Below are 67,763 nucleotides of genomic sequence, written 5' to 3' on the forward strand. Positions count from 1 at the left end.
GGGATCATGACCCGAGCCTAAGGCAGACGCTTAACAACTGAGCGACCCAGGCATCCTGACTTTGGTGAATTCTGAACCTTCTAACCCTTCAGAAAAAGCAAGTGAGGAGCACCTGGGTAGTTCAGGTCATGACCCCAGAGTCCTCGGATCAAGTCCCACATCGGGCTCCCTGCTCGGTGTTGGGGGGGGGGGGGTCGTCGGCTTCTCCCTCTCCCTCTCCCTCTGTGCTCTCCCTCTCTCTCAAATGAATAAATAAAATTGGGGCACCTGGGTGGCTCAGTGGGTTAAGCCTGTGCCTTCAGCTCAGGTCATGATCTTAGGGTCCTGGGATCAAGCCCCACATGGGGCTCTCTGCTCGGCGGGTGCCTACTTGTGATCTCTGTCAAATAAATAAATAAAATCTTTAAAAAATTAAAATTAAAAAATGAATAAATAGAGGCGCCTGGGTGGCTCAGTGGGTTGGGCCTCTGCCTTCAGCTCAGGTCATGATCTCAGAATCCTGGGATCGAGCCCCGCATCGGGCTCTCTGCTCTGGCGGGGAGCCTGCTTCCCCCCACTCTCTGCCTGCCTCTCTGACTACTTGTGATTTCTGTCTGTCAAATAAATAAATAAAATGTTAAAAAAACAAAAACAAAACAAAACAAAACAAAAAAAATGAATAAAATCTAAAAGAAGAAAAAGCAAGTGAAAACTTAATTTGTCACTGGATCATTATGAAACCATTTATGAAGGTCCATTTTCAAAAAAAGAGGTTTCCCCCTTTTCACAAGGGCTTCAGAAATGCAGACGAGGGCACTGTCTCTTCATGAAATAAAGGAGAAACATCAGTCCGGCTTGCACCAGACATGCTGGGGAAGCTGCCTTGGCAGATGGCATCAGCTTCAGTTCTGGGAAATCTTTACTTACTCGTCACCACGTGGCAAACAGACCCAGCGAGGGTTTGGTGTTTTCTTTAGATCTGTCATGTGAATCCAAGAGTCTGTTCTCCGGACTTTGGTGGCATGAGGATGGTTAGCGGTGCCTGAGGAGGTCCTATCAAGCGAGGTTGAAGGGAGCCTTTCTGGAGGGTTCTTTTCCAATAGATGAGATCACCAGCATGCAAGGTATGATGCTTGAGGTCATCACACGCCCCCCCCAGGAAGTGTACTCTGAAAAGATTGTTCTGCTAAAGCATTTTTTAAAAAAATATTTTATTTATTTATTTATTTGACAGAGACAAGTGAGAGAGGGAGCACGAGCAGGGCGAGTGGGAGATGGAGAAGCAGGCTTCCCGATGAGCAGGGAGCCTGATGCAGGGCTCGATCCCAGGTCTTTGGGATCATGACCCGAGCCAAAGGCAGATGCCTAATGACTGAGCAACCCAGGCTCCCCTAAAGCATTTTTTTTTTTTTAAGAGAAAGAGAGACAGTGCAGGAGTGGAGGAGGACAGGCAAAGGGAGAAGGAGAGGGAGAAAATCTCAAGCAGGCTCCAAGCTCAGTGCAGAGCCCAACTCGGGGTGGTAATCCTGCAATCCTGAGATTGTGACCTGAGTTGAGAACGAGAGTCAGATGCTTAACCTACTGACCCACCCAGGCGGCCCTAGCATGGTTATTTTTTCATCCAAGCAATTAGGTCTTTACAATATTGAAGTCTATCTCCTTTATCAACTGTAGGGCAAAAGAGGCAGGAGTCAAAAGAGCATCCTATGACCATCTCAGGGGTGAGAGTCTAGGAGTTCCAATGGGAGCGCAACAGAGATTTCAAAAGACCGATGGGAATGCTTTCAGCCAAGGCATTTGGAGGGTCCCTACAAATTCTGTGGTCCTAAGCAGTCTTTCTCTTTTTCCTTTTTTTAAAAAAACTGAGCTCTACAGACAACATGAGGCTTGAACTCATGACCCTGAAATCCAGAGTCACATGGTCTACAGACTCAGCCAGCCGGGCACCCCTTAAGTTGAGCCTTAATGAGGCTGTCAGTGTGCTCTGACTGGCCCTGAGATTTGGGGACGGTATATGCCCCATGAACGTAAAGCCAGCCCCATGGCAGGCTTGTCCAAGCTTCTGCCTGGTTAAAATGGGTTCCCCGATTGCTAGGAAGTTCCAGAGGAGTTCCTGGGAGAGACAATCTTTTCTAAACCAATTTTTAGCCACAGAAGAGACAGTGGCCTGTCTACGAGGGAAAGCTTCAGTCCGGTGAGAAATATACAAACCATGACTAAAACGGATTTATACCCACGAGACAAGGAAGCTCTAGGAAATCCATTTGTGCAAACAGGTTTCCCAGGACTGTACTTTGGAGAGGTGAGATGAGCTAAGTAAGTACTTGTTGTGGCCTTATTACTATTTCCCCACCAACATGGGCTCAGCGACGCTCTCACTGTGTCGGCGGACCAATGGGTTAATACATATACAGCAGTAAGTACTGGGACTTTTACTAGGTAGGGCTGAACTGTTATTTGATCCAAACCAGAGTTCTCTCTTTTTATCAAACCAACAATTATTATTAGATTTCCGAATATTGTTTTTCCTTTTCTGGGGCCAGTTATTGGATGCCTCTGTTCAGTTTTGGGGTTTTTTTTTGGGGGGGCAGCATTTCTCTCTTTCTTTCTTTTTTTTTTTTTTTTTAAGATTTTATTTATTTATTTGACAGATGGAGATCACAAGTAGGCAGAGAGGTAGGCAGAGAAAGAGGAGGAAGCAGGCTCCCTGCCGAGCAGGGAGCCCGATGTGGGGCTTGATCGTTAACCCACTGAGCCACACAAGCGCCCAGGTTTTTTGTTTTTGTTTTGTTTTGTTTTCCAAATTATCATTTGGGAGAATGTCTCTCTGGACCATGACAGAGGTTTGGCAATTGGCTTCCCGGAGAGCAGCATTTGGGGCAGAAATATCAGTAAGATGGTGTATTTTGGCCTCCAGGGAGATGAATCTGGGATGCCCGGGAATCTTACTAATGGCCAGAGCAACCAGCAAAATATGGCGTCTAATACATTTTGGACGTAGGAGCCGTTTTGAATTGTACTCCTGTTGGAGGGAAGGGAACTTTGCTGGTTCTAGAACATCCCAAAGTTATGGGCTACCCCGAAGGCGTCCTGACATATGTATGGATGTAAATGTTTGCAGTTTTGCCCTTGGCCAAAAATAAAAGGAGGGACTCCGTGAGACAATTTCTTCAGTGGCCTTAGCTCAAAAGGCAGTGGCCGGAAATGGCTTTGTGGCCAACGGGATGTCCCCCAGGCTGCAGGTATGGCGTCGGCTCTAATACCCTCTGGGTGGATGACGGTCCCTGGGATGAGGGAAGAGAAGGCAAGCTGAGGGCAAAGTGTAAGGTGACACCCCTCGGATCCCCCCCCCCACAGGTGGGGGATGTGTGACATTCCTCAGGCACTCCAGGCTGCCCTAAAACTAAGGGAAGGGAAAACAAAGAGTTAACTAATATTTTCCTCCGGGAAGCCCCCAACTGTCTTAAGGTTCGTGCTTTACTAGAGGGAAAAAAGACTTGAACTTGACAATAGGCAGTCCCCCAGGATCCTGAGAGCCCTCTTTAGCATATAAAAAAATCCTCTTGAAAACCTCCCTTTTTCCTGACCTCCCACAGCTCCGAAGTACATAATCAGTCCCTCACAACCCAGGACAACATCTCTTTCTGTTCACAGATCCCAGATCCCATCCCCCTGCTTTAATAAAATCACCTCCTTACACAAAAGACGTCCCAAGGATTCTTTCTTGACCGTCGGACCTCACCAGCATCACCCGTATTGGTGGATGAGTAGACCAAGGGCACTCCCGTCCCCCTCGCAAATAAACATGCAAAAAATTAAGTAGATAATGAGGATGACCTAGGGCAAGGGGCTTTTTTTTTCTTTTAAGATTTTATTTATTTATTTGACAGAAAGAGAGATCACAAGCTGGCAGAGAGGCAGGCAGAGAGAGAGGGGGAAGCAGACTCACCGCAGAGCAGGGAGCCTGATGTGGGACTCGATCCCAGGACCCTGAGACCATAACCTGAGCAGAAGGCAGAGGCTTAACCCATTGAGCCACCCAGGGGCCCGGCAAGGGGCTTTAATAGGCTTTTCTTTAAAGCCTCAAAGTCTATGTCACCCCTGTCTTTCCAAACAATAGGGTTAGGGCTATCATATTTTATTTTATATTAAAGATTTTATTTATTTATTTGATGAGAGAGAGAGAGAGAGAGAGATAACGAGTGCACACAAGCAGGGGGAGCAGGAGAGGGAAAAGCAGGCTTCCCCATGGAGCAGGAAGTCCAATGCCCAACGTGCCCTGGGAGTTAGGCTGATTATCAGTTGGAGACTTTGTCCATAAAGACAATAGTAGGAAAAAAAAAAAAAAAAAAGACGATAGTAGGGATGCCTGGGTGGCTCGGTTGGTTAAGCAGCTGCCTTTGGCTCAGGTCATGATCCCAGCGTCCTGGAATCGAGTCCCACATTGGGCTCCTTGCTCGGCAGGGAACCTGCTTCTCTCTCTGCTTCTGCCTGCCTCTCGGCCTACTTGTGATCTCTCTCTTTCTCTGACAAATAAATAAATAAAATCTTTAAAAAAAAAAAAAAGAGGGGACGCCTGGGTGGCTCAGTTGGTTAAGCAGCTGCCTTCGGCTCGGGTCATGATCCCAGCGTCCTGGGATCGAGTCCCACATCGGGCTCCTTGCTCATCAGGGAGCCTGCTTCTCCCTCTGCCTCTGCCTGCCATTCTGTCTGCCTGTGCTTGCTCTCTCTCCTTCTCGCTCTCTGACAAATAAATAAATAAAATCTTTAAAAAAAAAAAAAAGAGGATAGTAGCTGATCCCATAGGGACAAACGATTAGGGTCCACAGACTCGGCTATCGTAAGGTCAGAGAGCAAATAAAAGATATCAAAGGTTTGGGGCCCCTGGGTGGCACAGACTGCTGAGTGTCTGACTTTTGAGTTCGGCTGAGGTCATGATCTCAGGATCTTGAGATCAAGACACAGAGAGATGCACTCCCAAACTGGAGAGGGGGTTCTCTGAGTCAATTAAGAGGGGAACAACCCTGCCGCTGGGAATTAGAAGGGCATCAGAAAGGCTTGATAGGAGGCAGAAGGCACCTGGGACACTTACATTAGTAACAATCTTTTTTCTAATATTCTAGCCCTCGGCAATAATAGAAAATAGGGGTGTTGGGGGAACCTTCATTTGCTGGAGTTGAAAATTGAGAATTGGGGTGCCTGGGTGGCTCAGTCGTTAAGTGTCTGCCTTGGGCTCAGGTCAGGATCCCAGGGTCTTAGGATGGAGCCCCGTGTGGGGTTCCCTGCCCAGCCAGGAGCCTGCTTCTCCCTCTGCCTGCAGCTCCCCCTGTCTGCACTCTCTCTCTGTCCAATAAAATAAATAAAATCTTTTAAAAAAATAAGAGAAAAAATTTAGAATTAATGGACTTCCCTCTAGGTGACTGATCTAAGATGCAAGTGAACTGGTTTGCCAAATTCACTAAATCTGGAGTGGAGATAGTTTCCCATTCCGTCGTGGTCCTTTTAACTAGAAGGAGAAAGATCCTGGTTCAGCCCATTAATTTAACAAAGAGTTAAAATGCTACCCAGGTGGATTCAACATCTAAAAGAGGACCAGGTTTGTCTTTATTTTTTAAAAGATTTTATTTATTTGAGAAAGTGAGAGAGAGCACAAGCATGAGCACGGTGGTGGGGAGTGTGGGGGTGGTGGCCAGAGTCGAGCTGGGAAGCCTGATGTGGGGCTCAATCCCAGGACCCCAAGGTCATGACCTGAGCCCAAGGCAGACACTTAATCCACTAAACCACCCAGGTGCCCCCAGAATTTTCTTTAAAGACAATTTGAAATTGACTCTAATGGTCATGAATTAGTTCACCAGGCTTTTGTGTGTGAGCCTGAACTTTGTTCCACAAGCTGCCAGAGTTGCTCAGTGGAGATTTCCAGCAAGTGCTTAGCATCTAGCCAAAAGAGAGGAGTCTGTTTCTCTAAATCCCTTTCAGGTTGTTCCATTCTGGCTAGTTTACCCAGTGTTTGGCTTGGCCCTCACCAACAAGCAGGTGTCCTAATTGGTTTAAATCCCAGAAGCCAGCTTGGTAAGTTTGAATAACTAGGTTAAATTCTTCAGCAGACCAATGGGGGTCCTCAGTCGCCTTAGGAAACTGACTAGCTCACCGTTCAGCCTTAGTCACGGGAACTGTAAGAAATTTGGGGTTTCTTTTGTTCCTCAGAATACTTACCTTAAAAAGGCAGGGGTGTGTGTGTGTGTGTTTTAAAGATTTTATTTATTTACTTTTGAGAGAGAGGTCATAAATAAGCAGAACAGCAGGCAGAGGGAGAGGGGGAAGCAAGCTTCCCAAAGCGGGATTTGATCCCAGGACCCTGTGATCATGACCCGAGCCGAAGGCAGACAGACGCTTAACCGACTGAGCCACCCAGTGCCCTGAGGTTTTCCTCTATTAATTTTTTTTAAATTTTATTTATTTATTTGACAGAGAGAGATCACAAGTAGGCAGAGAGGCAGGCAGAGAGAGAGGAAGGGAAGCAGGCTCCCCGCTGAGCAGAGAGCCCGATGCGGGACTCGACCCCAGGACCCTGAGATCATGACCAGAGCCGAAGGCAGCGGCTTAACCCACTGAGCCACCCAGGCGCCCTCCTCTATTAATTTTCATGGAGTACACGCCACACTTTGTCCATCCATTCATCTATTGATGGACACTTGGGTTGTTTCCACCTTTTGGCTTTGATGAACAGTGCTGCCATGAACGGCGTGTACAAGGATTTGTCCGAACCCCTGTTTTCAATTCTCTTGGGTAGATACCTGGGTCATAAGATATTTCTAACCCAAATTTGAACCCAGGCCCTCTAGCACCATAATCTGCCCTGGAAGATTTTGGAGCCCCTCCTGCTTCCGTGCTTTCACCTTCTGACCTGGCAGGCCTCAGTTTCCTCCATTGAGCAGGGCTGGGTGTGCCCCAACTCACTTCCTCCACCATCACTCTGAATGCATCATGAGAGTAGGGTAAGTTTCCAGGGCAAACAGTGGTAGGAAGTGCCTGTTGTGGAGAGGATTAGAGGGACACTCCCTCCAGATCAGACTGTTGGTTCCAGCTCCTTGTGGGGCCCATAAACTCAGGAGTGTGGCAGTGCCCACAAGGCAGGGAGGAACTTAAGCTGAAGCCTGGGCGGTGTCCCCCTTTGGGGGGGGTGGGGCGCAGAGAATTGACTTCAACAGGCTCCCAAGTTCAGCATTTTTCATGGCAAGAAATTGTGTGCACCTGCTGTCGCTTCCACCTGAAATGCCCATGTTGGGCGTAGTGACATTTGATGCAATCGCCCTTCACACCCACAGAGTATAGATCGTGCCCTTGCCCCGTGTTGACCCTGCTCTCCTAACCTCTCCATTGGGGAGAGATTAGGGCTTAGATCCTCCATTTTACACAGGAAGAAACTGAGGCACACCCAGGACCCGCCCCTTTTCCTAGGGGAAATGGGGGAGGAGGCAGGCGGTAACTAGAAACACCAGGAGGTTCAAGGTTCACATCTATGGATCTGGATCCCCCCCACCGCATCCCAGACCTCCTGACCCTAACACGTCTAGACTAGAAATTTCTAGAGACTCAGAAGCAACACGGGGCAGGATCCGAATCTTCAACAACCCCAACCCGCAAAAGCTTCATATCTGACTTCCAACTTCCAGAACCTTTCCCATCCGGAGGGCTGTGGGCTCAGGACAGGTTTTAGGGATTCATCCTGGATTCATCCTGCCTCCCTGTTCCCCCTCCAATCATTTCTTCAGCAAACACACTTTAGATCAACCCCGCAAAGGGCTCCGCGGGGAGGCGGGCTCGCACATCTCCAGCCGCGGGGAGCTCACGCCCCAGCCTCTGGGGTGGAGTGAGCCCCAAGAGGTGAAAAGGAAAGCTGCGGTGGGACCTTGGGCCGCAGAGGTGAGGGGGCGGGGTCGAGAAGGGAAGAAGGGAGCGGTGGGCGGGGTGAACTTCTACTGGGCCACTGAGAAGTTCAGCCGGTTTGGAGAAGGGGGCCTGGCGGGAGGTAAGGCCAGGAGGAGGAGGAGGCAGGAAGGAGCCAGACCTGGGTGGGGGCTCACGCTCAGATGAAACTTTCCACCTGCTCGCAGCCCAGAAGAGCTAAGAGGTCGGAGGCTGGGCCGTCGCTTGGGGTGAGTGTTGGGGGCCCCTGAGGCGGAGGGGAGGGGAGGACAGGATCGGGGTTCCAGGGAAACCCCGACAGGTCCCTGGGGTCGGGTCTCGGCCGCGTCTACCCCCAAGATGCCGGGAGATCCTGGAGCGGCGGGTCTCAGAAACCCCGTTGCCCTCGCCCATCGGCAATAGTAGTTGCCAGCATTTCCAAGGCGGGCTCGAGCCCGGCATAGAAGGAAGTCGCTCCCGGTACCGTCCGGTCGCTGCGACGGACGTCTCTGGACCCCTGCCTCTACGCCACTACGCCCGCCTCTTAGGCTAGGGCGGAATCAAGATGGAGAAGTGGAGGGTGCTGTCTGCTCTCCGGCCGTTACTGTTACTGCTGTTCGCGTGGAGTTGGTTAGCGCGCTGACTGGGAAGATCCGGCAGAAACAGCACCCTGGTCTCCTCAGGTTGGCTTCTGTATTGAATCCAGGGGACCACTACTGACCCCCAGTCTTGCCGGGTGCTGGGCCAACGTTCATACCTGGGGACCTCACAGCTCATGGCTTCCCCTGGGGTTCAGTTTCGCCCCCTGTTCAGCCGTGGTAGGGCTGTGTGGCTCCGTCAGCGTGCTCCTGGATTTTGAACATGCCTCAGTTTCCCTTCCCTGACTAGTACAGTGACCCAGCTTCCAGGAGGGTGCCTGAGATGTTCAGCCGGTGGAAGCTTTTATGGGGGGGGGGGACCTCAAGTAAGTGACTTTGGGTCTCTGAGCTCCTGTTTCCCTCTGGGTCAAGGGGGACTTGTACCCGACTGTCTGTGCCTCTTAGTGGGTGCACAGGGAAGGACAGCTGTCACCATAACTATATTAATAATCATCATTATTGTATCACCAGCCACCATTCCAGGTTCCTGACCAACTTTCCCTCTGGGTCAGAGTTTTTGTTTTTTTTCCCCATGGTCACTTTTCAGATGGGGAAACTGAGCTCCCCCACTGCCCCACCCCACCAGAGCCTCCCGTAGTCCAGATCTGGGCCCAGGGGGAGCTGCCCAGATTTGGGGCTAAATCTGGGACTACAACTTTCTTCCACAGCCCTGTTGGTTCCTAAGGCGGTCATCCTGCCAGGCAGGGCTGAGGAGTCTAGAGAAAGAGGGGTGGACCCTGGGACAGGCAGCTGGTTCCCCATTTGACCCAGGTGATCAGGTTATGTTTGTTCATCCCCACCCACCCCTACACCTAGGGTGTGGTGATTCCTGCCAGGTACTGGGTATGGGAGGACCAAGAAGGGGCCTTGGAGCATGAACTTCAAGGAGCTCGAGGATTTCAGACAGGTTTCTTTGACCCAGGAACCCAGGGGCAGGACTGGTCGGCCCTAAGGAAGGAGGAAAGATGTCAACTGGGCGGTTTCTCTTCTAGCCATTGCCTCTAAGGGCCCAGAGTGGGGCAGCAACTTGTCCCCACCCCCATGGTGAGAGGAGACCCATTGTGGTCCTTCCTCCTGCTGAAAGCCTGGCTCGGCTTGATTGCTTCCTCCCCATGATGAGGAGTTCACTACCAATATAGCAAACTGAAGGAAGCCCCCCCTTACCACCACCAGGTGGTGGTTAAAGGCAGAGATTGGGCTCCCATTTGACCTCCTTGAATAAGTTCCTTGGATGAGCTCTCTGTGCCTCAGTTTCCCTATCCATAAAAAAAAAAAAGAGGCTAACAAAGCTCAGGTGTGATGGGTAGAGGAGCAGCTGGCCGAAAGACCACACACAGGACTGCCGGGTTAACTTTAATCCTGATGAGTCAGCTCATTCGTGGTGTTTATCTTTACAAGAAAGAAATAATGTAAAGGGGCAGGGGCCCAGCACAAGGCCTGGAGGAGGGCTCCAAGCAGTGTGAAGGTGTGGGGGTCTTTCAGGCGTCCCCACAGACAGAGCCCAGGAGACATCAGTTTCTCCAGCTGGGAAATGAGTCCAGATATGCCCTTTGGAGGCTCAGCAAAGGCTGGGTCTGGTATTTAGTTAGGGGCTTCCGTCGGGCCCCAGATCCCCACCTGGACCCATCCCAGGTACCGTGAGCAGTTTCTGAGGAGGTGGGCTCCATGGGGTCAGTTCCTTCAAATGAGTTAAACTTGATGAGCCCTGGGAACTAGAAACAGAAGTCAAAGGTCTAAAGGCCATGTATCACCCCATTCTAACCCCACCCCACCTTCTTCCTCAACCCTGGAGGCCCCAGGGCCTAGCTTTGCATAAAATCAGCTTGTGCCTTCAGCTCAGGTCATGATCCCAGGGTTCTGGGATTGAGCCCCACATGGGGCTCTCTGCTCAGCGGGAAGCCTGCTTCACCCTCTCCCACTCCTCCTGCTTGTGTTCCCTCTCTCGCTGTCTCTCTCTCTCTGTCAAAAAATAAAATCTTAAAAAAAAAAAAAAAAAAAGAAACAGCTTGCTCACCCCAGGGTCTAGCCAGAAGGAATTATCTTGACTGGGCTTTTTCCGTTTCTCTCTCTCTCTTTTTTTTCCCTTCCGTTTATAAAAGAAGCTTATGATCCTTGCCAAAAGAGACCAGTCCAACATTACTGGCAGGCATAGCTGGTACGAACAGGTGAGGGATCACCCTTGGGTCCAGCAGGTTGGGGTTCAAATCCTAGCAAGCGCTCTCAGCCTCAGTCGGCTGTGGGACCCATGTTGTGGGGCAGGGGGGCTCTGCCTTTCTGCACCCAGCTCACCCACCTGGTAACTGAAGACCAGCCCTGTCCACCAAGGCTCACTGAATCACAGGGCTTGTCTACAGGCCAGGGGTTCACACCCTCTTCTGCAGCACACCTTCTCCCCAAAACTGTCTTATTCACTGTCTCTCTGTCCCACCCCTGTTAGTACATCAGCTCCGGGAGCACAGGCCTTTCTTGCAGACATTCTAGGCTGTGTACCCAGAACCTAGACCAGGGCATGGCCCCCAGTAGAGTCTAGGCGCTCAGTGCTGACTCAGAGCGGTCATGAACATGCATGTGACAATGGTCACTGACATTGATGTTATTGTCACCGTTGGCATATTGTCCGTGTGTGCTTTGGAGAAAAGGCCAGCGTTTGGTCCTATGGCCTTTCTCAGGACTCAGGTTGTCATGTGCGCAAATGGGCTTCTCCAGTCACCCCCATCCCTCCCCTTGCCTTTTGGAGGTTCTAGAATGTTCCATGCTTGCCCCGTTCGAAATCCCAGCTGCGGGCTCTCGGGAAGTACAGAGCCAGGAAGACCACAGCGATGCTGATATTCAGCACCTGCTGGAAGAATCGGAGCTGGCCACTGACCGGCTTTGCATGAGGATGCTGTGGCCCAGAGCGGGCCTGCCACTTGTCCCAGGCCCGCCGATGGTCAGTAGGCAGGTCGGGGTCCCTCCTGGGAGCTGCAGCAGCGACCTCAAGGGCATCAGCTCGCAGTCTTCCCCGCTGCTGGGTCAAGGGACATGAGCCCTCGTTTTCGTGATTTCAAAACCGAGACCCAGGGCCCGGGCCCACTGGGGTCCCTGGAGCTGGAAGTGGGGTCGGGAGGGGTACGCGGGTGGGTCTGTGTCTAAGGGGCCAGGAGAATGACTGGGGACTCACCCTTCCGAGTCTCACTTCCTCATCTGGAAAATACGAGTGTCCTGCGGGATATCGCCTTGACTTGATGGGAGCCTCCACGTCCCGCGGGCAGGCCTGCCGTGGTCTCGTGCTAGCGCAGAGTGGGCGGGGCACATCCGGGCTCTGAGGGGTGCGCAGGTCGGGGACGCGCCAGGCCTTCGTTGTCAATGCGGGATATAGGCGGAAGATGTAGGATCCGAATCCTGTCGCTAATGAATTCTGTTGCGTGCTTGGCTCCTCTGTACCTCTAGTACCTCATTAATATTCAGTGAATCTGGGGCCCCTGGGGGCTCAGTCGGTTCAGCATCTGCCTTCGGCTCAGATTATGGTCCCGGGGTTCTGGGATCGAGCCCTGCACCGGGCTCCCTACTTGGCGGGGTATCTGCTTCTCCCTCTGCCCCTTCCCCCGCCCTTGCGTGTTCTCTCTCAAATAAAATCTTAAAAAAAAAAAAAAAAAAAACACAAAAAAAAACCCAGTGAATCCTTAATATTCAGTGCTGTGTGTTTGCAGGGAAGATGGATAGTCAGTGACAGTACGTTGGTGTCTTGGGGTGGTTTGGTGGCCTGTTCACCTTCACCGTGATGATGTTCGTTCATGCATCACAAATGTGCCTTTCCACTCCTCCCTGTTGCTGATAAACTATTTCGTGTACGTGCTGGGTGCCTCCTGCATATTTAGCCGGCCATTAACAGTATTTGCTGACGTCGGGCTTCTTGCTCATTAAATGCACGGTTTTCCAGTGGTGTGGTTGTTTGGCTCTTCAGGGCATGAGTACCTCTTGGTCCTGTATCAGCCGCACACACACATTTGCTAACTGACCGCGACTGAAGGGCCGGCATCCCGCGAGGCCCGCAGGGCCCCGGATGGGTTGTCGGCAGCTGTCATTGGCAGTGGGTTTGGGCTGAAATGAGGAACGAGGAAATCACTAATATGTGGGTCATCATTCGTAGGTTTCCCTTGTTCCACAAGCACCGGCAAGTGTCATATGGGGATGGGGACATGGCTGTAGGGGACAAGATCCTTGACCCCACCTCGGGGGCTCCAGGCCGGTGGGGGAGATAAACAGGAGGGAAGTGAGTGGATTTCCTGTGTGCAGTGGTGGTGAGAGCTGCAGAGAAAACCAAAGCCAAGCCAGAGTGTTTTAGGTGGGAGGTCAAGGCCCTTCTAAAAAGGCCCTGTGGTGGGGGGAGTACAGTCTGTTGAGCTGCTGACTGTGGCTTTTGGCTCTGCTTGTGATCTCAGGGTTGTGAGATTGAGCCCTGCATGGGCTCTGCACTCAGGGGAGAGTCTGCTTGAGATTCTGTCTCTCCCTCTCCCTTGGCCTCTGCCCCTCACATGCTCCCACGTATGCGTGCACATGCACTCTCTCTCAAACAAATAAGTAAATGCTGGGGGGGGGGGAATAAAAAAGCAATATTAGATTGAGCCTAAAGATCAAAGAGAATCAGGGAGAAGAGCAGGAGTCTGACAGGTGCAAAGGCCCTGTGGCAGGACTGAAAGAAGCTGAAAAGGCTGGAGTGGCTGGAGCAGACCAGCTGGGGCAGAGGTCATTGGGGGAGGGGAAGCAGGGGCTGAGAGTCCCACACCTGGCAGCCACAGCCCAGGGAGAGGCTCTTGGGTCTTGAACATCATGAAACAGATGGCTTTTATGTGTATGTTAGTGGAAGCAGGTGATGGCAAAATTGCACAGGTGTATGGAAAGCAAATAGGCAGGAACAGGATCAGCTGGTCTGGCAGTGAGGGTACCTTGGAGTCAGCCTGGTTGTCCCTGAACTATGACTCTGTCCACAGCTACTGTGTCTGATCTGGAGAGAGAAACATTGAGGAGACCTTGCCTCGTGCAAGCAATATAAGGAAGTATTTATCAAACCCCTGTTGGGCCTTCCTGGTTCCCTTGCCATTGTGTCCCCACAGCTCTGGCCTGGACACCACACCTGGGTCACCACTGCCCTGTAACATCCCAAGGGAAAGGCTCACAGGCTTCTCAGTCTGTTCCTCCTGGTCCTTCCTTCTCCATTGTCCCCCCGTCCCGGGGGCTTTAAACACCTATGACCACCTTCATTCTATTTCCTAAACCCACCTCCTTCCCTGCACCTCGCTGACCAGCTCCTGTCCAGGCCCCCAGATACTTCTGGCTGCTTTCCTGCCCCAGCCTCTGCACCTGCCCTGATTGTCCTTATCCACTCCGTGGCCACAGAGGGCTTCTTAAAAGCATACATCAATCTTTTCCCTCCCCTGCTCACGCACCTTCCATGGCTCCCGTTGCTTCTCTTGTGCAACATAAGAGGTTCTGGGCCTGCTCTAGTTCCTCCCCACCCAGTCCCCTGGCATGGACTCGCAACCCACATCCTCTCCCTCCTGTCCTCTTGCTGCAGCCACACTGGTCCCCTGTCTCTGCCTCCAGCCCCTTACATTTGTGGTCTGGCCCTTTGCAACTATGCTCTTCTGGGCCTTTGAACTTGTCGTGCCCTCTGCCTAGAATGCCCTTCCCCCAGTGCTCTGCTAATTCCTCACCATCCCTCAGGATGTCCCCAGGCTGGTCAGGTCCCCCCACTATGGACCGTTCCTTCTCAACAGTGTTTACCACATTACTATGAAACTAATCACTTCTTCCTGTATTGACGTTGTCAGGGAGGGGCTGATCTCATCATGCCTGTTCATAGATTCACTCGCCAGCATGCTCTGGGATGGCCCGGTGGCAGAATGTTGGTCGACCTGGGCCCCCGGTTTGTGTCCTTTGTGAGATGTGTAAGTGCATGGTTCCTTGTGACAGATTCTGGAAGGCTCTGAGTTCTGGTTGGGGAATCCCCCAGAAACTCCACACCATGGGAAGGATAGGATAGACAGACTGACGGACCCCACTCATTGGGGTCCTGGGTTCCAGTCTGCTTTATGCTGAGTCTCAGTAGCCCTGTCTGTAATCAGGGACTCTGGGGACACTGAAGGAGCCAGTATGATGAGCCAAGGTCACCGAGGGGTTGCCACATGGCCAGTGTGTGCTAAACCCTTTGACACACAACCCCGTGACCCCATGGTATGTGTGTGTGTGTGTTGGGGTCTCAGCACTCCCATGTCCTGATGAGGAACTAGACGGCAAAGGGGAAGTGACTGCTCAAGGTTTCAGGGCAAAGAGGAACCATTCATTCAGCAACAAATCTGACTTTTCCCATCCCTGCTCACATACCCTCTATGGCTTCCCCTGACCTCCAGGAGACAGTCCCACTTCTCAGTCTGGAGTTCAAGGTCTTTACTAGCCAGTCACTAGCCTCCGAAATCACCCCCTCTCCAAATTCTGCTTTTCATCAAAATAAACTACAGATGATCCCTTAGAATAGGCCTTGTTCGCTTTCCCTCCACGCCTTTGCATTTGCTCTTGCCTTGACCTGAACTCCTCTGCATCCGTCAAAGCCTCGGCTTCAGTATCCTAGTCCCTTCTTCTGGCCCAGCTCTGATCCCATGCGTGTCTGGATTGGTCTCCCCCAGATTGGGAGCTTCTGGGGGTCCAGGCCCAGGGTTGAGGATTTTCAGGTTCCCCAGACCTATTTGTAGAATGAATGAGTGAGTGGGTGAGTAGTTTCTTATTATGTGCGTTTTGGGAGAAGAGCTGCTGAGACCCTTCTCGGGACTGAAGGACCTGGAGACAAAGCAGGTTGTTTCTGTGGTGATGTGAGGCACCCCTGCGCCGCCCCCCTGAAACAACTCCCCATCTATGAATCAAAGCTGGTGATTTCCCCAGAGATATTCCAAACCCATAGACTTCACTGAGCGAGATGCCATTTGGGCTTCCGCAAATCTAGTCGTTCTGCCCAGTGAGAACTGGAGACGGTGGACAGTGGAATCTTAGATGCGGTCAGGGAATCAGACCCAAGCTGCGAGGAGCTTCTCATCAACTCCCTCGCCCAAGCAAAGACCCCAGAGTCACTTGCTCCTGCTCAGTTGCTTGGAGGAAATAATACCGAGAAGCTTCCCCTTCTTGGTGGAGCTGAGCCTCCAAGACCCTTCCCTTGCAGACAGTAAGAACCATAAGGACAGATCAGTGACTACCTAGGGCCTGGGCCGCAGCCCACAGAGACACCCAGCAAGATTTTACTTATTTATTTGCCAGAGGGAGAGAGAGAGAAAGAGAGTACAAGTACACACGCAGCGGGAGAAGCAGGCTCCCTGCTGAGCAGGCAGCCCAACATGGGACTCCATCCCAGGACCCTGAGATCATGAACTGAGCCAAAATCAGACACCCAACCGACTGAGCCACCCAGCGCCCTCCCAGAAGTTTTTTCTTATGCCTGTCCAGTGTGAGATTTTATGAGGATAGCAACATGACCTGCTTGAGGGTATAAGGGGTTATGAGTTAAGAAGGGCCTTGATGGACGGTAAAGGGATGGGGATCTTGGATGCATTAATAGAGGTCTAGTATAGGGAGGAGGAAAAGTGAACCTTTCTTCCCTGCCTCCAGCTTGAGCTCTCAGATGCAAATTAGGAACCTCAGGGGGTTTGGAGAGTAGAGTAGCAGAATCCCTCCATTTAATTTTTTTTTAGATTTATTTATTTATTAGAGAACACAGAGGAAGAGGAAGAAGCAGACTCCCTGCTGAGCAGGGAGCCTGATGTGGGGCTCCATCCCAGGGCCCTGGGATCATGACCTGAGCTGAAGACAAATGCTTAACCAACTGAGCCACCCGGGCACCCCAGAATCCCTCCATTTAGAAAAACCTGAGACCTGGGGAGAGAAAGTTAGGAATGCTGGTAGCCAACAAAGGGCAAGTGTTCCATATGCAAAGAGTTCTTATAAATAAACAAGAAAGGAAAATGCAAGAAAAAGAACATCCATTAATGGAACTAATTAAAACCAAATGGTGACCCCCAAGAGGTTCTTTTTTGCCCTGATACCCTGGTAAGAGTCATTCAGTCATTTCAGTTCTTCTCATACCTCCCCCTCCCCAAAGCCTGAGTTTGGCTGAGTTATAAATATTCGTATTTGCGGAAGTATCTTCCTTTGTTCTGAAACTCTTGTTTGGGCCTTACAAAACACATTTCCAATGAACTGGTCCTTGGCCACTTAAGTTTAATTTTCTATTTAATAGATGTTTAGGGATGCCTGGCTGGCTCAGTAGTTTGGGCATCTGCCTTCTGCTCCAATCATCATCTCAGGGTCCAGGGATCAAGTTCCACTTCGGGCTCCTTGCTCAGTGGGGAGCCTGCTTCTCCCTCTGCCTGCTTTGTGCTTCCCCTGCTTTGTGCTCTCTCTCCCTCTCTGGCAAATAAATAAATAAAATATTTAAAAATAATAATAGTTGTATGATAAATATTTAAATAATATACAAATAATGAGTCTCCTAAATACTTCATATGATGAATTTATACAAACCATATCAAGAGCTTTTGTTCGATCCTGATTTTTCTTTTCTCGTCTTCCCTTGTTTTGAGTTCTCTCTTCCGGATTTCTGTGTTGGTTTAGAGCAGGATATCTCAAGTTTGACTATGTTGACATTTGGGGCTGGATTATCCTAAGGTAGGGCTATCCTGTGTCATCTAGAATGTTAATTTAAGCAGCATCACTGGCCTTGTTAATGACATTAGCAGTACGATACCTCTACCCTACCCAAATCAGGACGGCCAAAAATGTCTCAGGACATTGCCAAGTATTTCCTGGAGGACAGAATCACCTGTTTGAAGATCCCGGATTTAGGCTCTAAACTGCAGATGGGGAGAAGGGTGAATCATTCTAAAATGTTACGGGTCCTGGGGCACCTGGGTGCCTCAGTAAGTTAAAGCCTTCAACTTCAGCTCAGGTCATGATCTAAGGATTGGGGCTCCGTGCTCCGTGGGGAGTCCGCTTGTCCCACTCCCTCTGCCTCTACCCCTGCCCATGTGTGCACACACCCGCACGCGCTCTCGCTCTTAAATAAATAAAATGTTTTAAATAAATAAATAAAAAGTTTACCGATCATTCGTGAGAGTGTTTCTTGCCCAGGAGTTCAGTTCTGAGGTATGCCATTGTTTTACGGGATCTATGAGTCTCCGGCCACAGGTGTGGCCCAAGAGAACACAGTGGCATTTTTAGTCTGATTTGTGGTGTACATCGTCTTTCTGTTATAGCTTGTGCGTGGTTTTCCTAACCTTGAAGCTCGGCGATCTGCCCGGTTTGCCCGGGAACACTCCTTTCCCTGGTGTCCGTCCTGGACTCGGTCCTCTCCTCAGCTCAGGAAAATACCCTTCAAGAATTCAGGGCGTTCTTATTGCATTCACAGTTTCACGCCAAGATTATTTGCATTTTAGGGTCTCCCAGACCTGTCCTCCAGCAGATGAAGCCCCAGGGCGGGCAGCTCAACCGGGATGTCCCAGGAACGAGACAGGCCCTATGCCTCCCGCATACAGGGTTCTGACACTGCTTAGTCTCTGCTGGCTCATTGCACCTGCTGTTCCCGCCCCTGGGACCTTTCACCCAGACCTCAGCCCTGAATGGCTCTTCTGTGCCATTCACATCCAGCTTAAATGTCATCCAGACCTCAAAATCCAACTGCCACCCATCTACATTTCCTCCTGTGGCTTTCGTCACCTTGTATCATTTCTTTACTTCTTTTTTTTTTTTTTTTTTGAAGATTTTATTTATTCATTTGACAGAGAGAGACACGGCGAGAGGGAACACAAGCAGGGGGAGTGGGAGAGGGAGAAGCAGGATTCCCGCTGAGCAAGGAGTCCGACGTGGGGCTCGATCCCAGGACCCTGGAATCATGACCCGAGCTGAAGGCAGACGCCCAATGACTGAGCCACCCAGGCGCCCCACCTCCTATCATTTCACTGAGGTTTTAATTAATGCTTGTTGCCTCTCCAGGGTGTGGCTTTCATAATGGAGACATTTAGGTATCCCTGGGTCCGCAGAAAACCAACATCCTTTCAGCAGTCCTCTGATGCACATTCGTGCCTCGGATGTGCCGAGCACGGTTCCGGGGCCCGGGGATAACCTGGTAAACGAGACATGTCGCAGGGAGCTCAAGTTCGGGTGGGGGAGATGAAGGTGAAACAAGACATGGTAAAAGTTTTTATCATGTATTTTAGGAGGGGAGAGGTGCTGTGGGAGGAAAAAAATGTAAAACAGGGTTGGGGATCAGGGAACTATTGTGTCCTGAGGACTCCCTCCTGTGAAAGAGACATTGGAGGAAAGACGAGAAGTGAGGGAGGGAACCATGCACACATCTGGGGAAGAGTATTCCAATCAGAGGGAAGAGCCTGTGCAAAAGGCCTGAGGCAGGATCATGCCCAGCGTGCTTGAGGCTAAAATCCCCACAACAGCACTCTTACATGGGGTTAATTCTCCCCGTCCACGTGGAGGCTCAGAGAGGTCAAACTTCTTTCCCAACGTCACACAGCGGTAGGATCTGAGCCCTGTCTCTGGAAGACAGCTCACTGGAGAGACTTGGCCAGGCAGTGTTCAGTGACAGCAGTGGGTGTGCTGGGGAAATGGCCTCATGGGTCCAGGAGGAAAGCCCTATTCCCACCTCTGGATGGAAATGGGAAGCCATTCTCTTCTTTGCTTCCAGGCAGTAGCTGGGTGGGGCTGCCTGGGGAGGAAAGAGCCTTCCAAAACCCACTGACCGCGTCACCTTTTCCAGGTGCCAGCGGGAAGAACAGAGAGACCCCAGAAGAGCACAGACCTCCCACGGCAGCCCGAGGTAAGCTTGAGCTGCACATATATGTTCCATAAATCCTTGTGGCATGCCCCCTCGGTGCCATATGCTGGCAGCTCCCTTCCTGCCTGCACAATCCTGGGAGCTGGAGATGGCTCAGATGCCCCCTTTCACACCCGAGGAAACCGAGGCCCAGGGTATGGAGGGCACACAGCCAGAAGGTGATGGAATTGGGATCGAAACCCAGGAACTGGGCTCTAGAGTCTGCACCTGTCTGGGTGAGTCAGTAAGTGTTTGAGAATGGCTAAGTCCTGCCTTGGGTCTAATCCACTACTCGCCTGTGCTAGAAAACAGACCTTCAGGCATAGGGCTGAGAAACAGTGCAGACACTGCCTCTCCAGACAAAAGGACATTAAGGGAATCCAGGGAAGCCCGGGAAAGGGACCCTGGAAGGCAGACCAAGGGCTCTGCCTGGATATGGGGAAGGAAAGCTTCTAGGAGGAGGTGACATTAGAGCTGGGGTTTTGAAGGATGAATACGAGTTTGCCAGAGAAAACCTTAATGAATTTACTTTTATTCATAAATTTTATTTGTTCAAACACTCCCTGCTTCCCCCATGTGTCTGCCTCCTGCTGGGCCATGCCAGGACCCTCAAGAAGCCCCCAGTCTTAGAAAGACAAAGCTAAATGCGCACACCCCCACAGGGATCAAGCCTGGGCCAGAGGGGTAGATGGAACTAGAGGTGCCAAACAGAACCAGTAGCATTCCTGAGGGGTTCAAGAGAATTTCCCAGAGAATGATCACTTAAGACTTTTTTTTTTTTTTGAAAGATTTTATCTATTTACTTGACAGAGAGAGAGATCACAAGCAGTGAAAACAGCAGGCAGAGAGAGAGGGGGAAGCAGGCTCCCCGCAGAGCAGAGAGCCTGAAGCAGGGCTCGATCCCAGGACCCTGAGATCATATGACCTGAGCCAAAGGTAGAGGCTTAACCCACTGAGCCACCCAGGTTCCCCTAAGATGGGTTTTAAAGCACAAATAGGAGTTTGGCAAGGAAGACAGCTCTGTTTGAAACCTGCGGGGCCTAAGGGATCTGTGGGGAGCCAGGGGCCATGCTCAGGTCACAGGGCCATCAAAAACAGGCACAAAGAGTGGATGATGGTTTGGATCAGCATTCCAGAAGCTTGGAGCTTCCTGGAAGGGCAGGGGGAAAAGGGAAGCAGGAAAGATCCAGTAGCAATCAGTGATAAAGGAGCAGTTCTTGGCCTCCTTGGGGGAGGCTCCCGGGCCATCTCAGAGGCAGGGACATGAAGAGAACCAGATTGAAAGGATGGATTCTGGGCACGTGGAGTCTGGGAGGCTCGCCTTGGCATCTCCATGCCTCAGTCCTCTCTGTAAGTACTTAATCCCCAGCAGGGCCTGGGCAACTGTCAGAGCCAACAAAGGGCTAAGCATGTTGGAAGAGGTTGAGGGGTGCGAGGAGGGCCAGACAGGCAGGGGGATTCATTTCAATCCTGCACAGACCTTAGCACCTAGGGGCTAGAGGCCAGGTGTTGGGGTCCGCCAGGAGCTCAGGGAAAGTGCTCGGCCCATCCCGGCTCTTCAGTGCCTGTTACACTCCTCGCAGGAACCACCCCAGCCGACCAGGATGAGGTGTCGCCGGTGCTGGGTGACCAGATTGGGCCTGGCTGTAGCCCTGAGCATCTTCACGCTCCTTGTCTTCCTCCTCTTCAGTCTGCACGCCTCGCCACCCACCTTCCAGAGCCTGGAGGAGCCCCCGGGCCACGCAGTGGCTCTGGCCTGGCCGGCTCCGCCTTCCCGCCCACCGCCCAACCCCTGCCTGCCCAACACCTCCGCCGCCGCCCTGCCGAGCTTCGCGGGGCTGCCGCAGCATGTGCGCTACTTCCTGCTGTATAAACACTGCCGCGAATTCCAGCTGCTGCAAGACGTGCGGCCAGACAAGTGCGCGCAGCCTGTCTTCCTGCTGCTGGTCATCAAGTCCTCGCCCAGAAATTACAAGCGCCGGGAGCTGGTGCGGCACACCTGGGGCCGCGAGCGCCTGGTGAAGGGCGTCCCGCTGCGCCTCATCTTCCTGGTGGGCACGGCCCCTCACGCCCTGGAGGCCCTCAAGGTCAACCGGCTGCTGGCGATGGAGGCGCGGGCTCACGGTGACATCCTGCAGTGGGACTTCCATGACTCCTTCTTCAACCTCACGCTCAAACAGGTGGGCCAGCGAGGAGCGTTGGGGGACGGTCCGCTGGTCAGGGCCACCCATCCTTCCCGCCCGCTCCCCATCACCTCCTCTGATGGGGCCCAGGGAACCAGACGTCCCCCCCCCCCCCGTCCCACCCCCCCCACCCCCCGCGTTGTCCTGGTGGTGGTCTGAAGTCTAACTTCAGACTGGGGTGGGGACAGGGGCGGGGGCGGGGTGGGTGGCGGGCAGGAAGAAAGAGCCTGAGGTTACAAGGCCAGCTTCCCGAGCCAGGACCTGGGTTTGAATTCAGACTCTGCCTCCTACTTGCTGTTTGCCTTTGATAATCATTCTCTCTGTGCTAGCTTCTTCCTGGTCAGGGAGGAAACGGCCGGCGTCTGAGGGCTTCCGGAGGGTTTTCAGGAGGTTATTTACAAGGCCCTGGAAGAGCTCCTGTAATCTGTGTGGGTGGAGGAGCAGTGGACAGGACCATTTTGTTTATTTTTTTTTTTTTAATTTTTAAATTTTTATTCATTTGACAGAGAGAGAGATCACAAGTAGGCAGAGAGGCAGGCAGAGAGAGAGGGAAGCAGGCTCACTGCTGAGCAGAGAGCCCGATGCGGGGCTGGATCCCAGGACCCTGAGATCATGACCTGAGCTGAAGGCAGAGGCTTAACCCACTGAGCCACCCAGGTGCCCCATGTTTATTTCTTATTCTCTGTCCCCTTAGGACCCCATCTGTGTAGGAGGTGGTCAGGAAAGACTTTTTTTTTTTTTTTTTAAGATTTTTATTTATTTGACAGAGATCACAAGTAAGCAGAGAGGCAGGCAGAGAGAGAGAGAGAGAGAGAGAGAGAGAAGCAGGCTCCCCACTGAGCAGAAAGCCCGATGTGGGGCTGGATCCCAGGACCCTGGGATCATGACCTGAGCTGAAGGCAGAGGCTTTAACCCACTGAGCCACCCAGACACCCAGGAAAGACCTTTTTTGATGGACAAGGACCCACAGGAAGTGGAGAGAATCCTACCCAGTGCACAGATAAGGAGTAAGAGGCTCCAGAGACCCACCCAGGCATTGGAGGGGGTGCTCAGGGCAGGGTCTCGCTCATCATAGTCACAGAAAAGTCTGGGCTCGAGACCTTAAGTTGCTACTTTCCTGTTGTGTGACCTTGTTCCCTGTGCTCTTTCTGGAGAGCCTCTATTTCCTCATCTGTAAATGAGGTTGATGACCACACCTGCCTCCTAAGCTTGCACGAGGGATTCAAGGCAGCGCAGGCATGGAGAACAGAGCTGGGCATGTGGCAAAAGTTATTACAGGGAAGTAGAAGCCAAGGCGGGTTGAGGGCTAGAACCTCTCAACATGACATGTTCTTCATGCAGAACACAAAAGCACCTAATCAATGTCTATTGGACAGGCATGAAATCCAGTACCTATGAAGTTATGACCCACAGGGGGTGCTGGGGAGATGACACAGGGAGGGGAGACACAGCCCCCACTCGGGGGAAGCCTAGAGTCCAGTGGGGAAGGTAGATGTTAAGTAACGATGACATGAGTAATTATTTAACAGCAGTGCTTGGCCAGGCAGCGTCCGAAGGAAATAACAATAAATGTAAATGGGACAATTTTCAAACACTTCTCGGTGCTTTACAGAGCATCATTTCCACAGATCCCCAACACCCCCCAGGGGCATGTCCTACGATGGAGTCTGTCTGGAAAGTTGAAAACTTTCCAGAGGCTTAGGGTGGCGCCTCAAACCCAGGCTGGCCTGACAGCAGTTGTGGGGGGAGAGCCTATCCTCATCTGGGCTTCCCGGGCTGCGGCAGCTCACAGGGACCCCAGGCCGATGGCCCCAGCCCTCCAGCTTGTATGCCCTGTCCACTTCGCCTACAGGTGCTCTTCCTACAATGGCAGGAGACTCGGTGCACCAATGCCAGCTTCATGCTCAATGGGGATGATGACGTCTTCGCACACACTGACAACATGGTGTCCTACCTGCAGGACCACGATCCTGACCACCACCTCTTTGTGGGGCAGCTGATCCGCAATGTGGGCCCCATCCGGGTTCCCTGGAGCAAGTACTATGTGCCAAAGGAGGTGACCCAGGAGGAGCACTACCCACCCTACTGTGGCGGGGGTGGCTTCCTACTGTCCCGTTTCACAGCCGCTGCCCTGCGCCGGGCTGCTGTCACACTGGACCTTTTCCCCATCGATGATGTCTTCCTGGGCATGTGCCTGCAGCAAGAGGGCCTGGAGCCCGCCTCCCACAGTGGGATCCGCACAGCCGGCATTTGGGCCCCCTCAGCCCACATGTCCTCCTTCGACCCCTGCCTCTACCGGGAACTGCTGCTTGTTCATCGCTTCTTGCCATATGAGATGCTGCTCATGTGGGATGCGCTGAGCCAGCCCAACCTCGCCTGCGGCAAGAAGTTACAGATCTACTAGGTGGTGTCAGGGCCCCCTAGCCTCTAGGCTCTGATCTCCACCCCCATGGAAAGGGGCAGCATCTTCCTCCCTGGCAGGGGAAATCTTCATTCCTCTAAGCAGGTCAGGCATAGGGGAGTGCCAGGAAGGGTTTGATGAGTGCCTAGTCTAGCTGGCAAACTCCTAGATATCTTTCCAAACCCACGTGGTACTTGAACCCATGCTTCATCATCCTCCCTAGGCTCTCTGCTGAATGGACCGTCTCTTTCTGTGGGAGCTAATTGCAGAAGCCCCTCTCCTAGGGTTCTGGGTTGCTGCTCCTGCATCGACCCCATCTGAGTCAAGGTCACATTTCCCAGCTCTGACCTTGATCACAGGCTGGACCTTAAAGGCTGACCAGCCCCTCCTTGGTCATACACCTTGAGTGATTTAGTAGTATGTGAGTTCCAGCCATGGTTCAAGGTCAGTGGCAGAACTCCTAGTTGAAGTGAACTTAGGAAAGGAGTTTTGTTCTCAGCCTCTCCATGGTCTCCATCCACCCGAGATGGCGAAAGCGGTCAGAGAAGCCATGAGTGGGACCGCCCCATCCCTGCCTGTGATATCCAGTGCTCTGATGGCTGACGCATTGGGTAGAGGAGGGAAGAAGCTGTCTGACTCAAGCAAAACCAGCTCCAAGTTTCTGGGAGTCCCTAACAGGGCCCTGCCCACCCCATTTATGCTCCCCAAGAATTCAGGGAATGTTGTGGGGCCAAAGGGTCTTCACTGGGCCCAAGGTCAGCACACACACTCACCCCAGTGCTCAGAGAAGGGAGAGATTCTGGTCCTTGGGTGTCTCTGAGCTCTAGGGACCCAGGACCAGCCCTTACCTCAGTAAGCCTTTCAGATTGGGGAGATCCAAGCAAAATGGTGACCACCCCCCCCCCCAAAACCCTGCTGGCTCTGGGTGGATGTCTGGGGCCTGGGCTTCCGAGGCATTGGAGTAGTGCTTGGGACGTGGGGATGGGGTGACCCCAGACAGCAGAATGATCGCTGGGAAGTGGGTACTCAGGGAATAAAACGTTTTGTGAAGACCTAAGGTTCTTTTTTTTTTTTTAAAGATTTTATTTATTTATTTGACAGACACAACGGGAGGGGGAGCAGAAGCAAAGTGAGTGGGAGAGGGAGAAGCAGGCTTCCCACTGAGCAGGGAGCCCCATGCGGGGCTCGATCTTGGGACCCTGGGATCATGACTTGAGCCGAAGGCAGACGCTTAACTGACTGAGCCACCCAGGCGCCCCTCTTTTCTTTTTTTTAAGTGATCTATAAGTTTTAATCCAGACCAGTCTCTAATCAGTAACTAAGCCTCATTTCCAGTAGAAACTATGCGCCAATAAAAATGGCATGGGTGAAGTAGGGGCTGCAGGGATTTCTATTGGACAGATCTGCCATCATCCTGCCCCAGCTCACACACCCTCCATGGTTCCCTGTCACCCTCAGATCATGTCCCACCAAGACCTGGTCTCACTGCCAGCTTGGCAGCATGCTCAGGAGAGAGAGGTACAGGGGTGGGACTGCTGCGGGCCGTGAGAGACAGTGGACCTGCTTTGGCCTCCTGCTTCCAGCAAGGCTCCTTCCAAACACCACCAGCCTCCCCTTCTTCACCAGACTCCTGTCCCACTAGGACTGTGGCTTTACTATCTTCTGTCCCACCTCCTTTCCCTTCTGTAAGTATTTATTGTGTACGTCCTGTATGCTATACCCCTTGCCCTATACTCCTGCTCCCAGCCCCACTGGGATGGCAGATATCCACCTTACAGTGAGAAAACAAACCCATGAACAATCAAATAGGAAGTTCTCAGAAGTGGTAAGAGCTTTGAGAAGTCAAATGAAGCCATCGGACACACAGTGATGGGGACGAGTTATCAGCTGAGAGATCAGAGATCTGGGACTGAGGGGGGACATTAGAGCTGGGGCCTGAAGAAAGAGGACATGACCTTAGGAAGAACTGGGAGAAGGGTGTTCCAGGCAGAAGGCATAGCATGTGCAAAGGCCCTGAGGTGGGATAATCGGGAAGCATTCGAGTTGCAGCGAAGAGGCAGTCATTGGAGCTTGATGAGTAAAGAGGACCTGGAGAGAGGAGAGGCTTGATGTCAGAGGGGCTGGCCACATGGGGACTTGTGGGCTGGGGTGAGGAGAGAGGGAGTTATTTTGAGAGTGATGGCACCTTTGGAGCAAGGAAACGACAGGATTGATTTTTGAGTTTTTTTTTTTTAAGATTTTATTTATTTGACAGAGAGAGAGAGAGAGAGAGACATCACAAGTAGGCAGAGAGGCAGGCAGAGAGAGAGGGGGGAGGAAGCAGGCTTCCTACAGAGCAGAGAGCCCGACGCGGGGCTCAATCCCAGGACCCTGGGATCACGACCTGAGCCAAAGGCAGAGGCTTTAACCCACTGAGCCACCCAGGCGCCCAGATTTTTGAGTTTTAAGTACCACTGTTGGAAAGGAGGTGGAAGCCAAAGCAGCATCCAGGCCAAGGAAGGCGGGCCTGGATGAGATGGGGGTGCTGCGGGGGTTTCTAACATAGGTCTGACCTCATCCTGTCCCTGCTCATCAGGGGCTCCCCATCATCCTCAGGAGAGAGTCCTGCTCGCCTGCTGCAGTGGCTTGAAAAGTACACATCTACCTGGAACCTTAGAATATGGCTTTATTTGGAAATAGGGTCTTTGCTGGGGTGGCTGGTTGGCTCAGTTGATTAAGCGTCTGACTCTTCATTTCAGCTCAGGTCATGGTCTGGGGTGGTAAGATCAAGCCCTGTGTCAGGCTCAGAGCTCAGTAAGGAGTCTGATGGAAATTCTCCCTTTCTACCCTGTCCCCCATGCACGCGCTTTTCTCTCTCTCAAATGAGAGAGGGGAGGGTCAGAGGGAGAAGCGGACTCCCTTCTGAGCAGGGAGCCCAATGCTGGACTCAATCCTGAGACTCCAGGATCATGACCTGAGGCGAAGGCAGTCGCTTAACCCACTGAGCCACCCAGGCTCTCTCGAATAAATAAATCTTTAAAAAAAGGGAAAAAAGCCCTGGGTGGCTCGATGGGTTAAGTCTCTGCCTTTGGCTCAGATCATGAGCCCAGGGTCCTGGGATCCAGCCCCGTATCAGGCTCCCTGCTCAGTGGGGATTTGGCTTCTACCCTCTCCTTCTCTCTTGCTATCTCTTTCTCCAATAAATAAATAAAGGATTCAAAAGAAAAGAAAGAAATAGGTTCTTTGCAGATACAATTAAGGATTCAGGGGCGATCACTCTGGGTTAGGGTGGGGTGGCCCCAAATCCAATCAGAGTGTTTTGACAAGACACAGAAATGAACACACAGAGACACTGGAAAGAAGGCCATGTGAAGACAGAGACAGAGCTTGGAGTCCTGCATCTAGAAACCAGGGAAGGCCAAAATTGCCAGCAGCCACCAAAAGCCAGGAGAGAGACCCCAAGCAGATTCAGAGCCTCAGGGAAGGAAACAACCCTGCCCACCCTGACTTCCGGCTCTGGCTTCCAGAACTGCTAAGGGAAGACAGTTTCATTTTAGGACTCCCGATTTCTGGTAATTGGTGACTGCAGATGTTAGGAAAGTAATAACGTTGTCAAATGCTTGGTCATTTTGCCCCGGGAGTCCTAGAATGCAAGTTCCATCACAGGGTGAAGGGAGGGTGCAAATGAGAAAAATGGTCGGAGTTGGATCAGTAAGTGTCCACTGTGGCTCATTCTGATGTCTGTGTGTCCACTGTTACGTGGACTTTAAGTGACCTCGAGGTGCCCCCACCCCATATGGGTCTTGACAGACGACCTCAATTCAAATCCTGCACGTGGCCATTCCCTCCCTCTGACCTTGGCAAGCAGCTGTCTCCCCCGGCCTCAGTTTCCCCACTTTGTATTTCAATGACTCTCAAGTTGCTATCAAGTTCCTGAAAGGGGTGGTGGGGCCATGGCTGTGGGGGTGGGGCTGAGGGGGATGGATGGGGACAACCCACGCAAGGGCTGATGCAGCCTTGTCCCTTTATCTTGAGAAAATGCAAACAGCTGCTTAGGATTCTGCAGGGAGTTTTCTTTATTTACCACTGGGGAGATAGCAAGGGGCGGGGAGACACAGATGCTGGGAGGGCGGCGCCTGGGACTCCTCAGAGCAGAGGAAGTTTGGCCCTGAGTATCTGGCATCTGGGCAAAACCAAGGCTCTTCCAAGCCAGGGTGCAGGTGTCATTTTTCTCGCGGTTGGCCCTTCAGAGGAAGGTGGCCTGGGGGAGGTGGGGAGCACAGCAAGGTAATTGTCACCATCTTCCCAGACAGGGCTTTGTGGTGCTGTGTGGCTTCAGGAGCTCGCTGGACCAGACCCCTCTGGGTCTCTGGATCCTTCGGGGCCACATCCGGGGGGAGGGTTCAGTGCGGACACAGGGTCAGCAGGTCCCCCCGGGTGCAGCCACTGAGGCAGCAGTGGTGGGCAGGGTTGGTGGCGGCTGCCCGCCTGCGGTGGTGATGGCGAGAGCCCTGGGGCAGGGGCTGTGGCATGAAAACCAGCATGGGGTCCCCTTCGGCCACCAGCCTGTGGAGATGTTGTCCTTCCAGCCACTGCAGCAGCTCACCTGGGGACAGAGCAGAATTCAGCGTGGGCAGGGGACCCTAGAGGACCCCTCCCCAATATATGCACACACGTCTCACCAAGTGACCTGCCGAAAGCTCCTCTTGCTCACAAATAGAAAGTGAGCACCTATTAAATGCCTACTGTCTACTGAGCACAGATAAACTCTCCCATCCAGAAGTGTGAACTCTCAACCCACAACCATGCTCAGGTCCCCTGTTGTGCACGTTCCCGCAAGCCCTCTATCACGCAGACGCATAGACACTTCACAAAGCCAGAGACAGCAGGGGTGACATGGGACATATACATGGGCACATGTGTTCAGGCAGTGGGCTCACACATGCACACACAGGCACATACTCTCAGAGCCCTTCCCAGCCCTCCCCCACGGGTGCCTCTGTACCTCCAGGGGCATCTGTGTCACAAAGACGTATGCATATAGGACGCATATCTGTGACACGCAGGCATACACATCCGTTTTCTACTCTCTGTACCAGGACCGGGCGCAGGGTGAGAAGAGTGAGACCTGGCCTCAATGCTCCATTTAAGGGAGAGCCAAAAAACTCAACAATGAAGATCGATCATATCTTAATGCAATTTTAAAAATCAAAATTAATGCAAAAATTCACGAAGATCAAAATACTGAAATCGTAAAGAAGGCACTTTGAAGACTGCCTCGCTCGCCTCGCACTGATTTCCTGCCCGGCAGGGGACGCATCCTTCGCTCGCTGGCACGCACACCAGCGCTGCGGGCAAGTGGACGCCGGTAGGTGCGTGCAAACCCATCCGCCTGCCCCGACGCCCACCAGCGCCACGTGCACCTGCCCCACCTAGAAATCCCAGAGCGCAGTCCTCGCCCGCCCCTCACTCACGCTCGCCGCCAGCCACCCGCCGCCCGTCTTCGGAGGACCAGCGCGGACCCCCGCACAGCCGCACCAGCGCGCGCACGAAGTGGTGGCCGCACAGCTTCTCCCGCGCTTCCGGAGTGGGCACAGTGCCCAGCGCGAGCGCCAGAGCGGTGCCCAGCAGCACCAGCGCCCAGGTGAGTGGGCGGGACTCCATGGCGGCAGGAGGCCGGCCCCAGCGGGGACCCCTTCTTATAGGCATCCAACCCGGCCCAGCTGAGGACCTTGGATGGGGACAAAGCATTCCGCGGAAGACTCAGGGAGAAGGTCAAGGGCTGGGTGAGTGCTGAGTGCAAGTGTAGTGTAAACCCCGCAGTTGGGTTTTCTCTCTTTTTTTTTTAAAGCAATCTCTACGCCCCAGGTGGGGCTTGAACTCACGACCGCGAGATCATGTCTTGCATGCTCCAACCACTGAGCCAGGCTTTTTTGTCCTGCCTGACTTAAGGTTTGATGGCTCAGGCATCCTCTTCAAAGATGGCTATCTGGAATAAACCTATTTGCCGGCCACCCCGCTAGATAAAGAGCCAGGCGTCCTCCCCGCACTGAGGCTCCCTTGTTTGAGAGGTCCGGGCTGGTTTTAAGAACCGGCCCTTGGGACCACTTGTGTTTTTCCCTTCTGGCTCTTTAAATTCCCACTCCCGTGGTTTAGGGTTAGCACTAAGCAATGAGCCCTGGAAACTGCAGGCTCCCATCCTGGACCCCCATAGAAGCAGAGCCCAACCAGTGACCATGTGGCCCGTGTCTTTTCCTGGACCCTTCACTGTGTGTGTGTGGGGGGGGTGCCCTGCGGTCCCCAAGTCCTTTCAGTAAGAAACCTTTATTTTTTTCACTTTCCTGATGGTTGTTGCCGAAGGGGGAGCAACTGCGAGGGCCGGTCCAACCAGACACTGGACACTGGCTGGCTGAGACCTAACCAGTTCAAGCCCCCTCCCCCCAATTCCAATGTTTAAGCCCCACTCCCCATCGCGATGGTGTCTGCAGACCTGAGGGCTCCAGGGGAGCATCACGTAGTGGAAGGGGGGGGCTCGCAATGGGATTCCTGCTCTCCTAGGAAAGGGGTGTGAGAGGACGCACCCCACCCCCCTCCACATGAGCACAGGGCCAGAAGGCAGCCATCGGGCCCCGGGGATTCAGGCCACCGAGGCCAGGGAAGGGAGCTGCATGCCAACCAGCTCAGAACATTAAATTCACACCATGTCTGAAATCCACCAATAAAGAGTGAGCCGGGGGAACCCAAGCCCCCCTCACCAGACCCCAATAAAAGCGAAGCCCCAAGCCCTGAGTTGGCTCCCTGTTTCCACCAATGACCTCAATGTATAGCCCTAGGTCGGCTGTGTAACTCTTGTAAGTAATTAACCTTTACTTTTCTAGCATTTCCTGATGGGTGGTGCTGAAGGGGATCTTGCAATCATATAAGAACCACAAACAGTGGTTTTAACCTCAACACTGGTTACTGAGAGGCTGACCTGTCTCTCTGCCTGGGTCAGGGCCTTGGATGCCTCCCCCAGGGGAGCACTGGCTCAGGAGTCTTTTCAGCAACAACAGCCACTTTAGAGAGGGGAACTAGGTGACCAGAGAATGGTTCCACATGGTGGTGGTCGGGCAGCCAGCCATCTGAGACCAGGGGCAGTCAGAATCTTGTTGTCCTTATTCCTGTACCAATAAGGAAACAGCCTCAGAGAGGGATCGCCACGTTTGCCCATGGTCACAGGAGGCTGGGGCTGGGGCCGTTGGCTGGCTCTGTCTCTCCCATATTGGGGTCTCCTTGGACGGGGCAGGGACTGGAGGGCCCAGAAGGCAGCTGGCTGTGTTTGCTCATTATGACTTTGGTTTACCAAAGAGGGAAACTAGAGTGGAGAGAAGGGAGGACACTCCATCCGAGGCAAGGGAGAGCCTGAGCTAAAAACCCTCTCGCTTGAGCCCAGAGCAGCCCCCTCCTGCTTTTCATCAAAGCAGGTGGCTTTCCCTGCGCTAAGAGAGTAGTGGAGAGGGAGGGAGACTGTCTCTCTCCTGCCCTGTCTCTCTCTCTCAGTCTCTCTTGGTCTTTGTCTTTCTGTTACTCCTCGTATCTGTCCAGCCATCCTGGGAGAGACTTGCTTGGTCCCCACTGATGTTGGACCCCTCCCCACAGCCTCCCACCCCAACCTTGCCCTCTGACCGCCCCCAGAGCAGCCTGTTCCTTCCACCCATCAAGAGCCTGTAATCAGTTCCTTAGGACAGAGCCAAGGCCAGCAGCTGGAGCTGGGGGTGGGTTCTGTCCTCCAGGACCCCAGCCAATGCTCCACCGTGTCTCTCCTCCCTCAGCCAGCCCTGAGGCCTCCAATGTGGCCCCCAGGGGATCTCCATCCCCCATCCCTAGCCACATTCCTGCCCAGCTTATACACTCCCCAAAATTCCCCATCACCCAAGTCCAGCAACACACTATTCTTTCCACTGAACTTTATTCATTCAATGAATGCTCCCAGAGTCCCCTTTGTGCCCGTCCCAGCCCAGCCCCCCGGGAGCCTCCAGGTCAGAGACAGATCTGGACAGAGACCCCCAGCCTTCCAGTCAGAGGGAAGTACAGGGTGGGTAAGGAGTGGCAGAGTATGCCACAGGGAAGGCTGCCAGGAGGTGACAGCTGGGATTTTGAGAGGTAAATAAGAATTTTCCAGGGGGTAAAAGTGGCAGAAAAGATTGCAGGCAGGTGAGGAGTTGGGGATAGGGCGGCTTAACCTCCACCAGATGCCTTCTCACAATCCTCCAGAAGCTGCCTTTGTACAGGAAGAGACCAGGACCATTTATCTGCCCATTGTATAGGGGGTGAAACTGAGACACCCGTAGGGGAGGCAAGGTGTCCACCATCACATGGCAATTAAGTGGCAGAACCATGGGCTCCAACACCTGGGCTCTTAACTTCTGTACTCTAAGCCTCCTCACTCTCACCATGCTGTTCCCTCTGCCAAAAATGCCTTTCCTTTCCTCAGCTGCTGAAAAGCTCCAGTAAGTCTCCAGCGTCATCAACTGCGTGACCCTCCGGTTAGGACAGAAAGGGTCCCAGTGTTCAAGTGGGCAAAGGGAAGGCCCAGGACACTCTGGTACAGTTAGGGTGGACTGGGACCCCAGCCTCTCCTGGCCCCTCACATGATCCCAAAAAGTCACACAGGCTCCCCTCCCCCCGCCCAAAGTGAATTTCCAACCCTGGCAGCTGCTTTTTTCTGGGGCTCCCTCCAGCAAAAGAGGGATGCGAGGGGTTGGGGGGAGAAACAGAAGGCTGAGATCGTATATTTAAAACTCTACAAGGTCTTCATTGAGACAGGAAGCTCAGGGCCAAACCCTGTGAGGATAGGCAGATAGGAGGGGCTTAAATTTGGCTCCTGGATTCTGGGGGCGAGGCACACAGCAGGTCCCACCAAGGCATTCATCTTGAATCTTTGCAAGTTCCCGAGGCCACAAGACTACTGCTGCCCCACAAACCAGGGGTGCCCCTCAAATGCAATGTCATTTGCCCCACGGGGGTCTCTGTGAAGCAGAAAGCCCAGAGAGGGGCAACCTTCTGCCCCAGGTCACACAGCCAGTCCACAAAGACTAGAACCCAGAGGTGTGTGTGCAGGAGATATAAAAATGAAGTGAGTGGGTTTCCTTCTCCGGACAAGCAGGGAAGGCATGAGTTTCACACTCTCTGCTACCCCCGGCTTGCACTCCATAGTGCATCCAGCTGAGGGCCCAAGGCACTGAATGTTGGTCGGTCTTTCGGGCTAGGGGCCCAGCACAGCTTCATGAGCTCATGAACCTGAGGGAGTGGGAGGAGACAACAGGGTCACATATGAGTGGTAGGAAGGACTCCTATTGACAGTTTCAAAATATAAATTAGATTCCATCCCTCCCCTGCTCCAAAGCCTCCCATGGCTTCCTACAGGTCTTAGAACAAAATCTCATGTCCTCCCGTCTCCTTCCATCACCTCCTCTCTTGTTCCCTGCAGCCACATCTGCCCACATCTCATTATTTAAATGCAACAAACTCATTCCCTCCTCAGGGCCTTTGCACATGCTGTGTCCACTGCTGAGAATGCCCTCTCCCAGCTTTTCTCATGGGTAGGCTCCTCCTCCTCCTTCAAGATTACTCCCTCTAAAAGGTCCCCCTGACCACCACCTCACCCCCTCATTTCCTCCTGTTCAACTCTTCCTAGACACCAGTAACCACCAGAATGTTCTTCTTAGCCTCTGCTGGTTACCAGGAGGGCAGGGTAGTTTCTGTTCTGTCCCCTGCAGGGTCCCCAGCACCCAGCCCAGAGTGCAGCACACAGTCAGTACTCAATAAACGTTTGTGGTCTGGGCAGGTGAATTTATTGATTGATTGATTTTTAAAGATTTTATTAGAGAGAGAGAGAGCACATAGGGGTAGGAGAGAGAGGGGGAGAGCATCTCGGGCAAACTCTGCCCCAAGTGCAGAGCCTGACATAGGGCTTGATCTCACCACCCTGAGATCATGACCTGAGCAGAAACCAAGAGTCTGTCGCTTAACTGACTGAGCCACTCAGGTGCCCCTGGGCAGATCAATTTATGAATGACCAACCTCATGTCAGACATTTCCACAGAAGTTGTGAAGATAAACTGTAAGAGTCATTAACATTTACAAAGTTGACAGTCAGCTGGACCCTAAGCTGAGCAAGGGAGAGGGGTCAACTTGTCTAAACTTCCACCACCCCATAAGGCATTGTTATTCCCATTCTGGAGATGGGCAAACTGAGGGTCTGAAAGTGTTTGTGACTTGCAATACAGTGAGAGAACAGCAAAATAGAAGCCAAAATCCCTTTCAGATTCATGCCCCAGGGTATGCTCTCAATCAAGAAATAACAGCAGGTGGGGGAAACCCAAAGGGACCAGCTGGCTTCCCTAGGAAGATCCAGAGGGGGAAACTGAGGCAGGCCCTCCAGCACTCACCTCACCAGGGCAGGCAGCAGGCGCCGGCAGCCTCTGGCCCTCAGCCAGAAGCTCCAGCAGGCAGGAGAGGGGCGGGACATCTCGATCACATCCCATCATCCCCATCATCCGCAGGAACTCCTGGGGCCAAGAGGGAGCACCGGTGGTGGGGGAGGCGCCATCCATGAAGGAGGGAGAAGGGGCGGCCAGTGATTGGGGAGGGGGTAGAGGAGGCAGGGCAGGGGACAGGCATAGTGAAGGGAGAGAGAGAGTCAGGCGCGGTGGGGAGAGGGGCCATCTGTGATGGAAGGGAAGGGGGCTGTCCGTGGTAGCGGGGGTCAGCCTTAGTGAAGAGCGGTCCTCCCCATTATAAAGGGCCTATATAATGCTGGGACAAGGTGACACTGAGCAAAAAGAAGGACTCCGGCACAAACAGGGCAGGGATGGGCCAGGAAGGTTCTGGCGATCCAGGGGTGCTGACTCACGGCTGAGGGGCTGCAGCTCTTGTTCCCGTAGGTGAAAAGCTCGTACAGGATGACCCCGAAGCTCCAGACGTCCGACTGGCGCGAGAAGATGTTCTCAGAGAGAGACTCTGGGGCGTACCTGGAAGGGGACGAGGAAGTCTTGGGATGCGAAAGCGAGGGAGAGTATGGGAAAAGGAACAACGTTGGGCGGAGGAAGCTGGGGGGCAGCTGTGAGAGGTCAGTCCCAGCCCCGGTGTCAGTTTCCCTGCCTGTGGGATGGGGTAGTTTCCCACCCTACGGGAGGTCTGGGCGGGGCCGGGGTGGAACCGGGACAGTGGGGAGGAGGGGCAAGCCAGGACAGTGGAAGTAGGGGAGGGGCCAGGGTAGTGGGGAGAAGTGGGGGGGCCTGGGCATGGTCAGGAGGGCCATAGCAGTAGGAGCGGGGGCGGGGCCAGCGACGAGGGGCGGGACCAGCACGCTAGGGGGAGGAGCCAGACTGCGGGAAGGCGGGGCCATGGCGGGCCCTAGAAGGTAGGAGGGAGGTAGGGGCCGAAGTCTCGAGGAGGAGAGGTGGGCCGGGGCGGGGTCCCCACCAGAAGATGGGGCTCTGGCCGGGCTCGTGGACCACGTAGTAGTCTTTGTCGAGCGGCAGCAGCTTGGCGAGGCCGAAGTCGGCGATCTTGACATGCGTCTCGCTCTCCACCAGGATGTTACGTGCGGCAAGGTCGCGGTGCACGTAGCGGCGGGAGCCCAGGTACTCCATGCCCTGCAGGCGAGCGTGAGGGCCACACTCCAGTGCAACCCGCAGGGGCCCAACCTGGCTTACCTGGAATCCAACCCAAACCCACACCAGAACCCAAGCCTAACCCTGCCCCGGACCCATCCTGCACTCCAGTCCCGACCTCAGCTCTAACTCAGCTGCTCCTCCAGCCTGACCTGGACCCGAAACTTCACCTTTAGCCTTCCCCGCGACTCCACGCAGACCCTCGCCCAGACTGGGCCACCTCAGACCCTGGGGCCCCGGGTACGCCCCGCACCTTGCAGATCTGCGAGGCGTAGAGGAGCAGACGGTTGGCATCGAGGCGCGCGCGGTGCCGCTGTAGGAAGTCCCGCAAGCAGCCGCTGGGCAGGTACTCCATCACCAGCCGCAGGCTCTGGCGGCCTAGGTGATGGGGGGGAGGCTGGGAGGAGTCACCACAGGGCCCAGCTCTGCCCACTGCCCCTCCCGATTCTTCCTCCCGGATCAGAGCACGGCCCTGGGTTCCTCCCAGCCTCAATATTGCTTTCTATAAAATGGGAACGGCAACCATGACGCTTATCACCAATGGCTCTTGAGTACTTTCTATGATATACATTGATTCATTTAAATCTGATAATGACCCCTTTTTCAGGTGTAGAAATGGACACGCAGAGAGTTTAAATCGCCTGCCCAAGGTCTCCCAGCTGCTAAGGGAGAGAGTGGGAATTCGAACCCGCGGCGATCCAGATCTGGATAAACAAGAGCGTCAGTCGCGCCCCTCCTGGTGTCCCCAGGCCACCCTAGAATGTCACTGCAGGAGCATGTGGGTGTGGGATTCGAAGAGCACCCGTTTGGGAATGGCTCACCTGGGCCATAGCTGACACCACGGTACTTGACAATGAAGTCACTGTGGAGGGCTTTGAGGGTCTGGATCTCCCTCTGGAAGTCCCTCTGCTGATCTGGCCCGCTGTGCTGCAGCTGCTTCACTGCCACTAGGGCGCCTGTGTTGTCACCCAGCGGGTCATAGCGGCACAGTTCCACGCTGCCGAAGTTGCCCTGGGGGACAGCAGAGCTGGTGTCCACGTCCACGGGGGCTTCCCCGCAGCAGGGCTGGTGTCCATGTGCACCAGGCTTCTCCGCCCACCCCAGCCCGGCCCAGCTCACCTTGCCCAGCTGTGAGATGTACTTGAGGTGTCTCTCCTCGAAAATAGTAGGGTCTTGGTAGGCGTAGAGCTGGGCGCCATTCCATAGCCCATCACGGGGTGCCAAGGCACCAGGTGTGGGGTCTGAGAGGAGCTCATAATCTGCGGGGCACAGGCAGTAAGTGACCGGTACACTGGGCCCTGGGTCCCCCTCCTAAGCTGACTTGCTAGGGCACTTTGATCTTCACACTTACCTTCTCTGCCCATTATGTCAGGGCCCCTGCAGGCCTCAGGGTACCTTGCAGGGGGCTGGAAAAGGAGGCTGGCTGGGCAAAGGCAGACCGACCCCTTATGTGTTCTCCAGGCTGTGCAAACTATGTATAGCTTTGGAGACAGAAGGACACTTCCCAGACTCCACTTAGGTGAAGTGTGGTACATGGTTGAGCTCAGGCTGATGGGGGAGAAGAACTGGCTGCCCTTTCAGGCCTGGCACATGGAAACCTAGCATGGGACCCTCCACAGTCTCTCTTTCTCTCTCTCTCTCTCTCTCTCTCTGTCTGCAGAGGATGCGACAGGGACCTGAGGCAATGGGACGGGTGGAGCCAAAAAGGGAAAGGCACCTGTTGACCTGGACACCGCCATGGAATGAAAAGTAAATATCCAGCATGGTCAACCTGGAGCTTGGGAAGGGGGGGGGGTCTGTTTGTTACAGCAGTGGCTGAGGCTCATACTGACTGATACACTCACCAACCACTCCAACCCTGCCAAGCACACAGGGCCAGCTCTGCATGCAAATTTCACTTTATTTACCCCCCTCGGGGCCTCATATGATAGGCCAGCCCTGCCCACCCTGCCCGGCCCAGTGGGCACCTGAAGTGATGAGGCTGTTCAGGTCACGGATGATGGCACGGAAGGAGGGCCTCTGGCCTGCCTCGTAGGCCATGCACTGTTGGATCAGCATGGCGAGCTCCATCCACTTGGGGGCAGGGAGCTGCTGCTGTTCTTTATAAAACTGGAGCTTCTGAGGTTGAGGAGAGGGGCTGATCACTCCCAGTGTACCCTCAGGAGCAGTCCCCTTGCCCCCCAGACCAGCCCATCCTCCCCAAGCTGGACCTTAGCCCCCAGAGGCCAATACAGGTGCTCTGACCTTGGCAGGATCCAGGGTGCTGATGGGTATCGGGATCCCGCTGAACACCTCCCAGACTGTGGCACCAAAACCCCACTTGTCAGCTTCCAAGCCGAGTGTCCGGGGCTCCAGGAGACACTCAGGGGCCACCCATGGGATCCTGTCTGTGAGCACTGGGGAGTGGGGCGGGGGTCAGGGGTCTGCTTCCCTGCCCCACTAGGTCCCTCCGTCCACCCTTCCAGACTTACTCTCCAGGCTTAGCACAGCAGGGCTGACCCCAGGGTCACTAAGCTTGATGAAGGGCAGGTTCCCATCAGCCCCTTCGCGAGCCAGAAGCACCTTCCGGGCTGAGACATTGCCATGGAGGAGGCCTTTGTCCTCCTAGGTGGGCCAGGCATAGGGAATGCAAGGGAGGGTTTGCTGAATGAATAGTCTGGCTGGAAAGCCACTACATAGCCTTCAAAGCCCACCTGTGGCTGCTCAGACCATACTTCTAGACCACTCCCTAGACTACTGGTGGCCTGTCTTGCCTCCTCTGGTTCACCCCCTATGCTGCCCCACGTCCCTCCTCTCAAAGCCACCCAGAGGCTCCCCATTGCCTTTAGGATAAAGTCCAAAGTCCTCAGCCTAGCAGTCAAGGTCCTTTGAGATACTCCTTCACTCTATCTCTGACATTCTCTCTTTCATGCCCGTACCCCAGCCTCCTGCCAGCTGAACTGCTGGAGGCATCCCAGGACGTGCACCCCATCTTCTAAGCTGCAGGCCTGGGCCCAGGCTGTGCCCTCAACCTGAGACACCCTCCTCCTTTTCTCCACTTGATGAGCTCCTAGTCAACCCTCAAGACCCAGCTCCCATGTTCCCTCTTCTGGGAAGCCTTCCCCCTGCCTGGCCTCATGGCTCACTATTCCCCCTGAAATCCACCAATGACCATCTGTTCCCTTCTCCCGCTCTTATACCTCTGAGCCTGTACGTCTGCTGTTCCCTCAGCCTAAAATGCCCTCCCTTTGTATCCTTGCCAAACTCCTATGCCTACCACAGAGCCCACTCTCAATTGGCCCTCTATTCTGTGCCCAGAGGGTAGCGCGAGCAGAGGAGCACTCACCAGATAGTTGAGGGCATAGGCCAGCTGTTTGATCACCTGCAGCTTCCAGCTGGCTGGCACCAGGTGGCCAGACTTGCGCAGGTAGGTGTCCAGCGCTCCCAGGTGTGCAAATTCCTGCACCATGATACCTGGCGGCAGCAGGGAGGGGCAGGGCTGGGAGGCAGGACTGAATCCATGGGGAACAGGCTCCGCCCCCCGGCCCCACCCCCGGTGAGAGCTCTAGAGCTCTCAGTTCTGAGGGTTCCCTCGGTCCTTATCCTCCTCTCCTCTCCTCCTCCTCCTCACTTCCTGTATGGGAGCTATTGCCCCGAGATGCCTGGATGGCACTGAACTCTGTCCACATCTCACTTCCAGCCCTTTGCATGTTCTCTCTTTATCTTTGCCTTCTCTGCTTAGAACTTAGCTTTGCCTATCCAGAATCATTGCCTAACCTCCAAGCTGGGCTGGTGGCCTCTGACTGCCCACAGTGCCCTGCGCGGCCCCTACGCCCACAATCACGATCATGGTCACGTAGATCACGTATCACCCCGCCCCGCCTGTCACATTCCACGCTGTGAGTGCAGCTCCTGGCCCCTCCCAGCCCCGCGAGAGAAAGCTACTCTACTGATCTGGTGGAACTGGTGCTTGGAGAGGTAACTTGGCCCTTGCAAAACTGCAGGGGGCGGTGGTACACAGGGAGGTGGGATTGGATCCCAGGCCCATTTGACTTGTGATAATTCTGCGAGGCTGGGTATCTGTGGGAGCCTGGAGCCGGCTGCCCCAAGAGTGGCAAATGAAGGACACAGGTAAGAGGGTGAGGAACCCCGGGGGACAGAGGAGCCCAGCCAGGGCAGGCTCTGGATTTGTATGGCTAATGATGTTTTAGCTGGTCTCAGTGGGGAAGGGCGGGCGCAGGGGCGAAAGTTGCTCACTGTCTCCAGCCATGCACACGCCATGGAGCAACACGAGATGCTGGTATGACACTTGGCTCATCAGACTCGCAGCTTCCAGAAATGACTGGGGAAAGGAGAAGGGATAAAAGGTCCATGGGTTTCTCCCCCTCCAGGGTCAGACCAAGCACTCCAAACTTGCTGCTCACAAATCAACCTCAGGAGGATGCCTCACCACAAGCCTCCTTTGACCTTGGAGTCCACCACTGGTACACACGGGACTCTGTATCATGGCTTTCTGATGGGCGCTGGAAGTCCCCACGGTAATCTACCTTGGGTCTCTCACACAGAAGTGGGAGACTTGGGGTTCAAGGAGGGCTGAATCCTTCCCTAGGTGGCCCAACCTGCTGAGGCTTCCATCCACATCACTCCCCTCTTCTTTGATCACTCCTCTCCAGCCCACTGGCCCATCTTCACTTTTTTTTTTTTTTAAGTTTTATTTATTTAAGTAATCTCTGCACCCAGTGTGGGGCTGGAACTCACAACCCTGAGATTAAGAGTCACGTGCTCTTCCAACTGAGCCAGCCAGATACCCCCTCCTCACTGTTCTTTAAACATGCCAGGCAGAGGGGTGCCTGGGTGGCTCAGTCGATTAAGCCTTTGCCTTCAGCTTGGGTCATGATCCCAGGGTCCTGCGGGGAATCTGCTTCTCTCTCTCTCTCGGTTCCTCCCCCCAGTTTGTGTGCTCTCTCTCTGTCAAATAAATAAATAAAATCTTAAAAAACAAAAAACAAACATGCCAGGCACAACCCTGTCACAGGACCTTTGCACTGGCTATTTCTTCTGTTCAGTGTACTCTTTCTGTTTGCATCTAAATTCCCTGATCCCTCTGTATTTCATGGTTTGGAGATGCTGCAGCTATATTTCTGTTGTGTTAAAGACCCATGTGTTTTTAACTTTCTTTGAATCCACAACTCTCTCTCCAGCCAGTCCTGACCCCAAAGTCCTGGTCCCCATCACACTCACCTCCATGCAGTTTTTATGCTTGGCATTCATCACTTTGAGCAGCACCTCTGTCTCCCGGGCCTCCCCCTCCACGACCTCATGGCGACAACCCCGGTAAATCTTGGTGAATGATCCATGACCCAGGTTCTCATGCTGGAGGGTGAAGAGGCAACAGGAGAGGCTGGTAAGGGAGCTCCTGGTGGGATCCTGGCCACCAGTCCTGGCCCCACTTTACAGATAATGAACAGAGGTACAAGGAGGTTACATCACATGCTTGAAGCCACACAGCACAGATGTAAATGAGATGCAATGCAGAGCCAGGGTCTGGATCCCAACTGAGGTACCCCCACCCATTTCCTGGGGCTGCTTACCCACTCCAGGCTGTCAGCAGGGATCTTGTGAAACGTCATCTGACTCAGATGGCCTTGGGATTGGGTCTGAAGAGGGGATGACGTGGGTGGGCTGCAACCCCTCCGTACCACAATCAGGTTGGACTTTTCTGTGGGGATGAGGTAGCAGGAGAAAGACGGGGGTCAGAGATACAAGGTCCCCTAAGGTTTGCTCACTCCCTGCCTCAATTTGGGATCTCCCCCAGAAGCAGCCAACCCTGAGATGAGGACCCCAGAGTATGTGGTTTATTTAAGACTACAGGAAGCCCCAGTCATGGGGGGGGGGGTTCCCTATGAGAAGGCAATGCTGTGGGCAACCTACTCTCAGTCCTGCTAGGAATTCTAGAAGACTCTGAAGAACTCACAGCTCACAGTTGTCCCATGCCTGTGGTTTGTCTGAGAGCGAAATTCACCCAGAGGAAGAGGCAAGAGATGGAGAGAGTCTAAGAGCCAGGATCAGCTCTTGGGTCCTCGTCGTGCCTGAAGATGGCATCTACACTACCAACCCATAAACCCCCTTTTCGTCCCTAAACCATCTGGACCCACGGCTTCTGCCACTTGCCACACAAAGCAGGACCCCAGCTTGACTGCTCAGCTCAGGGTAGGGGACAGGCTCACCTTTGGGTTTGGGGGTGCAGCAGAAAGTGAGGCTTAGCGCAACCCCATCCACGTGCAGCCCGCCATCCCAGCAGGCTGCCAAGAGCTCTCGAAGACTGCTGTGGGGACGGCCGAGGCCAGCCAGGGAGAAGGTTCCTGTGGGGTCACAGCGGATGAGGCAGCCCTTGTAATCAGGACCCAGGGGGGTCTGCAAAAGAGGAGTGGTCCCTGAGTGCAAGTGGGCAGTACCTTCCACTCACCCCATCTTCCTCAAGCACCACAGGCTCATTCCAATCTCCAAGCCTTCGCATATGCTGTTCCCTCCACTAAGAATGCCTTTACCCTCCCCTTCCTCAAGCAGCAAAGATGAAAGACTCATCTTTCAGGTTTCAGTTCAAATGTCACCTCCTTCAGAAGTCCTCCCTGCTCACCTGGCTCCTAGTGGTGGACCAACCTGAACACAGACAGTGAGGAGGAAGCAGTCAAAATCCTGGGGACTGCGGCGGAGAACGTAGGAGCCGGGACGTGAGCCCTGGGTCTTGAGTTTGTTGATGGCAAAATCCAGGCTGTGGAGAACAGCGGGAGGGAAAGACAGAGACAGAGAGATGGAGGCAGAGAAACCCAAGCTAGACTTGGGTTCTAATCCTGGTCCCTCTGAAGCTCCGGGACCCTGGCCACCTAACATTCCCTGAATCCTTCCTATTTTTAAAATGAGCCAAAAAGGGTGTCTGGGTGGCTCATCGTTAAGCATCTGCCTTCAGCTCAGGTCATGATCCCAGGGTCCCAGGATTGAGCCCAGCATCAGACTCCCTGCTCAGCGGGAAGCTTGCTTCTGCCTCTCCTGCTCCCCCTGCTTGTGTTCCCTCTCCCCCTGCTTGTGTTCCCTCCAGGTGTGTTTCTCTCTGTCAAATAAATAAATAAAATCTTTAAAAACAAAACAAAACAAGAATACTTGTTTAAAAGTAAATAAATAAAATGAGCCAAAATTCAGGGCTCTACTAGAGGATTAAAGAAGAGATCACAGGAAGAACCTGGTGCCATCCACCCCAGTAATCCACCCTGGGGCACTGAGGAATCAAGAGAAAGGGAAGTCGCTGTGGGGGACAGCAAAAGGGAGAGCCTAGTCTCACTGAGCGCCAACCATGAATGAGGCACTGTTCCAGCGCATGAGCCCTGTCCAACACTCCTGGGGAGGAGAGGACACTGAGACAGTGAGCAAGATTCGAACCGAGTTCCGGGGGGATAGACCCTTACGTGATGGGGCCGTGGCACTGCTCGGCCACTTCCTCCAGCAGCCGTGGCGGCGCAACCTCCTTGCAGAAGAAGTGCCTGGAGTCGGAGATCAGCCGGAAGTAGCCATCGACGAGAGCCACGAAGGACAACGCGGCGGGCAGCCCCGGGAACTCCGCCTCCTGTGATGATCAGCGTCAGTGCCCGCTGCGGCCCCAAGGCGACCGTCCCGCATCCCCGCAGTCGGGGTTAGGCGGGAAAGGAAGATAGTCCAGTACCCACCAGGATCTGGTTGTCCGTCCTGGTGACGGTGACCAGGCGGTGCTCCCCGGCCGGGCCAACACGCGGAGCCTGCTTGATGCTGATGTCCACAATTTCTGGAAAGTCGCAGAAGGGCTGGAGGGCCTGGGAACGGGGTTGGGGGTAGGGCTGAAGCTGGCGGTCCCGTCCCCTCGGAGCCCCCAAGTCTGTCTTGGAAGCCTGGACCCCACCAACCCACGGCGTAAACCCTGACCTTCTCGGCCTCTCCCAGCCCCGGTCCCTTCCCACGTCTCCCCTGCCAAACCCCGGCCCTTTCTATCAATCCCACCCCTCACAAACCCTCTCCACCCCATCCCCAATGTCTCCCACCCTACCCCTGCTAAACCCCATCTCCTTCGGTCGTCCGGTCCCCTCCCGGAACCCGTCCATCGCTTAGCTCCACTCCACCTCCCGGGCTCTCTCAGTCCAGCCGGGAGCCCCGCCCCGTCTCAGCCCTGACTCCTCCCCCAGCCTTCAGCTAACCGGGTCCTGAGCCCCGCGCCCAACCACTCTCCTCCCTCCCAAGTCCCGCCCATTTTTTTCATTCCCGCCCCCACCCCGCTCAGCCCCACCTTTCACTCAACCGGCCCTGGTCTGAACCCTCACAGTCTCTCCCCTCCTTCACCCCGCCCACTCTCCTGCCCCTCCCTCCTATGTTCCGCCCCCGCCGTTGGCCCTGCCCAGCAGCCGCCCACACCTCCTGTCCTCCCGAACTCCAGGCGATGCCGCTGTCACCAGCCACTCGGAGCAGCCCCTGCGCATCCTCACCACCAGCAGCCCCGGGGAGGCTCACGGGGAAGGTCTCGACCTCCCTGGCCGGGTCGAGCCTCTCCAGGTCCATGATGTACTTGGCCATGAGCGAGTGCCTGTCAGCCTGGCAGGCAGTCACACGGCGCAGGGCCCGGCGCACGGTCCTCCGGATGCGCTTCCGCGTCACGAAGCTCAGGCCCTGAATCAGGTCGCGCAGGTCGGGGGGCAGGCAGACCTTGTAGCTACGAGTGGGGGTAGCGGGTCCTCACTGTGGGCAGGGATCTCCACAGGTACGGACAGGGACACACACAAACCCAAATTTTAGCTGAAGGGCTGAAGGCTAGCCTCACCTGGGGGGCACGAGGCACACACAGAGACACTCAAGGACATGTCTGGGGGAAGGACCTCAGTGTGGGGAGGGCCACTGGGCTCCACCAGACAGACGGACATAGACACACACACACACACACACACACAGGCCTTTAGCTGCAGGAGGGAGGTAGGGACTGGAGCCTCAGGGGTTGGTGGGGTCCTGGGTCACATGCACACACCGCAGGCTTGTGTGTGGGGAGTCTCACGGCATCTTGAGCTCTAGGGATGGCCCAGCGGAGCCATGTTTGCTCACTCCCAGCTAGACGCTGGGTATCACAGGCTGGAAACCCTCACCTGACAGTCTTCAGCAGCTCCTCGGGTTCCTGAACCTGCTCGCGGGCCATCCGGGCCAGGTCCAGCACCGCCAAGCTGAGACATTCCCCCTGCTCCTTGAGACTGAGGCCCACGGAGAGGCGGCCGCTCACCAGGTCATTTCGATGCTGGGGGCCGGTCATAGCCCAACTGTGAGCCCTGATATTGCACTACAGACCCCCCCACCTTTGGGTCGATTCCCAACCCTGGGCTGCCATAGAGAGGGTCAGCCAAGGCCGCCCAAACTTCGAGCCTTGTTATTGCCCTGTGGACCCCCCACCCCCACCCTGGGCTGAGCCCCATGCAGGCTTTTACCTGAGCGAAGAGGTGCTCCAGGACTGGTAGGTCAAGGACGGCGCTGGCCAAGTCCTTGCGTAGCCCGAAACGGTGGCACTTCTCTAGCTCAAACCAGTTGGGGAAGTAAAAGCTAAGCAGAAGGGGAGAAGCCTGGAGTAGGGGTACGGAGGGGTGGAAGACGGTGCCAAGACCTCACAGAGCCCAGGTTGTGCCATTGCCTTGCTAAGTGACCTTGGGCAAGCAAGGGACACCCTCTGGCCTCAGTTCTTCATCTGGGCCATGAGCAGGGATCACAAATTCCCTGGGGGTACCCGCTGGAAGTGCAGGGAGATGATAAGGTTGTAGGATTACCGTTGTATTAAACTCTCCTTGCCCTCAACAAAAGGCATCCCCTCTGGGTAACATTTAACCCATGGCCATGGGGGTAGGGGTGATGTGCTTCCTACCGGAGCCTGTAGACCAGGACTTGGGTGCTTGAGTCCTCCACGGAGAAGATATGGCTCGGGGGGAACCAGCAGGACAGGTCCTCCGTGGCCAGGGCAAAGAGGGAGTGGTACACAGGCAGGATGCCTGAGGGAATGCCCCCATCAGCACCCTCCTAGGTCTCCCCATCTTGTCCCTTGCAGGGCTGCCACGGTTAGGAGCTGCATGCATCCCTGCAGGGTTCTTTCTCACCTTTGGCTCTCGCCCTGAGCACACCCCCACTCACACGCACACTCCATGGCTTCCCATTGCTCTCAGCAGAGAATTCATACACAACCTGCTTCCTGGGGCCCCCTGCCCCTCTCCCCAGAGTGCTCCTTCCACACTGTACACCTTAGGTCAAGAGATGCCCTCATGCACCTCTGAGTCTTTTCACAGCCTTTCCCTGAGCATCTTCCTCCTTTGCCAAACTCTTATTCATCCCTCAAAGCCCCAGCTCTAAAGCTGACTCCACTTGACAGCTATTCCAGCTCCCAAGCTGGGCCTCCCACAGCCCGACCCCTCCCTTTGGCCCAGCCTTCTAGGGAACCACTCACCACTGGCCTTAGCAGCCCAAACACACAGCTCTTCAGCTGAATGGTCCCCATAGGAGAAGGATAGGCGCTGTGGGGGTCCAGGACCCCGAGGGGGCAGCAGCACGTGCAGGGCACCCGCCTCTGAAGATGAGAGGCTGCAGGAACGTTGAGGGATCAGGGGTGTCTCCTCGCTTGGAGGCGCCATAGGTGTAGCCTGTCTGGACACACAGAGGCAGCCACTCAGTTCTGGCCAGACGGAACAAGACTATGAAGCTTCTAGGGGTGTGGGGGGCACAGAGATGCTGCAGGGGAGGTAGGGCTGAAGCTGATTTAAGAGGGAGGAGAAAGGAGCAGAGACGCACAGAAAGAGAAAGAGACGGAAAGGGGCGCCTGGGTGACTCGGTAGTTAAATGTCTGCCTTCAGCTCAGGTCATGGTCCTGGGGTCCTGGGGTCCTGGGGTCCTGAGATCAAGCCCCACGGCAAGCCCCATATCAGGTTTCCTACTCTGTGGGGAGTTTGCTTCTCCCTCTGCCCCTCCCCTGCTCATGCTCTCTCTCAAGCATGCTCTCTCTCAAATAAATAAATAAAATATTTAAAAACAAACGAACAAAGAGATGGAGAAAGAGAGAAATAGGGTAGCTGAGTGTGCAAGGTAGGTAAGGAGCCATAACCCCCCCCCCCCGGCAAGGCTATGCTGGGGTCTGGAAGATACTCTACACTCTAATTTGTGTGAATTCTTTTTTTTTCTTTTCTTTTCTTACTTTGGTTGATGCACATAATTTGTGTGTATTTTTGTCAGTCCGGGGCGGAGAGATCCAGCCAATCTGCAGCTTTCCCACCTTCATTACTGCAATGCCCCTGCCCCAGGCAGGCATGAGCAATCAATCACAAGTGTACAGATTTGCTGACCAGGAAGCAGATAGATACTGGTTCCATGGAGGGGGTAGGATTTAAGGGGATAGGGGTGGCCCATCACTTCCTGCAGGTCTAGGAGACTCAAGCTCTTCTGGGACTGGGGCTGGAAGCTTTGGCAGCTGGTATGATCTATTCTTTGTGACAGGCATCAGATCCAGACTGATGACTGTCGATAGGAGATCCAGACTGATGACTGTCAATAGCAGAGACCTCTGTGTCTGTTTTTTTTTTTTTTTAGATTTTATTTATTTATTTGACACAGATCACAAGTAGGCAGAGAGGCAGGCAGAGAGAGAGAGGAAGGGAAGCAGGCTCCCTGCTGAGCAGAGAGCCACGCAGGGCTGGATCCCAGGGTCCTGGGATCATGACCTGAGCCAAAGGCAGAGGCTTTAACCCACTGAGCCACCCAGGCACCAGGAGGGATCTCTGTGTCTTATCTGCCCACCACCATCACCTTCTCTGTATCCTTTATCACTCCCACTGTTTAAGCCCCTGTAGTATGAAGCCCTCCCTGGAATGAGCCCAGGAGGAAATTGCCTCTCACCCTTTATTCCCAGACCTCAGGACCCCTGGTTAGGCAGAGGGAAGGGCTGGGCTTCAAGCTCAGCAGGGAAAAGGCAGTAGTAGATGGACAAGATCCGCTTACACTGACCTGAATAAAGAAGATGCAAAGAAAATATTGGGTAAAAAAACATGTTCCAGGGGTGCCTGGGTGGTTCGGTCCGTTAAGTGTCTGCCTTTGGCTCAGGTCATGATTTCAGGGTCCTGGGATGGAGCCCCAGATCAGTCTCTTTGCTCAGCAGGGGAATCTGCTTCTCTCTTTCCTTCTGCCCCTATCTCCTGCTTGTGCTCCTGTGATCTAACTCTCTCTCCCCCTCACTCACTCTCTCTCTCAAATAAATAAAAATCTTAAAAACAAAAAACCACGTTCCAGAATAATATTAGGAGATGGGGGAGGGGACAGCATTAATGAGGTTTTAGCAAACCCAGCCTAAAAGCCTGGAGCTGGGAAGACCCTAGGCTCTGGGTTCAAATCTCAACCCCACCATATTCAAGCTTCGTGATCCTGGCAGGGCTCCCATTGCTGACATGCCACTTTCTCAGCTGTGAGATGCGCTGACTGCCCACCTCCCTTGGTTTGCTGAGCTGAGCCCAAGGGGTCAATGTTTTTAATCCTCACTAACTGGCACCGTCTTTGGTGACATGCCCAGCGAGCACTTGACCGAGGCCAGCCAAACTGGGAAGGAAGGTCCCTGACACAGTGGTTTAGCAGTTCCTGAGGGGGAGGGAGGGCGTGAGGGGCAGAGAGCTTTCCCCTAGGGACACCCCCATGTCACCAGCTCCCAGACAAGGAATTCCCAGTCCCAGGAGCCCTGGGGCCTCTCTCACTCCCCCCAGAGGTCGTCACTGTCCTATTTCTAAGAGTGGACTCAATCATGGTCTTTGCACCTTTATGTAAATGGAATCACACAGTTTGTGCATTTTGTTTAAAATCAATCTTAAAGATATGTATATATTTTATATCTTGAGGGGGAAAAAAAAGGAAAAAGCCAGAGGTGGTGTTTGGGACACAGAAAGATTCCCCTGCCTTAGCACCCAAAGTCCCACAAACCCTACAGTTGGTTGGTCACCCTAGGCTCTGGCCTGGGTCCTGGGAGGGTGGAGGAGGGGAATTGTGCCCCTGGGGGCCATGAACTCTAGGCTCAAGGTACAGGGATTCATCCAAGTCCAGAGAGCTGGGAATCTGAGGTCATTTTATGCAATAAAAGCTGAGGCCCGGAGAGGGGAGCACTGTGCCAGAGGCCACCGAGCCCGCCACGCCCAGCTTTTGTCTGTCTGGTGTCTTTCCTCAGAGGCCTTGCCTTGTCCTCAGCCACAACCCTTTGCACAGTATCCCCAACCCCCACCCCAGAGCCATGTGGCCCCACCAGCTCTTACCTGGCAGCTGGGAAGCCTGGGCTAAGGACAGGAGGGCAGAGCCGGGCGGCAGCCGGAGGAAAGTCCCACTGGGCTCCTTCCTGTGTGGGCCCCTCAGCTTCCTGAGCTGTTGTCACTTACTGAAAGTTGTGGCCATGTGGGGGATGGGGACAGGGAGGGGAAAAGGCCTGGCCACAGAGGGGCAGAAAAGTTCCAGAAGCCTCTGCAGGCAGTGGCCCTCCTCAGACAGGGTACTGGAAACCCTGGACCTAAAGGGAGGAGTGACGGCACAGAGAAGGGCCCCGGTCACAGAGGGGTTCCCAGCAGGCTCTGGACTGCTCATTCCCTGGGGGGCCCTGGTAATGCCCCAGCTCCTTGGGCCTCAGTTAACCCATCTGAGGCACATCTGGGTTGGGTATTTAAGCAGAACTAATGTCGCACCCAGGGAAGGGAACTGGGCTAGATCTACCCAGGAAGGAGTCAGGAAAGTTGCCAGACAAAGGTCAAGTTCTTCAGGTATTTCTCCCATGAGACCCTAGGAGGAATGACGGCCCCATTCTGTGCACCATGCCCTATGCCCAGCCTAGAAACAGGCTCACCTTACCTTCTGGTCTGCCAGAGAGACAATTACTAATTATGGATGACAAGGAAAGGAAGGCGATGGCAGTGGAGGGACCTCTGTGCAGAGATCATGATTAACTGAGCTGGGATCTGAAGCAGGAGGAGCAAAGAGCACACCTGGTGGAGGTCACCACAAGTGCAAAGGCCCTGAGGTGGACTGAGATGAGCAGTTTGAGCCGAGAGGAGGCTGGAATGGCAGGAAGAGGTAAGAAGTTGGAGGGAACAGCCGTGAGCAGGGTCGGGTCTGATCACTTTTTTCCACGCCCCTGAAGTTGTCATGCGTGGAGGCAGGAGGCTAGGGCAGCATCTCCGTGAGAACTGACCCAGTGTCCTTACCCCAGAAAGTAGAGTTTGGGTGATAGATTTTTTTTTAAAGATTTTATTTATTTATTTGACAGAGAAAGACATAGTAAGAAAGGGACCAGAAGCAGGGAAAGTGGGAGAGGGAGAAGCAGGCTTCCCACGGAGTGGGGAGGCTGATGCCAGGCTTGATCCCAGGACCCTGGGATCATGACCTGAGCCAAAGACAGATGCTTAATGACTGAGCCACCCAGGTGCCCCTGGAGGATAGATTTTAGAGAACTCTTTCATCTCCATAATCCCATTAGAGGTCCTGGCACAAACATGGCTGTGGGGGGGCGCCTGGGTGGGTCAGTCGGAAGAGCATGCGACTCTCAATCTCCAGGTCATGAGTTTGAGTCCCATATGGGGTGCAGAGATTACTTAAATAAATAAATAAACATCTTTTTTTTTTAAGATTTTATTTATTTACTTGAGAGAGAGAGAGAGAAATAACAAGAGAGAGCACAGGCATGGTGGGTGGAGGTGGAAGGGAGAAGCAGGCTCCCCACTGATCAGGCAGCCCGACCTGGGGCTCGATCCCAGGACCCTGGGATCATGACTTGAGCTGAAGGCAGATACTCAACTGACTGAGCCACCCAGACATCCCTAAATAAATAAATAAACTTAAAATAATAATCATAAACCCAATAATTGTCTCAGGGGCCCTCCAGGCTGCTAGCAGAGGCCCTGAGTCTGGGAGGGCTTCCTGGAGGAAATGGCTTTGATACTGAAATCCAAGGACAAGTGAGATTAGCCAAAGAGTAATCTGGAGGTGTGGGGAGCTCCTGCAGAGGGAACAGCCCAGGCAAAGGCTGGGAGACAGGACCAGGGGACCAGGTCACAGCGTTTCTGAGAAGGGCAGTGTGTTAGGGACCTACTGCTCTGAGACTTGCCTGGAAGCATCCGTGGGGCCTTGTGGGTGGAGGGAGGGTTATGAGTGTAACCTCGGTGCAGTGGGGAGCCCCAGCAGGCTAGAGGCAGGAAGTTCTGCACAGGGACTTAGCGATAATATCCTTCTTTTACTTCCTGGGTGACTTCAGCAGAGAGGAATGCAAATGTTACTTCCATCCCTGGCGCCTAGTTGGAGGCTCCTGCCCTCCAGGAAAGACAGTGAGTTTCTAGAGGCTGACAACTCCAGTGTGATGGTTACTGTGACATTTTGAGAATGAGCAGGAAGCGAAGAGGGTCAGGACAAAGGTGACACCCTCAGCCCCAGAGAGGGGTATGTGAAGGGTCCATCAGGAAGTTTCAGGGAAGGGGTCCCTGGGGGCTCAGTCAATTAAGCATCTGCCTTTGGCTCAGGTAATGATCCCCGGGCCCTGGGATCAAGCCCGGCATCAGGCTCCTTTCTCAGCAGAGAGCCTGCTTCTCCCTCTCTGTCTCTTGCTCCCCCTCCTTGTGCTCTCTCTCTGTCAAATAAATAAACAACATCTTAAAAAAAAAAAAAAAGAACAAATTGGAAACTTTAGTGATGTAAACATTCCAAACTTTCTGCTGACAAAAAGCCCATAAATGCAGTCAAAATATAAACAAATGAAACTGGAAACAAATGTGAAATCATATTACAAATAAAATATCTTCATTATACAAATACCTCCTAGAAAACAATAAGAAAATGCCAATAACTTAACAGAATATGAACCCAGAAGTCACAAAAAAAGGAAATACAAATGGCTCTTAAACCCAGAAAAAGAGGAGTGCCTGGTGGCTCAGTGGGTTGAGTGTCCAACTCTTGGTTTTGGCTCAGGTCATGATCTCAGGGTCCTGGGATCGAGTCACACGTCAGGCTCCCCGCTCAGTGAGGAGTTTGCATCTCCCTGTGCCCCTCAGCCTGCTTGTGCTCCCTCTTGCTCACTCTCTCTCTCAAATAAATAAGTAAAATATTAAAAAATTATTAAACAGAAAAAGATGCTCACCTCACTCATATTAATAGAAATGCAAATTCAAAACACAGTGAAGGGGCGCCTGGGTGGCTCAGTTGGTTAAGTGTCTGCCTTCGGCTCAGGTCATGATTCCAGGGTTCTGGGATCGAGCCCCACATCCAGCTCTCTGCTCAGTGGGAAGCCTGCTTCTCCCTCTCCCTCTGCTGCTCCCCCTGCTTGTGTTCTCTCTCTCTCAAATAAATAAGTAAAATATTTTTTAAAAACCTTAAAAAAAACACACAGTGAAACCATATGATCATTTCAAGGGATGTAGGAAAGATTTGACCAAATTCAACAACTATTCATAAAAACTTTTAGCAAAATAAGTGTAAATGGAAATGTCCTCAATCTGATAAGAAGCATCTACAAGAAAAAACTATAGGTAATATTTTACTTAATGTGAAAGACTGAATTGTTTCCTACTGTGATTGGAGAGAAGACCAGGATGTCCATTTTCACCACTTCTATTCAACATCCCTCTAGAGGTCATAGTCATTACAATAAGGCTAGAAAAATAAATAAAAGGTAAAAGATTAGAAAGGAGGAAGTTAAATTTCCTGTTTGCAGATGATATGATTATTCATAATGTAAAAAGTCCAAGGGAACCTATGATAACTACTAGAACTAATAAATTTATTTAGCAAGTTCACAAGTTAAAAACTTAATATACAAAATTCAATTGAATTCTTATATACTACATATGATTTTTTGAAAATGTTTTATTTCTTTATTTGACAGAGAGAGAGAGAGAGAGAGAGAGAGTACAAGTATGCAGATCAGTAGGCAGAAGGAGAGAGAGAAGCAAGCTCCCCACTGAGCAGGGAGCCCAATGCGGGGCTTGATCCCAGGACCCTGGGATCATGACCTGAGCCAAAGGCAGACGCTTAACTGACTGAGCCATCCAGGTGCCCTATACTATATATTCTCTTATATAATAGCAAACAATTGGAAAGTGAAATTAAAAAAACAAAATCCTATTTGCAACAGCACCAAAAAAAATTAAATATCTACGAGTAAATCTATCAAAAGAAGTATAAGACTTCTGCACTAAAAACTACAGATACTACCAAGCAAAATTCATGAAGACCTAAATAAATTGAAAAACATACCATGTTCATAGATTGACTGATTCAGTGTTGTTAAGATGTCAATTCTCCCCAAACTGATTTCTGATTCAGCAGGAAATTTTTTTTTCCAGAAATTGGCTCTGACTTTAAAATTTATATAGAATTACAAACGACCTAAAATAACAAAACTCATTTTTTAAAAGATTTTATTTATTTATTTGTCAGAGAGAGAGAGTGCACAAGCAGGAGGAGCAGCAGGCAGAGGGAGAAGCAGTCTCCCTGATGAGCAAGGAGACCAATGTGGGACTAGATCCCAGGACCCTGGGATCATGACCCGAGCCAAAGGCAGATGTTTAAGTGACTGAGCCACCGAGGCATCTCAATCAAACTCATTATTTATTTATTTATTTTTATTTATTTTTATTTTTTTTAAAGATTTTTTTATTTATTCATTTGACAGATAGAGATCACAAGTAGGTAGAGAGACAGGCAGAGAGAGAGGAGGAAGCAGGCTCCCCGCTGAGCAGAGAGCCCGATGCGGGGCTCGATCCCAGGACCCTGGGATCATGACCTGAGCCGAAGGCAGAGGCTTTAACCCACTGAGCCACCCAGGCGCCCCTTTATTTTATTTTTAAAATATTTTATTTATTTATTTGACAGACAGAGACATAGTAAGAAAGGGAACAGAAGCAGGGGGAGTGGGAGAGAGAGAAGCAGGCTCTCAGCTGAGCAGGGAGCCCGATGTGGGGCTCAATCCCAGGATCCTGGAATCATGACCCAAGCTGAAGACAGACACTTAACGACTGAGCCACCCAGGTGCCCCCAAACTCATTTTTTAAAAAGAAAAGTCATAGGACTTATTCTACTTGATTATTATAAAGGTACAATAATCAGGACAATTTGGCATTGATGAAAAAATACACATATAGATCAATAAACAGAATAGATAATATACCCATATAAGTATAGCCAGTTGGTTTTTAACACAGACACTAAGGCAATTAAAAGGAGAAAGGATGGTCTTTTCAGCAAATGGTGTTAGAACAACTGGACATTGGGGCGCCTGGGTGGCTCAGTTGTTAAGTGTCTGCCTTTGGCTTAGGTCATGATCCTGGAGTCCTGGGATCAAGCCCCGCATCGGGCTCCCTGCTCAGTAGGGAGCTTGCTTCTCCTCTGCCTGCTGCTTCCCATGCTTGTGCACTCTCTCCTCCTCTCTCTCTTTCTGACAAATAAATAAACAAAATCTTAAAAAAAAAAAAAGAACAATTGGACATCGTGCAGAAAATAACATTGACCCTTACCCAACACCATATAGAAAATTAACTCAAAATGGGTTATGGATCTGAACGTAAAATTATAAAACAATAAGATTCTGGGGAAAAAAAAAGGAAGAAATCTTAGCAAACTTGGGGCAGACAATGTTTTCTTACCTGGAAAAAAATGATAAATTTGGCTTAATCAAAATAAAAAAGTTCTGCTCTTCTAAGATATCACTGAGAAAACAGAAAGGCAAAACACAGATCAGGAGAAAATACTAATAATGTATGTTAAATAAACAAAATACCTGTATCCAGAATCTATAAATAACCTTTACAATTCAACAATACAAGGCAACTCAATTAGAATATGGACAACAGGGGCACCTGGGTGGCACAGTCAATTGAGCATCCAACTCTTGGTTTAGGCTCAGGCCCTGATTTCAGGGTCATGGGATGGAGCCCATGTGGGGTTGGTGCTGGGTATAGGGCCTGCTTAAGATTCTCTCTCCGTTTCCCTCTGCCCTTACCCCCTGAGCTCTCCCTCTCTCTCTAAAATAAACAAATCCTTAAAAAAATAATAATATGTGCAACAGATATGAGGATCCACTGAAGAGGATATATGAATGGCCAAGAATCACACATAAGATGCACAAAATCATTAGCCAGAGGTAAACGCAGATATAAACGAATGTGAGACAGCCCTTTACACCTAGTAGGATGAACAAAACTAAAAAGACAGGCAATGGGGCGCCCGGGTGGCTCAGTCGGTTAAGCGTCTGCCTTCAGCTCAGGTCATGCTTCCAGGGTCTTGGGATCAGGCCCCACATTGGGCTCCTTGCTCAGCAGGGAACCTGCTTCTTCCTCTTCTTCTGCTCCCCCTGCTTGTGTCCTCTTTCTCTCTCTCTGTCAAATAAATAAATAAAATCTTAAAAAAAAAGGCAATAGCAAGTGTTCCTGATGTGCTGCTGGTGGAAATGCAAAATGGTGCAGCCATTGTGGTGAACAGTCTAGCCGTTTCTTACCGTAGGACCCAGCTCTTTTCTTCCTACGTATTTAGAGAAGTTAAATCCTGTGTCTATACAAGGGCTTGTGCATACATGCTCATGGGCAGCTTTATTTGTAATAGTTCTAAATAGAGAACAACTCAGATGTTCTCCCAGCTCAGCAGAGGAACCCCCTCTGGTCTGGCCACACACACAGTGGAACACAACTTGATTAAAAAAAAGGGGTGGGGGCACCTGGTGCCTCAGTCAGTTAAACGTCCAACTTTTGGCTCTGGCTCAGGTCATGATTTCAGGGTCCTGAGATCGAGCCTGGCATCAGACTGGTGCTTAGGGTGGAGTCAGCTCGAATCTTCTCTCTCCTTCTCCCTCTGCCCATCCCCTACTCACACAAGTGTGTGCTGTCTCTCTAAAAGAAAAAAAAAAAGTGGTAATGAACTACTGATACATGCAACAACTTGGAACAATTTCAGAATCATCGTGCTGAGTGAAAGAAGCCAAGCACAAAGCTTATGTACATATAACATCCTGGAACATGTGAACTATTCTTGGTGACAGAGCAGATCAGGTTGCCTGGCAGTGGAAAGGGCAGAGAAGAGGGTGCTGGGAAGGGGTGCAGGACACTGGTGGGGGTGATGATGTATGTTCATCATCTTGACTGTGGTCATGACCATGGTGGACATGGTCAAGGTCATAGATTTACACACTTGTCAAAACTGCACAAAGCGTGTGCTTAACATGGGTTATTTAGTCTACTCTAATTACACTTAACAAAGGTGAAAGGCGGGGGGAGGCGCCTGGGTGGCTCAGTCGGTTAAGCATCTGCCTTCAGCTCAGGTCATGATCCCAGGGTCCTGGGATTGAGCCCCATGTCGGGCTCCCTGCTCAGATGGGAGTGTATGGTTTGTTTCCCACCTGCTAGACTGACCAGGTGAACCGTGTGAGAGTTCACTGTAATCTCAGGGCTCTGCACTGATTCTCACTGTGGCCGCCAGGGGTGGAAACAGCCCAGCCCTGCAGAGGGATTCAGGAGGAAGATGAAGAAAATGCCATGGGACCCAGCAAGTCTCCTTCCAACCTCCCAGGAATGATACCTACTAGAGAGGGCTATGGATTCATCCTGGCACTCTTTCTAACAGCAAACAGCTGCAAACGACCCGAATGCCCAGCCATGCAAGAATTTGCTGTTAAACTCTGGCCATTCTCAGAACTGAATACTACACGGCTGTGCAAAAGACCGAGGCGACACAGGGCTGACAATGTGGGAAGACCTCCAGGATACTTGGCGAAGGAAAGAGCAAGGTGTGCACCTGCCCGGGGAAGGAAGCTTTGCTTCATGTAGGAAGAGCCGATGAGGATGCAGAGACCCTCTGCAGGGAAACACCAACATAGTTGTATAACCTGTTCCCGTGGTAACCACTGGGGAGCCATGGTAGGCAGAAGAGGGAGATAGTTGCCCTTTACCTTTTCATGCCTGTTGAACTCTGTGTTTGTTAATACCATCGAAAGGTAAGTGATTAATCAAAAAAAGGAACATATGTAAGCACATGGGATGGGAGAGGAAATAGGAATAAGGAGAGCTGCTGTTCAGAAGTTGACCGTGAACCAAAGCAATCATATTGATCATGAGAAGAGCAAACACATCAAGTGCTCACCAGTGCATTAGGGCTTTCATGCAGAGCAACCCTTTAATCCCTGTACCCACCTCAGAGGTGTGCACTGTGCCCCCGCTACAGGAAAGGGAGGGTGGGGGGGGGACAGGCTCAGGAACTAAGAGCCTCCAGCTTGGCTTGCTTCCCTTACTCACAGTGCCCTAGGATCCTCTTCCAATTAGGCTGAGAAAAGGGATATGGGGTCTGTCCCCTGGCTGGGGATGGGGGGCAATAATTGTATGGAGCCCACGGCAACCCCTTCCTGTTTATTTTTCTCACATTCTGTTGTGATGCCTATTACTCTTATTTTTCTTGTTTTTGTCCATTTTCTCCCAATAGCATGTCAGCTCTCGCAGGACTGGAGTTTTTTGTTGTCCTGATCACTGCTGGGTCCCCAGTGCTTGGCACATGGAGGTAGTCGAATGAATGAATGAATGATTAGAATGAATGAATGATCAAATTAGGAGGAAGAGCCTTAGGTGATTTGGGAGCAGGAACAGTTAGGGGCAGGAGAGGAGGGGCTGGGGGGGAGGACCTTGTGGCATCTGGAGTCCAGGGGTGAGTGCCTTGGGGGCATTTGCAGGAGGAAGGGACAGGAGCAGAATCTTGGGCCAGTGCGTGGAGCCCTGGAAAGATGGAGGTGCTGTTAGCCCAAATGGGGAAGGTGGGGCAGCTCAGGTGGTGATGGGCAGGGTGGTGATCCAACCTGGGTTGAGGCCCAGTGTGGCCCAGGAGCCTGGATTAAGAAAGGGCACTTTCAAGGTCCAATGGAATAAGAAAAACTGGGAGGACCAGGGAGCCCAGGGGTGCCCTTGCCAACCAGGAATTCAGCTGGGCCTGATTGAAAGGCAGTGAGTGACAGAGGCAAAGGGATACTAGCCCGGAACAGCTGACTGGGCTGGGCTCTCAGCTTGGCTCAAGGTTAGGTGAGGGGGCAGCCCAGAGCAGAGCATCTGGGAGGGAGGGGGAAGAAGGGAGGGTCAGGGGAGTGGCAGGCATGGGGGGGGGGCGGCCAGGGCCACACTCACCCAGCAGAGCCAAGAAGGGAAAAAAATGCTTCTTAACAAACTTTAGACAACACACACCCCTTCTCTCCCCAGGGTTCCTCCTTCTGCTCCAGCTGCGGGAGTCACCCTGACCCAGGCCTTGAAGATAGAAGCGCCTGGCTCCAAGGCTGGGGCTGAGCCTGGAGCCCTTCCCTCCCTCTCCCTACACCTCCCCTCTCCCTTCTCCTCACCTGCCATCCCTGCTCCCCCTCCTCTGGCCCCCTCTCCATCCCTCCCAGCCCTCGATTTGTGCAGCCGGCCTGCTGTCGTTTTCCAGTACCTTTTTCTACTCTCCCACTCCCTGCCTGCAACCTGGGGAAACTGAGGCCCGGCGCTGGCAGTTCAAGCAGGCTGGAGTGGCACAGCTCCAGGGCAAGGGCCCCTGCCTCCCCAGTCCGAACATTATACGCCATTTAAATCTCATAACCCCAAGAGCTGGAGACTATTATTAGCCTCATCCCCCAAGGATGGGGAAACTGAGGCCCGAAGAGACAATACGGCCCGGGAACCATCTGTGGGTTATGAACTTATTCCCGCCGCACCCACACCAGCGTCCAGGCTCTTGGCCTCAGCGGCACAGCCGAGGCGAGAGCTCTGCTGCCACCTGGTGGACACTCGCGGCACCGTCGTCAGGGTGGAGTCGCCTGTTGCCTGCTGTCCTGAGCAGGAAAGAAGTCAGAGGCAGTAGGAGGCAGGCCGGGTCCCCTGACTACACTCCACCCCTCATCCTCCTCTCCCACCAATTTTCTGGTTTTTCAAGACCTAAATGTCCACCCCCAATGGGGGGTTCAATCCCAGAATCCTGAGATCATGACCTGAGCCAAAGGCAGAGGCTTAACCCACTGAGCCACCCAGGCACCCCAAGCCATAGAATTTTAAGTGACAATTGCAACAACGTATTTAGGTTTGTAACATACGTAGATATAATACGTTTAACAATAGTAACAAAATAATAACAATAATGAGACAAAGGGGGGGGGTAGAGGAAATTAATCATACAGTAGTAACATTTCTAAATCTCATCAAAATTAAGGCAGCAGGGGCCCCTGGGTGGCTCAGTGGGTTACGCCTCTGCCTTCCGCTCAGGTCATGATCTCAGGGTCCTAGGATGGAGCCCTGTGTCCCGCTCTCTGCTCAGCGGGGAGCCTGCCTCCCCCCCCCCGGCCCCCTTCCCCCCTTCCCCTTTCTACTTTTAATCTCTCTCTCTCTCTGTCAAATAAATAAAATCTTAAAAAAAAAAAATTAAGGCGGGACGCCTGAGTGGCTCAGTGGGTTAAGCCGCTGCCTTCGGCTCAGGTCATGATCCTAGGGTCTTGGGATCGAGTCCCGTATAGGGCTCCTTGCTCAGCAGGGAGCCTGCCTCTCTCTCTGCCTCTGCCTGCCTCTCTGCCTGCTTGTGTGCTTTCTCTCTCTCTCTTTCTGACAAATAAATAAATAAAATCTTTAAAAAAAAATTAAGGCAGCTAAGAGATTCTAAATTAAGATATATGTGTTAAGCCCTAGAGCAACCACTAAGGAAATAACTTTAAAAATGTAGGGTCGGGGCGCCTGGGTGGCTCGGTGGATTAAAGCCCCTGCCTTTGGCTCAGGTCAAGATCCCGGAGTCCTGGGATCGGGCCCCGCGTCGGGCTCTCTGGTCGGCGGGGAGTCTGCTTCCTCCTCTCTCTCTGCCTGCCTCTGTCTACTTGTGATCTCTCTCTCTGTCAAATAAAAAAATAAAATGTTTAAAAAAAAAAAAAATGTAGGGTCCCAGGCTGGCTCATGGGTGGAGCATGAGACTCCTGTTCTCAGGGTTGTGAATTGAAACCCTACCTTGGGCGTAAAGATTACTTAAAAAATTAAATATTAAAAGAAAAAATATTAAACATATATAAAAAATCATTAAAAGAATTAAAATATTACACTAGAAAATAGTCACTTCGTGGAATATAAAGCAGTAAGGAAATAAATTCTACACGCGAGCATTCCCTGCGTTCCCTGGAAGTGGAACGCTCAAACTACCACGCAGACCTTCCCGGGCGCCTACGACTCCCGGCGTGCTGCGCACGACGCTCCTTTACGGCCATGGAGGAAAGGGAGGGGCTCGTGGCGCTTCCTCACGTGTAGTTTCGCCGTGGAAGAAGGAGGGGCTGTGAAAGGTTGGTGGATCTGGAGCCAGTGAAAAAGCAGATCTTGTTGAGCGTCGGAACGAGAAGCCAATGGGCGCGCAGCTTGCAAGAGGCGGGACTTCCGTCAACGAAGTCTTGGTGAGCGGCTGCGCGAAGAAGGCCACTTCCTTTCTCGTGCGGCGGCGAAAGTGGATAGATCGCCATGAAGGCCTCGGGCACAGTAAGGCGAGCGCTGCGGGCCCGGGGACCGGGTAGTGCAGTGCGGATCGATTCGGGGGCGCCGGCAGGTGGCGTTGGCCGCGTAGCGGGAAAGCGCTCTTGGTCGGGCCCGGTGCCACCGCGCGCCATCGCCCCCAGGCCCAGCCAACATGGCGGCCATTGCGGCGCCGCGTGGGGAGGCTGGTGCCATGGTTCCGACCCGCTGGGGAATCTCGGGGGCCGGAGAGGTCGGCTCTCCTTTCCAGGGGAAGGGACAAATTGCGCGGCCTGGAAGTTCGAGCCACGGGACTGAGTCGATCTTCCAAATCTCGGGTCCCCCATTTGCAAAGTGGTCACGGTGGGAGGAAACGTTAATATTTCTTGTTTCCTGACGGGGCTGTAAGAAGTAGAAAACAACCCGAGCTGACAAGGGGAGGTTTATCGTGGCAAGTGCTTAGTAAAATCAGAGGGCGCTGTGGCGCAGAGATGGAAGAGCGAGCCCTCGGGAGAAACAGGGTGGGTCCTGTACAGCTCCCCAGCCTCAGTTTCCACGCTGGGGAAGAGGCCAGCTGTATCGGTCTTTTCCTGAGCAGGTGGTCCGCGGGGCTGATTAGTCACATTGAGACATGGAAGTAGGAGACAAGTTTGAGATATTTGGCGCCATTCTTATATTAATAAAATGATTGACGAGTCATTTACGAAGGTGGGTTCGTTGTAATATATCGCAGTGTTTGGATCTAGCCGACGTCTTTGTCTTTGCATCTTTGTAAACGGGGAGAGCACTGGGAAGTCTAAACAAACCCCTTTGGACTGCTGCTGTGAATACTGAAGCAGCTGCAGATCCCATGGCAGCAGGCCTGGAAAGGGAACTGGATACTTGTCCTGGTTCTGCCTGGAGTGGGCTGTGAGATCCCAGGCTGGCCACTGTCTTTGGGCCCCAGAGTGAAAGAGCACTTTGGGAAGATGTGAGCTGCAAAGATGCTGGGAAGGAAGAAGCCTGCAGGTTTAGGCTTCAGCTGCTTTCACAGGAATATAAACGGAAGGGGAAGGACAGCCAGATTGACAGCCATGCCCAGCTTTCCTGAGCCAAGGCAGAGGGTAACCAGGCATCTTAACTCTCCCTGCCCTCGATCCCTGTTTTGGGAAGGCTGGGGCAGTTGGCATGACACAGTCACTGGGATTCCATATGGATGCCCTGTGATGGGACAGTCTGTTCTCACTCTCCTGATTTCAGTTCTCACCAAGCTTGGGAAAGGAAGCAAGGTGAATCTCACAGTTGGCCTCAGGGCTCTGGGTCAGGCCCCACCTCAACTCCTGTTTGTGTTTCAGCTGCGAGAGTACAAGGTGGTGGGGCGCTGCCTGCCCACCCCAAAATGTCGCACTCCGCCCCTGTATCGCATGCGAATCTTTGCACCTAATCACGTCGTCGCCAAGTCCCGCTTTTGGTACTTTGTGTCTCAGCTGAAAAAGATGAAGAAGTCCTCAGGGGAAATCGTCTACTGTGGACAGGTACGGGGTGTCTGAGAGCAGGGTGGGGTCTGGAGTGGATTGACACCTTCCCGTGGGGGTTCCTCACCCCACAGAATTCCCAGACTTCATAAACCGTGGCTTGTTCGCATGTGGTAATTAAGTCCTAGGTTGGGATGGGGTGGATAACCTCAGTGCCCTTTTCCCGATGAGAGAGCCCAAGGTCCGGAAGTGTGTGGCTGGTATGCTTGGACACCTCGGCTGAGGCCAGTGCTTTGGCTGAGTCTCCTATATAAAGTAGGCAGAGCTGCTGTCACCTGAGCACATTTGCTGTGATGGGCGCTGGGCTCTGCATCAGACACCTGCAGGGTGGTAGCTGCTTTTGGACCCAGGTAGTCTTGGGAGAGTAGTGTTTGGGAGGAGTCTAGCTGGTGGTCCACATGGGGGAGGTGTGCCAGCCTGGCTGGCCGTGTCCGCTCCACTGTTGCCATGGGGATTTGTCTAGGACAGCAGGTTGCTTTCCTGTGCTCTGAGATTCAAGGACTGGGAAACAGATACAAGAGAGGCCTGGGGAAAAGGATTAGCGAGGCTGCTGGCCTTCTTGTCTCAGCCAGTGTCTTTGGCACTTAGGTGTTCGAGAAATCCCCCTTGCGAGTGAAGAACTTTGGCATCTGGCTGCGCTATGACTCGAGAAGCGGCACCCACAACATGTACCGGGAGTACCGGGACCTGACCACCGCGGGCGCCGTCACCCAGTGCTGTGAGCTGCCAGGGCCACACCCAGTCCTCCCTTAGGGCTCCTGTTGCAGGGATCTGCAGCCCAGTCAGCCTGTGCCCTGCTTCCTGCCCACTCCTTGCCAAACTGAGGCAGGAGTGCCAGAGTGCCAGAGGCTTCTTGGATTAGGGGATCAGGCAGTCCAGGGGTGGTGGGGGGCAGGAGTGGAGAGGATGCTCCAGGTGCCTCTTCTGGAACCTGCCAGCAGCTGGAGCTTCAGGGTCCTTCACTTCTGCAGACATAATTCCCACCCACAGTCTAGCCCCTAGCCCCGGCCCTGTCTGTTGGGATCTGGCACTGGTGGCCCTGGTGCTCCTAGGGCGGGTTACCTGCCAGAGGCCAAACCCAAGCACCTCAACCCAAGAACTGCTGTTTCTCATAGCAGCGGTTTAAACAGAGGTGCTAACAGCAAGTGGATCTCGTCGCCTTTGGGGGGCTGTGGCCGTGCCCCTCAAAGTGAATTTGGAGGTTCTACACCCCTGATAACGCTAGTGCCTGCTGGGGCCAGAGGCTCCAGCCACCCAGTCCCCAAGTTGGGGTCCCTCTAGGCCAGTACTTGATGGGAGGTTTGAGGAATGCCCAGAACCCGGGGTGCACATTCGCCCTGCCTCCTTTCCTGCAGACCGAGACATGGGTGCCCGACACCGTGCCCGAGCGCACTCGATCCAGATCATGAAGGTGGAGGAGATGGCAGCCAGCAAGTGCCGCCGGCCAGCAGTCAAGCAGTTCCACGTGAGTGCCCAGGGCCCTGCTGGGCAGGCTCGGGGGAGGGGGGGCTTCCCTGGACCGTGGAGCTGCCCCAGCTACTCCCCTGTCCCCCAGCCTCGGGAGCTGCAGGGAGGCACTGGGTTTGACGCAGGAGCCCAGTGGGGGGTTGCCACACCTCAGTGGCCCCTGGAAGACTAGGTTGAGAGGCTTCCACCCCCCACTCACCCATCTCTCCTTATCACAGGACTCCAAGATCAAGTTCCCACTGCCCCACCGGGTTCTGCGTCGCCAGCACAAGCCACGCTTCACCACCAAGAGGCCCAACACCTTCTTTTAGGTGCAAAGCCTCCATGTGTCTCCAGGTCTGCCCGAATAAACTTCTTGGGAAAACCAGGGTGCTCAGACACTCTTATTTTCTTTGTACACCCTGTAGAACTCAAGAGGGCGCAGCCAGGCTATGAGTTCTCTGCTTGGGGAGGGGTCCTCCTCTCTGGAAGTGGGGCCCAGGCACCTGATTTCTCCAGAAAGGGAGCCCCAGGAGTGCCAAAAGCCACACCTCCAAGCGCTCTCCTCCCCACTTGGCTCCCCAGGGTTTCATCCAGCAAGGGGCTCTCGTGGGCAGGGTCCTGGAACCGGAAGGCCCAGTTTGCAGCCCCAGCAGGTAGCCTTCTGCTGTGAGCTTTGGGGGTTGTTTTAAAGGCCCCAAGGTTTGGCCCCTAAACCTGTCCCACCTTCTTATTAGAGGCTTCAGCTCATGTCTGGTGAGATATGGCAGTCAGATGTCAGATGCCTGGAAGGAGCCAGGATGATGGGGTTGGAACCCCAAACCTGTGAGGTTTCACCTCTCAGAACCCTAGTCTTTAGTTCCAGGATCCTCAGAGCAGACACCAGGGGGCACTGGAGAGGGCCATGAGCTTGCTGTGCTGTGGTGGTTTCTCCCTTCACTAGGTGCCGGCCCCTTGAAGGATGCCCTGATCCTGCCCAAGAAGTTCAAGGTCTCACCATTGGTATCAGTTTCCAGGAAACCACTTGAGGCCCTGGGGAATTCCAGGCATGAAGCTAATCCCACCCTGGCTGAGCCCCTCAATCAGGAGGCTGAGGCATGGCTAGGAGGGCAGTTCTTCTTGGGAAGTGTCCTTGGTGTGTGACCTTGGGCAGCCCTGGCCCACACTGAGCGAGTCCTCATCAGAAGGTTAGGGCACTCGGCAGATTTACTCAGTGGACAGTATTTGGAGAGTCACAACTGTAGGCGCTGGGGGCTAAGGTCAGCCAAGATCTGCCTGCTGTCGCAGAGAGCCACGGAACTGGAAGAAGCCAGGGCACAAAAAGGCAGTGTGGGTGAGGGTCTGGGGAGCAGTCAGGCCTGGAGTGTCCCAGACAAGGGTACAGCCTCCCTTCCCCCACTTGAGGTGGGATAGCTCATTGGCATGATCGATCCTGGTGGCTTCCAGAAAACTGGCTCACTTCAGGCCCTACCTGTGTTTGGAGAGGTGCCCAAGGCAGGGCGTGGGCACAGCCAGCCACTGTCCCAAGAAGGACCTGGGCACAGAGTACCAGGCTTCCCAGATCTGCACTGGCTGTTTCCCCCCCTGCTTTCAAACGCCTTTGCATGTACTGAGCCTTCTGCCTGGATGCCTATGGATCATCACTGGTTCGGCCTCACCGAGGTTTGTAAGCCACACGTGTATTCTGGGGACAACAGGTGGATTTTTGATGTCCCCCCAGATGGAGTCTGAGGAGGGCGGAGACCGCATGTATTCCTCCTTGGCCCCAGGACGGGTTTAATAAGTCTGGGACCCAGAAAAGTGTGAGGACAGCCAGTGACTATCCCTCACCTGTGCATCACATGGAGAAAGGGTGGTGATAAACAGGTCCCCAAGTGGCTGGACCCAAGCTTTTAATTTCTGACCCTGCCAACCCCCCCGCCCCACCCTGTAGGTACACCAATTTACTCTCCCCATAGTATTTAATAATAAGGCCTGTTATTTAATAATAAGGTCTGTTTTCTCTCAGCTTTGCCAGTACCATTGGTTAGTAAACTTGGATGGCCGGGAAAAAAATCACATTTTAGGGATTTATATTTGTCTTTTCTTCTTAAGAAGTAGGCACTTCTCTATAAAATGAATTTGTATGGCTTTGTCTCCCCTCATGGGGCTGCTGGTCGTTTTTTAAGTTACTGTTTTGTAAAAGCTTCTTTCATATGTGGGGCAAAAACCTGAAAATCTATTTCCCCCATATATGCTGCAAATTCTTCCAAGGCACTTGATGTTCTTTAAGCTGTATTTTGGGGCCAGCCAGGCTAGAATTTTTTGAGTTTTTTTGCCTTGTTAATGTCATTAATCTTTTGTGACTTAAGGCAGACACCTCTAGTTGTCCCCAAATACTTCATCCTCCATAATAGGATCTCCATATCTAGATGCCACCCACAAAGAAAAAAAAACATTTCCCAGCCTTCTTTTCATTAAGGGGTAACTGTGATACTAGCCACAGCGATGTGTGCCATTTCCAGGAAATAACCCATCTGGCTGGAATATAGGCACAATGTCTGGTGCTCCGGCAGCCATCTTTGGCCAGTAAGAAGCCACACTGGAGCAATAAGGTTGAAGGACTTTGGGTATCAGCCTGTGTCTATGTGATAAGAGGAGAGAGAAGGAAACAGCAGTACAGCTTAGGCTGTAATCTGGAGGTTTTCCGTCACTTGTGACTTGGCCCTGACGTGAGCCCTGATGGTGTGCCTAGGGCGAATCACTACCCACTCAGCTTTAGTTTCTTACCGTGTAAGGTGTGGTTGGTTCTGGGTGTGGGAAGACTAAAGATGAGCTAGAGAGGATACACCGCCAGGAAAGTGGAAGGCATGGGCCCCACAAAGGCCCACTGTGCACCTCCATCCCACCCGGGGCTTCAAGGCTTCATCCATGTACAGCCTGGGAACCAGGTGGGAGGGCTCTGCCCCAACCAGCCGGAGGATGGTATCCGTCCCTTACTGAGGGACCTTCGCACTGAGGAGGAGTGAGCCCCAGCTCCCTGATACATCTGGTCATCCACCCGCCCTGCCATATACTCATCGTCAGTAAGTTTGCCCACAGACCCCTCCACTGTGTAACCACCTGCCTGGGAATCTGCATTGCCCACCTACCCTCCCACACCCAAACCCTGCACAGAGCGGTTGCCTGGGCGCTGGCTGGAGATAAGGGCTGCTGAACAGAGCCCTCTCAAGAGATAGCTCAAGAGTGAGAACCAAGCAGAACAACAGCAAAACTGGAGACTGGCAGTAACGAGCCCTTCGGTGTGAGGTCCATGAGGCAGGGCTGGCCTCCAGGATCGTTGATGGCCCCTCTGGTTGGCTGGGGGCTCCCAGGCCCTGTCCCAGGGTTTGCCCAGGTGCCAAGTGCCACACCTGGCAGGACTGGGAGCCATGGGGGAGAGATCACAAGTTGCCCCTCCCTGCACTGCCCCCACTCCTGAGTGAGGACCATTGAGCAAGGGCAGGCACCAAGATAAGAGAAGCCGGGCAGGGGTTCCAGAAGACCTGAGCCAGATCCTGAAACCAGGAGAGACTACCTAAGAGTCGTGGACCCCTAGAACCACAGTTGGAATCCTCAGGGCTTAACAATGGCGGACTCTCTCAGGAAGCTACGGCACCATCAATAGAAATGGTTTGCTTTTACTGAGTGCAGGGGAGAAGTTCAAAGCCAGACACCCAGAAGGTCCTGCTAGAGCCAGAGTAGCTCACAGCCTCTCACTCCTGACCCCTGCCATGTCTCCAGGGAGCCATGGGGGTGCTCCCTGGCAGCAAGCAGCGGTGGGGACAGCAGACAGCCAAGCAAACACACTGACATTCCTGCCCCTTGTGCTCAGACTGCAGCTGCGGGCCATGGGGGATCTCCCTGCCCCTCCCCCTTCACCAACGGGGTCCTGCCTGCTCCCTGTCCATGTGGGAACTACACAGTCAGGGAAGGTCCCACTGCATCTCCCCACCCTGCGCCCTCCAACCCTAAAGAAGATGGTCCCGCCCACCCTTCATGGTTCCAAACTCTGGGCCCCCTCTCACATCCTGGAATTCCAGATCACATGACGAATCCACCCATTTCTTCTCACCCCACAATCACTGCCATGGACATGGTGGGCTTTTCAGAGTCTGTAAGTCTCATTAGGTCCCTCTTGCTCCAAACTCTCCAATGCCCTCCCCCCAGCACCCTCAAAATAAAATCCACACCCTTGGCCAAGACTCAGGGTCCCTTGTGGCCTTCCTTGTCCTCACTCAACTCTGCTTACTCCACTTGTTTGTACCTCAGGGCCTTTGCACTGGCTGTTCCCCCTGCATCTCTCCAAGCTTGGCTCATCTCTGCCTGCAGGCCTGCACTCACCTCCTCCAAGACTTCCCACCCCATAGGCTCCCAGGCCCACTCCATCTCTGACCTTGCTTCACTCAACCAGCAGCTTCTGAAACCTATGTGCGTTTATCTGCTGGCTTGGTCAGTGTCAAGTTCCTGTGAGCAATATGGTTCCACCTGGATCCTGCTGAGTCCCCAGCAGTGGGCACACAGGCATGCACACAGTAGGTGCTCAATGAATGGGCCTCAGCCCCAGTGTCTGTCTGTCTAGCCTCCCACTTCACAGTAGAGGAAGAGAAAGACTGGCCATGGATGGTAACCACTTCTAGAACCTCCCTGGGGAGGGAGGACCGAGTTTGTGTGTGTGTCCTATAACAATTTGCATATATTTAAATTCA

General features: G+C 53.2%; 4 protein-coding genes across 5 annotated transcripts; 2 read left to right on the plus strand and 2 right to left on the minus strand.

Moving 5' to 3' along the window:
- The first annotated feature begins 7,999 nt into the window (after positions 1-7,999).
- Positions 8,000-24,978, plus strand: LOC111144118 (UDP-GlcNAc:betaGal beta-1,3-N-acetylglucosaminyltransferase 3). Its single transcript, XM_022498267.1, has 4 exons — positions 8,000-8,135; positions 19,312-19,371; positions 20,952-21,548; positions 23,404-24,978. Exons 1-4 carry the CDS (start codon positions 8,070-8,072, stop codon positions 23,953-23,955), a joined length of 1,275 nt encoding a protein of 424 aa, XP_022353975.1. The 5' UTR covers positions 8,000-8,069; the 3' UTR covers positions 23,956-24,978.
- Positions 24,979-28,334: 3,356 nt separating this feature from the next.
- LOC111144339 (insulin like 3) lies at positions 28,335-29,595 on the minus strand. Its single transcript, XM_022498595.1, has 2 exons — positions 29,406-29,595; positions 28,335-28,537 (listed from the first exon to the last, which is right to left on the minus strand). The coding sequence occupies exons 1-2, from the start codon at positions 29,593-29,595 to the stop codon at positions 28,335-28,337; spliced, it is 393 nt and encodes a 130-aa protein (XP_022354303.1).
- Positions 29,596-31,868: 2,273 nt separating this feature from the next.
- On the minus strand, positions 31,869-48,958 carry LOC111143876 (Janus kinase 3). Of its 2 annotated transcripts, XM_022497882.1 has the most exons (24): positions 48,887-48,956; positions 46,054-46,250; positions 45,481-45,604; positions 45,053-45,164; positions 44,720-44,865; positions 44,001-44,295; positions 43,286-43,408; positions 43,028-43,185; positions 42,228-42,339; positions 41,795-41,981; positions 41,159-41,286; positions 40,809-40,940; positions 39,825-39,909; positions 38,914-39,041; positions 38,060-38,192; positions 37,833-37,984; positions 37,556-37,706; positions 36,708-36,847; positions 36,410-36,599; positions 35,842-35,966; positions 35,398-35,570; positions 34,826-34,943; positions 34,362-34,481; positions 31,869-33,210 (listed from the first exon to the last, which is right to left on the minus strand). In XM_022497882.1, the coding sequence occupies exons 2-24, from the start codon at positions 46,235-46,237 to the stop codon at positions 33,103-33,105; spliced, it is 3,324 nt and encodes a 1,107-aa protein (XP_022353590.1). In that variant the 5' UTR covers positions 46,238-46,250; positions 48,887-48,956; the 3' UTR covers positions 31,869-33,102. The 2 variants fall into 2 exon arrangements, with proteins under 2 accessions (XP_022353590.1, XP_022353591.1); XM_022497883.1 differs by lacking the exons at positions 31,869-33,210; positions 34,362-34,481; positions 34,826-34,943 and having other exon boundaries at positions 35,446-35,570; positions 35,842-35,985; positions 48,887-48,958.
- Positions 48,959-60,012: 11,054 nt separating this feature from the next.
- On the plus strand, positions 60,013-63,426 carry LOC111144087 (ribosomal protein L18a). The gene is made up of 5 exons (XM_022498197.1): positions 60,013-60,103; positions 61,411-61,590; positions 62,179-62,308; positions 62,946-63,055; positions 63,276-63,426. Exons 1-5 carry the CDS (start codon positions 60,086-60,088, stop codon positions 63,366-63,368), a joined length of 531 nt encoding a protein of 176 aa, XP_022353905.1. The 5' UTR covers positions 60,013-60,085; the 3' UTR covers positions 63,369-63,426.
- The last annotated feature ends 4,337 nt before the right edge of the window (positions 63,427-67,763 follow it).

This window comes from Enhydra lutris, unplaced genomic scaffold (genome assembly GCF_002288905.1).
Source record: "Enhydra lutris kenyoni isolate GAN:26980312 unplaced genomic scaffold, ASM228890v2 scaffoldscaffold10, whole genome shotgun sequence".
Lineage (NCBI taxonomy): Eukaryota > Metazoa > Chordata > Mammalia > Carnivora > Mustelidae > Enhydra > Enhydra lutris.

What these genes read in the sequence shown, in the direction of transcription:
- LOC111144118 (XM_022498267.1), top strand. Translation starts at nt 8,070, where the DNA reads ATGAAACTTTCCACCTGCTCGCAGCCCAGAAGAGCTAAGAGGTCGGAG. An exon ending in ACCTCCCACGGCAGCCCGAG is followed by an intron (nt 19,372 to 20,951) that starts GTAAGCTTGAGC and finishes CACTCCTCGCAG; the next exon opens with GAACCACCCCAGCCGACCAG. An exon ending in TCAACCTCACGCTCAAACAG is followed by an intron (nt 21,549 to 23,403) that starts GTGGGCCAGCGA and finishes CTTCGCCTACAG; the next exon opens with GTGCTCTTCCTACAATGGCA.
- LOC111144339 (XM_022498595.1), bottom strand. Translation starts at nt 29,595, where the DNA reads ATGGAGTCCCGCCCACTCACCTGGGCGCTGGTGCTGCTGGGCACCGCT. An exon ending in GCGGGTGGCTGGCGGCGAGC is followed by an intron (nt 28,538 to 29,405) that starts GTGAGTGAGGGG and finishes CTCTGTCCCCAG; the next exon opens with GTGAGCTGCTGCAGTGGCTG.
- LOC111143876 (XM_022497882.1), bottom strand. Translation starts at nt 46,237, where the DNA reads ATGGCGCCTCCAAGCGAGGAGACACCCCTGATCCCTCAACGTTCCTGC. An exon ending in GAGCTGCTGAAGACTGTCAG is followed by an intron (nt 44,296 to 44,719) that starts GTGAGGGTTTCC and finishes CCCCACTCGTAG; the next exon opens with CTACAAGGTCTGCCTGCCCC. An exon ending in TGGTGTCAGCTATGGCCCAG is followed by an intron (nt 35,967 to 36,409) that starts GTGAGCCATTCC and finishes CCCATCACCTAG; the next exon opens with GCCGCCAGAGCCTGCGGCTG.
- LOC111144087 (XM_022498197.1), top strand. An exon ending in AAATCGTCTACTGTGGACAG is followed by an intron (nt 61,591 to 62,178) that starts GTACGGGGTGTC and finishes TTTGGCACTTAG; the next exon opens with GTGTTCGAGAAATCCCCCTT. An exon ending in CAGCAGTCAAGCAGTTCCAC is followed by an intron (nt 63,056 to 63,275) that starts GTGAGTGCCCAG and finishes TCCTTATCACAG; the next exon opens with GACTCCAAGATCAAGTTCCC.